The following is a 72089-nucleotide window of genomic DNA, read 5'->3' on the forward strand; positions in this document are numbered from 1 at the left end:
GTACTTTTCTTGTACTTTATTACTCGCTCACTGTTTATATTTTCAGCAAAAATGGACTTTTCGATTTATGGGTGCCTTGTGATGGATTGTGAAGAAAAAATGAACAAACTGAATCAAGATATTTATTAGTAGTTCCAGTATACAGCGAAATGCAAATCTTGAGGCCTTTACTCAGGAACCATGAGACAGAACTCGTCCAAAGAGGGAGATGTCATGAGGGGAAAAAAAAAAGTGCAAAATAGCGTATTTGATTCGATTATGACTTACATATTGTGCATACATTAATTATGCAAACTATAAAGCCAATATATTTTTTTTAGTTTTAGTTTTTTTTGTTTAGAACAGCTAAAATGGACAAATCTGAGTAGTATTACATGGATACTGGACTCTCAGTCAGTTGTTTAAAATTATCATCATTAAACAGTTGTTAAATTTTTAGCTACTTCGTCATCCTCACACTTTTTCACTGTTAAAAACTGAAACGCCACATTGGAATTCATGTTTCAGCTTCTGTGAACCAGTAATGTCTGTCTTCTTTGATTTAAATGGCCATCGCAATCATTTTGTCTTACAATACTGTTAGATTGGGGGGGGGGTTTGGCCATATTGAGGGGGATAACTATTGGTACTCTATGTTAGTTAAAATGATATCTCTCTGTAGGAGAGTTTATCAATGTTTCTTCACCCTCAGGTTTTTATGTAATTTCCAAATGTATTATCCATTTTTCCTTTCCTTGATGTGCAGTGATCATGGGAAGCTGTTAATGTTGCTAAAGCAGGGTTTGAAACCAATGAGACACGAACAGCATTGCTGTCCACATTTAACACTGAGCAATTGGGCCGACTCTGTCCCTGCAGGTTTTTTTCATGATGGTAAGGGGTTGTCGTGTGCCAAACATGTTGAGGGTGTTAACAGAGCTACATTCTGTGCAGACGCAGACAAAGCACTTGGAGCCAGTTGTTCCACTGCTTGTGCTCCCTTTTTCCACTGGGTTTATATCCAATGACAAGTCCTTCCTGAAAAACTCTGTCTACCTGTGTTTTCCACAGAGGAATCCCTGTCTTGTCCAAAAGAGCTGGGTTTTTTTTTTTCTCTTTACACAATACAGCACAGGACACTTCTATCCAGCTTACCAAATCCACAGAGACCTTGCCTGTCTAAAGGTTAGATTGATTCTTAAGAACAAAGGGCAGTCAAGAGTCAATAAGCTGAATGCCCATCAAAATGAGTTTCAGTAAAAAAAAAAAAAGCAGAAAGCAAGAAAGACATGCCAATGACCACCTTCCAGCTTGATTTTGAAATCAAAGGCAGTCTGGGAGAGGAAGAGGGGAAAATAGACAGGGTAAACACAGTGTGTCAGTTCTTCCCATTTCACGGAAGAACGGGTTAGCATCATTGCAGCATATCCTAGTAATAAAGAGATTGTGGAATGCATCATAATCAACTCACTGCAGCCGTGCTGCTTAGACTCAAACCCAATATAACGGGTTCTGCAGGTGGTCCATCTCCGGCCCATACATGTCCTCTTTCCTCAAACCTAATCAATATGAATTCAGAGGAGGACACTTGTGCATTGATTAGCACATGTACAGTACAGCAGCCGGCTATACATACACACCTACTGCATGAATGCAAACATGCTAGCAGGAAACCCCTGACACATGTGCGCACTCGGGACTCGCCTAGCAAGCCATTAGATTTTTTTTTGCGAATGGTTTCTGGCCATAAGCATGACTGATGCTGTGGATGTTATGTCGAAGCCAGGCCGGGATTTGCATAGGAGAGGTGATTAGTCCATCAAGTGGACACATTTAAATATGATCCATAAGAAATGAAGAGGACAGAGAGAAAAAAAAGAACAATTTTACAGCAATAAACATAACATCCAGCTATACTGTGGTGCTAAAAGAGGTGATAGAGGACAGATAATAAAGGAAAGACAAATGATGATGGAGACATTGTAGTTGGCCATCCAGAACAGAGGATCCAAAGTCTCTGTCACGCTTGTTTTTGAATCTCAGTCTCTCCAGAGTGAAAGGCTAAGTGACATCTCGCCTCATGTCTCCCATGTGGGCTCTGTGATTCACACAATGGTGTTATGTAGTAAAGATGCCTGCAAGATAGTCCACAGTTTCAATGAGTAATCCCACACTTAAGAACTGAAGAATGCAAGAGCAATCCTTAATTAGAAAAATATGTGACTGTAAAGCCCCGGGGTTACTGCATGTTTTTCCCAGATACACAAGAATGCTCAGATGCAGGATGTTGGACAGTGTTCATGGTTCACATACTTCCTAAACGCTAAAGCTTTTGACTGGATTTGATTTGTGATGATGATGATCTGGGATGATGAAGATCTGAGTCATGTTGAGGTGTGGTTTTCTGAGGCACAACATTTTCAGGGAGAGTTGGATAATGGAGGTTTTGTCACTGGTGTATAGCTTGTTTTTTTCTTCATGTGCCAGTTGATTTTGTAATGCTTTATGCAAATATCTAGTTGTATTTCTTTCACACAATAGGTCATCATATCACAAATTTATCATATCACTTTATGTAATAGTTGCTTTGTTTAGAAATTTATTCTGCTTGTGTTTTATGAACAATGCCCAATGACCTCGTTTATTCTGCTCTAGTGTAATTTCATGCAGGGAAGACTGGGGCAGGTTCATCATAGGGAAGTTTTTCAACAAAGGCTTTATCTCAGACTTTAAATTTTGCTTATTAATTATAGACAAATATATAGATGAATATAGACAACTCTATAGTTCTTCGCAGTTTTAATGGCAGGTTCCATTATGACAATATTACCCCATATGGTGTGAAAATGCCAGTGCCTCACTAATTGGTCACAAAATGTTCTAAAGGGTGCTAAATTACAACATTTATCCTGGGCAACGATAAAGGAGTAAAGTGTGTTCAACAATTTTTCTGTAGCTTGGACTTTGAGATTTTGTGTATATAGAAGTTTGATTCCATGGTGTAAAAAGTAACACTAGCTTCCTCTAAATGAACCACCATAGTATCCACACACTAACAGTTAACATGTGCAAAGAAAGTTAGTTGTTAGTACCGACATGGCTGCCCATTCTAAATGAAATAGAAAAACAAAAAAAAAAAAAAAGTGATTGGTCCTGTATTACCTATGAAATGATCCAGACCCACACCTGCTTGGTCAGCAGCTACAAGCAGTCAGGACCCAGTCTGCATGTTAATGGCAGTTTATATCTGAGGATTTTGCCAGGGAAATGGCAGATTTTCCCCCGGATCTTTCCCTCTCCTTTTCTTTCGGTAAGCCTTAGTGTGGGAAGATGTCTAGCCGAACATGTCTGTGTGGCTCCGGGGACAAAACTGGGGCCCTATAAAATTAGTCAAGGACAGCAAACACAGAAAGACAGGTTGTCAGTTACCAGACTTTTTTTCCTCTTTCATTTCTTCGGAGACAGCAAAAGAAGAAAGGACAAGGGGACTGTGTGCCGGGCTTTTCCATGTTGTGCATGTTGTTCCTCGCGCCGGTCAGTAGCGGTGGAGTAAGGTTTAGCATAACTGTCTGACGAGTACAGACCGTTCTGAAGAATGTTCGAACTTTGGAGGAAGAGCCTTTCATATTAAATTATCCACTCAGCTGCAAAGAACACAGCCCCACCGCTTTTGACAAGTAGGGACATGCTGCTTCTGTTTGCCCTGCCAGAGTGTTTTGATTCTTTTCCCTCTCCAGCACTTTAGTATGTCGTGATCATAGCTTTTAGCGGCTCCCACCCAGAGTCTTTTCCCAGCACAATCTCTCCGCTCCTGAGACCAGCCCCACGTGAAGTAAATAACAGACAGTAAGGGGTAATCGGTCGGAAAGGATCTGTAGGGTTATGATACCGAGATTGGATTCTTAGAAAAGCGCAACTGATAGAACTGAACACAACTGAGCTTCAGTTTGTCGAAATGCAATTTGCAATTCATTCAGAAATATTTTTCATACAGTTTACATTCTCCTTGAATTCAGTTCTGGGTTGTGTTTTAGGCTAGCCAAACTGAGAGGAATTGGAACCAGGCCACGCCTACAACATACAAGTTCATAGTCATGGCAATCATGTGTGGAGAGCAGCAACATGTAGCCCTCCTGACTAAATACAACAGGGCAGGAATCTGATCAGATGGAAGCACCAATCCCAACTACTGTGTGATCAGTAGACCCACTAAAAGGAGCTTCCTTCAGTTAGGTTGGTCTGGAGATTGTGTGAAGGCACAAGCATGTCCTATCCCAGCCATATTACAGTAGCAACTACAAGGTTGATCAAAACCAAAGTTGCAGGATGAAAACAATGGCTCGGTCTCAGGCAGTTCCAGAAACCGAGTCAAGTGGCTCAAGATGGCATGGCCCCCTCTCTCCCTTTCCTCTCCTTGCCGTGTTTGGGATAAAGCCAGGGCTGGGATGGACCCTTGCTGAGTCTGCAAGTCAGCATGACTCATTTAGTCGAGACCTGCATCAGTCGATCTGTGTGATGTGTAATCCAAAGTGGGTGGAACTTGGCACGGATCAGTCTGGCTTCCTCCGTAGATGGGGTCTCGCTTCTGCGTATAGCCACGGTGCCAACATTTAGGTTTGTTTTTGCTGAAAGCTTTCTGTCCTTTCTCTCTCTCAGTCTTACTCAAAGCAGTGTCTCAGATGTTAGTATAACATGAAGCGTGAAATGCATTTTCACCTCTACCCATCTCCCTGGCAGTGAGATATAGATATTACACTGTCCATGTATGCATGTCACCTCTATCCAAAATAATGCATTGTTCAATCTGGTTGCATTGAAATGGCAAGTCTCTTGAATACATGTGCATGATGAATGCAAACTATAATAGATCACCTGTATTTGAAACACCTGTGGTAGACATTGATTCGACTGTGGTGGTTTAATAGTTATCTGGCACTTAAGAGGGACTCAACAAATCTACATCTACACATCATCGTGTTACCAGTCAAAACATTCAACACTATTTAAAGTGGCAACATCATATTTGTCACATCCCAAGATGTTAGTTTCGACACGTTTATGCTAACCTTGCACAGAATGTGGGCAATTACACACTAATTGGCTTTCCAAACACACAACAGATGTTGAACACGTCAGGTGTTCAGTCAACAAATCAATTAAAAATTCAGAGGCAGGTTCAACATGAAGTTTAAAGCAGGTGCTCCTCTCCAGCTCTTCATCCTGAGTACAAAACAGGAACATGAGATATGTTTTAATCAGTGTGAGTTGATGTGCGTCATCTATCTGCCCGGTGTAGTTTATGCCACTTGGCCAGGCTTGGGTGTAGTTCTGCATGGTTGAGAAGAAGAGTTATCACTCGTCTGACCCTCATCCAAGGTAAGGACTGGGGCTGAGTAAAAGACATCTAGAGTAAGTGGCTAACATCTTGGAGAATTTCCCCAGATTTTTTGATGAGATCATTGCTAAAGTCAGTAAAATTTGTCACTGTCAGGTGTTTTTTTTACCTAACCTATAAGAAATCTGATTGTTATTCAGGTTTACGTAATGATTTCCAGAGCTGCAAACATTCCAACCCAAAATGTGGATTGAATATGGAAAAAGCAAGATGAGGTCCAAAGTTAAGTGCTTAAAAGAAAAACACCAGACTTCCTCATGTGTAGCAGCATGACCTGTGTTTCCTGTTCGGCATTGTCAAATAAGGAGATCTGCTCTTTCTTATGCTCACGTCTTCTTCTAGATGATGTATTAGGGTTGTATAACTTGCTTGTTTGAATTACCATTCCTTCCTCCAATCACTTACAAGTACACAGGGACTGATGCTCAGTTTTTGGGCATTATTCTTCTGCCTTAATCTTTGTTTAGCTCTTTGATCCACACATTTTAGTGGATATTTGTCATTGCATTGCTTGCTGGTGTGTTATTTGTTACTGGAACCTAGGGTGGTGCTTTATGTGGAAATACAACAGTGTGAAGGATGTATTGGCCACAAGGCCATGCTGTCTCTGTCGCTCTCTTTAGATCTCTGTGTACAATACATGCTGCAGCTTGGTTCTCATTCTTCTCACATCTCTGCTAGGACCAGCAATTAACACCACAACTCAGGGCCACCAAGAAATAAATGGCCGTGCCTTGTTTTCGTACCTTAAGTTTTTCCTTTTTAACGTGTTTACTAGTGTTGTCACAAAGAGAAAGAGAGCAAGTGGAAGACTTGCTTAGTTCGATCTTCTGTTCTTATTCTCCTGAAGGCTAAATGTCAGATACTGAACATGTATAGTATGTAAGCAATATACTGTAAGATCCAGTACTCCACTGTAGGCTGGTTTCATGAGAACTGTCGAACCAACTAGCATAGTAAGCATACCAACCAATTCCAATGCATTTGCTTTGTTTCAATATCTTTTTCAACACGTTTTCCCTTATTCAAAGATGTAGAAAGCAATCCTTAAACTCAATGTTCAAATCATTACCTTTTTAAATGCAGGTGAGGTGACTGTTCTGTTCCGTGAATTACAAGCAGCCTCCTTGTGCAATGTTGTCCTTCATTATACAACTGAAAGGCAGAAAGAAGTCATTGAAGATGATGAGAATACACATGGCGAGCCAACTGCTGGCAATCCATTTTCTCTTCACTATAACAACAATCTATTAACATGCTGCTGCCATTTCTGCTCCGCTATTAACTGTTTTTGTTTCACTCAATTTCATTTACAAATATTTCGCTTGTTTAAGCAAACCATTCTAGTATTTGTGTATTAAAGGGGTGCTATTATGCCTTTTCACTTTTTCAGATTTAGTTAGTCTGTAATGTTGCTGTTTGAGCATAAAAAAGTAGATCGACAAAAGGGACGAGACTTGTTTGAGCTGCACTAAAGAAGACAACGAGTGTTATCACTATGTCGGAGACACGCTAGTGTTCCCAAAACAGGCGAGCTTAGAGTGGTTACAATTATCTGGGTTTAAGCTCAAATTGATTTGATTTTGACACAATATTTAAACTGAAGCTGGCAGCAGGCAGCTATGGTAAGAGGCAGGACATTTCCTGACCTGGCACCAAGTGCTGTCAATCACAACACATTGGCCCAGCTAACCAATCACAGCACACGCTGGCCCAGCTAACCAATCACAGCACAACTCGTATTTCAGAAGGCGGGCCTTCATTTGATACAGGAACTATTCCAGCCGTTCATGCCAGACTGGGGGAGATAGGTGTTCCTATGAAAAATTAATGTGTTTTTCGAACAACCTAGTATGAGCAATACAATCAATCGAATCTGGAAAAGGGAGCACTTGTGTTCTAGTACACCCCCAAAAAAAACGTCTTCAAGACTTGTTTGTAAAAGAGCATAATAGGGACGTTTTAAACTAAACAAGTGCTGCCTTTAATACACAATGCAAACCACTATGAGTTTATCTTGGGAGCATTTCAAAAAAGATGTGGGGGGGATGTCACTGTTTTATCTTGAGTGCTTGTCAGTGTTTAATACTTCTCCCTTTCTATAACCTTTCAAACAGAATGAATGTGTCATTTTTCAATCACAGATTAGAGCTGCTGTAACAAATGTAACAAACTGACTACCGCCCACTGTCCACGTTAAAAGTGCTGCAGGCCAGGCCAGCGCAGGCCGCCATGTCAAGGTCGCTTGCTGAAACTGTCGACGCACATCCAAAAGAATTCTCAGCTTTAGTGTGCCAGCCATCCACGTCATGACAGGTGACAACCTAAAAGTGCTGCAGGCCAGGCAGACTTTTTTCTGTAAGTTGAGTAAACAAGTAGATGTTTAAGCTGTGCTCCAGTTCATCACCCCAAGGTGCACCCCCAGTCCACACGCACCAAAGACAGTTCCCTCAAGGGACTGCTCACCATGGGGACCCGCGTTTTGCTCATGGCCATCATCTTTCTAAGGTAATTAAGAGCAGGGAGATGAGGAGGTTCATCTTGAGATAAACTACTAATTGAAACATTCCTATCAGGAAGAGGTCAAATTGTCCCTCTTTTCTTTACTTTCACAATCTACGAGGCTTTTGAGTGGCCCTTGCTGTTAAAGCCGAGTGGTCTGAAGAGGTCAGTGGATGGTTTGTTTAGTTGGAAGTGGTGCGCATACACTCATTTGTGCCATTTGGTGGTTAACCTTGATTTGTGACCTCTCCTGATTTCATCTTTAGCTGTTTTAACTCCATTTCTTCAACTAAGAGAAGCTTGATTAGATGCTTTTTCTATTATCTTTATATAGCGCATACACTGTCTTCCTCAGAGTGGCTCTTAGCACTGTAGTTAAGGCCAATTACACTAACAGCACTATTGCGCTCAATTTTTTTATCCTCCTTTGATATGTGGAGTTATTAGATCTAGTGATTCACAGTATTGCTTCAGCACAGTTTTGTGTACTTTCCCCATCTTACATAGCGGACTGATGGAAAGCCAGCAATAAAGTGTTTGGGTTATTGAGGCTAGCCTAACTACATCCAATGGCAGTGATATTTCCGAAGATACATCACATTATACACAGATAATTAGTTTAATGAGTTTAAATGCCTGTGTCTTTCTATTTTAGGCCATTCAGCTTTAAGTTCTCAATTAAAAATCTAGCTTTTGTTGGAATTAATTAGATAGTAATGACTAAGCTAATAGAGGAAAATGCCTCACTTTATTGTTAGCCCCCTTTTTTTTTACACCTGTTCTAGATGACATTGCCTGAGGGATAATCGGGATGTTTACTAATTGGGTGTTCCATATAAACAGTTCCCTTGTAGAGAAATTAGTCAGAGGAAACAGAAAACTAAGCATGTTTTCCTAAGCCTGTTAGCCACTACAGCACCTCTGATAAGTACAACTAATTCCGTTAGTATCGTGATGATTTTTTTTTTTCCCGCCGTTAAATGAAAAGCATATATGGTGGGGCTGATAGCACCTGCTGTAGGGGTGGGCCCGGATTGTCAGGCTTGCTGGGCTAATGGAGTCTCGGGCTTCTGTGCAGCAGATGCCCTTTATTTGTCCTTCAGACAGGAGGAAAGGAGAAAATGGATCGATGGGGCTTTATTGTTGCTTGGAATCCACACATACCATGAGTAGAAAGGAAGTGCTCTGTAGAACTGCTAGACATATTGGATATAGGGAGGGGGTCAGGAAGTCTCAGGTATCTGGACGAGATCAATAGAGGAGAAAAACAGAGGAGAGAGAAACAGAAGGAACCTGAGGTCTGACCTAAAGCATTCCCTGTTTCATTGGAGTTTAATGTATTAAAATATTTAATGCACATGCAATATTAATACAGTTTAATACTGTAACAATGCTGTACAATTCAAGTCACTTTAGAGGGCTTCCCCATTCCACCATGCATGGGAAAGACTTGTTTAGGTTTGTACCTAAAATGATATTTCCTTATTTCACCAAATCTAAACTCTAATATGCTAAAGTAAATCCTACGATGATGATGGTTGGTACCATAATAGGATAATAATAACACTAATAAAACAAATTGCCACTTTTTATTTACAGTACAAATCTTACTAAATGGAAACACTGAATATTGAAGGTTATCAAATATTGAAGTTGATGGGATCCAAAAACTTACAGTAACCTAAAGATGTGAAATTTAAAATTACAGTAAGTCAGCCATTTCACTTTTTTACATTAAAGGTGCATCAATTCGTTCCCTAGCTAGCTTTAGCTTCTCTGTGTCACTTTAAATATTAGTACCAATGCACTATTAAACACTCCACCTAAAAGACCAATGTAGTAAATGACTTTTTAATTGCATTCTTACCTCATCTCTCCACTGTTTTGACAGGCTGCAGTGTAACAGATTTTACAATAGAAACTACACAAAGGAAAGAAACAAAGGCATAGTTTGTTCTGTGTCAAGCTTAATCATGCAGTACATGGGCAGGAATCAGAAGTGAGTCGGATGCCCCATAGCAAACTTTCTTGCCTGGGGTGGAATTGCTCACCCGGGGCTCTTCTGCTTGAAAGTTCAGGAAAGAAATCGCTAAACTTCCTCGCAGTGATGTTACAGTCTACACTGTGATTCTCTTTTAACCTTTTTTTTTTTTTGTTTTTGAAATAACATGGTAAATTATTATTATTATTATTGTATATAATGTATTGTTCATATTTAACGTATTCATATTGCAATAAAATCTGCTTTATTGTAGATATCAATTAACAGTCAATATTATTCACTTGATCTTGTACCCTCCATTTATTTTGATGCCATATATTTTAAAAATCTCTTATGATTCATGTGTTTGGGTTTAATTTTTTGATCCTTAACTTTTTTTTTTTTAAGTGATTGTAATTAGATTATATTTCATTTTAAAATGATCATAGTCAGAATACAATGACTTTTTCTATGGATTGCAGGAATACAAATTATTCACACAATGGCAGTAAATTATTTGTCGGAATACAAATTATTCACACAATGGCAGTATATTAATCTATATAATTTACACAATTTTTTCACACAATGGCAGTAAATTATTTGTCATAATTATACATATATATATATATATATAAGATGCTAAACACTGCTGATAAATAACTGACAGAAATATTTGTCCATGTCCTTGCTGTTTTAATGTTTATTATTATGTGACGCAAGGATACCCAAACTTTTTTTTGTCAGTCAAACTGCTTTGACCTAAGCTAAAGTTAATATTTCAATTATTTAAAAACACATTTGGAATGTTCACAGTTCTCTGATGTCAGCTAATGGTCACACTGACATGCAGGTGAAATAAATTGTAAAAATGTAATTATTATTATTTTTTATTTTTTTTTAATAATTATTATTAGCTTTTCATCAGCTCATAAACCATCAGCAGTTCTTTTATTTACTACAAATTTGAGAAGCCCTGGAATAACGTAATATTCAATGTATTTCATGATATTGACAACAAAGAATTAATTCTATATCAATAACCCCCTTCAGATCTATAAAGGTCATAAGTAGTGTAGACGTAATCCAAAAGTAGTCAGAATACATTACCTAAAATGAGTATCTAAATTACAATACTGAGTACAATTTTCACTGTGTACCACTGCAAATATTTCATATTTGTGAATTACACACAGAAGACCTCCTGAGATGGTAGGCTAGTGTTGTTACATTTTTACTATTTTAGTATTGATTGGTACTTTTGACATCATTATGAAAAGCACTCATGCTGTGGTCTGTCCTGAAGTCGATATAGCTGGGCACCAAGCGACCAAGTTCTGAAACCACAGATGCTGAATAGCAAACACTATTTACAGTGGCTGTGCTTTCTAGAAAGACACAGACTGGGGGAGTGGTGTTGTCTAGTAGCCTAAAGCGTTTTCACACAGCGGGAATTCATAACACATACACTGATGTGAGATCTGGTTATTTCTGTGGTTAAATCAGTGTGAAATCACTCGTTCATACAGACTCTGTGCTTGAAGTCATTCTTTACATTACATCTGCCAGATCTGCAACAGTCAGGTGAATAAATTTAGTTCTGTTCTTCAAAGTGTTATTTTTGGACTGTGCACATCACACAGGCAGGAGCTTTGCAAAGGCCAGGCTGTTTAATATGAGCCGTGCTAATGCACACTAATAACATTCATTTTGCCCTGTCAGCAGTCTCATTTATGCTCCTGTAAGCATTACACGCATCACCATCCCAGGCTTATAATAACTATAAACATTTCCATTTTTAGAAAATATGACTTTTTTTTTTATTCAATTTACCAGTGTAGCAGGATGTTGACTTATTCATCAGTTTTTAGGGACAGTAAAGTGCTGCCAAGGAAAAAGATAACACAAAGAGAAGTAATAATAATAATAATAATAATAATAATAACTGAACTGGACACAGTTATGTATAATTGACAGTGTGACACCCACAATGCATTGGTGGCATGCCTTGTGGACTATTAAGCAATTGTACTTCCCCATTAACAAGTCAAAGCCATTCCAAGTCGTTGCCATGTTCCACATTCAGCAAATCCCAATTAATGTAGGCCCGGCCTCGTGGGTAACACACACAGATCATCCTGAGCTGAAGGGCTCTTTCTTAAAGCTTCTTTGTCCTGCCAGTATCAAAGAGCTTCAAGGACTTGTGTCTATAAGCATAACAAAGAGGAGTTAAAACATAAGAAGGCTATAAAAAGAAACCCACCATTTTGTGTGTTCATTGCATTGTTTCAGACTTTAATACAAGATGCCTTGCTCTCTTTCTCTCTTACCACTTGGTTTTTCCTTCTTTCTGTGAGTCTTTAGAGAGGGCTGAGTCATAGCACTGGGAGATCTCCCTCCACACAAAGAGTCTCTGCCTGCGCACACCTGTTCCTCAAAAACTGAGTGTACAGTGAGAATAGATCTTCTGTCTCTGTAGTGCATGATTGCTGATTCTTCAAGATGATCTCTATTTTTTCATAATAGTTTTTTTTTTTTAACATCTGACTGCAAAGAAAACAGATTTTGTCTATAAAGTATACAACTTTTATCATTTTAAATATTTTAGCCCGGTCAATAAAATGTTACAAATGTGACGCCCTCAATATTAGCATATCAAACATGACACAATGTGTATATAAATATTCTAAGCATTTTAATTAATAATAATGGCATTATTGAATTTGGATTTATATTAAATTACATATATGCAAATATATGATGTAATTGGGGTATTTACATCTGCAAATGTGTGTGTGTGTAGAATCGATTAGATGGATGGAAATGGATCGCTAGATAGATAGATATTCGTAGATAGATATCATGGATGGATAGATGATTAATGCACTTAATATATTATAATAGAATACATATTTTGGTCCCAGCTATGGACGTCTGTGAAACGTGGTTACACATAAAGTTTTACTAATGAACAATCATCGTTGGAAATCGCGAACCTTACAAATTACACCCACACGAAATAATTTTTCATAACATTTTTTCGACTTAAAGTTAGGAAGGTAGAAACTTTTAATAAATGTAATTAATGAAATGTCTGTTTATCTATGGTGCTCCCACAAGAGATTTTCACCATTAATCAATCCCAAAAAACAACGATGAAGCTTACTTAAACTGTAACTAGACTGAATGGAATGAATGCATGAATTGGGGGCGGAAAAATGGATGGCTGGATTGATTATTATCTATTTAAAATGCCGTATTTTAATTTAAAATAATTTGCACTTAGGGGAATAAATGGTCTTATATTGATGTATTTATGTGATACTGATGGTGGCAATAATTTAATGTGTAAAGAGAAGAAACCAAATAATCTAAATACTGTATCTATATTTCTATATAGTAATTTTAAAACATAGCCTTAAATAATGGGTGGGTGCATATATTGTAAATATTTACAAAAATATATAGGGTGTTTGATATACAATGTAGGACAAAAAAAATAATCAACCATAAGAATAAAAAAAAGGTTTATAGTTGTTTTCTCCTTTGATTTCATTATGTAGCCCCACATGTTCCATTACCTCCTAATGAATCCTAATAATCATAATTTATTCTCTTATATTAAAACTACTCTTATAATTTACAATGATACATTTTTGTACCGTACATAGTAATATAATCCCCACACGGCTACTAAACACAACAAAACACCGCTGCCTGCTATCAAAGTGTCATACTGGCGTTATCCGTTGATGCGTAAAGTCTTACATTCTCCATGCAATTCTTCACCCCAAGGGCAGGCAATAAAGTTTTCATCTCACTTTATGCAGAATGGTCAGCTCGGATAGCGCTCGATGAAGCCTTATTTATAGCATTTCAGACAACAGTAACGCAAAAAGGGGCCAAACTCCCTGCTCATCCTGAGAGATGATCCTCAATCTCACCAGTAAAAATGCCCTGAGGAAAGACCAAAAACTGAGGACAGACAGGGGGCGAAATTAGAGAGAGATACTAGCGAGATCTTCGGGAGAAAAAAAACCCCCCCGCGAAAGGGAAAAAGCTGTGCCAAGAATCCAGAAAGCGGGGAAGTCATTAGGGGCAAGGGCTAATTAGAGACAAGGGGGCCAGCCTGGGGACCACGTTTAATGGGTGAGGTAATGAGCTGAGAAAGAAGTGTTAGAGAGCAGCTAATGAGAAACCTAATCCCTCTCAAAGATGATTGAGAGTAGTGTGAGAAACATGGGGAAAGATGCACAGATAACGCGGGCTGAGAGAGGTGGAGCTAGTGAATTGAAAGGGAGCCGGTGATTGGTGAGTTGGATTGGTTGGAGGAACAGACGGTGTTTTATCTGCCCTCGGCCAGTGGATAACCGCTGATTTGCCCTCTGATCCTCCTCAGCCCCGGCGAGAAGGGCTAGACGGATAGCGGGACGGACGAGTGAGAGGAGGAGAGAGGGACGAATGAAAGGATAACGGGAGTTACTATGTAGGTCATCCTGCCATCTCAGAGGAGCAGCACTTGGACATCATTGGATCAAGCTCACACCGTGAGGTTTGTGTCAACATTGAATTGTCCATCGCTAAGACCTCCAGTCCTCCTCCTCCCACAGATAACCTGGTCCACCACGAGCGGCTCAGAAGAAAATGTTCAGTGAAAGCGGTTTTACTGTTCTAGAACGTTCGTTATTAGTGTACAGAAGATTTAGAAGTTTATAACATTTAAAGCCATACCGGGACTCTGTGTTTTTTTAATTTAATTTTTTTGTTGTTAAAAACATTTTATTTCTCCTGTATTTACTCACTTAATTGCTGTTATTTATGTATTTATGCTTGCTCCTGATCTCTTATTTATGCATGTATGTGTCCTCAAGGTCCAGACAGTGACAAAAAAGTTTAATAGAGTTTAATAAAGATCCCACACAGCAATACACCGAAGGTTCAAGAACTAAAGCTGTATTCTTCTGACTCGAGACCAGACGGCAAACACAGGAAAGGGTTGAACTTAAGTATACTTATAAACAAGGTTAATTAGTACACAGCTTGAATAATAACTAATCAGAACCATGACAACCAAAAAAAGGAGCGGGGAAAAGGACAAAGGAATTCATGAAACAAAAACACAAAATGAAAGTACACGACGGAAAAGCTGAAACTAATTGAACATATCGTGTCAGATGTGATTTATTTATTTTTGTTCCTACTACTATATTTTTTTCTTCTTTCTTTCTTTCTTTCTTTTTCTTTCTGTTTTTTCTTTCTTTCTTTCTCTTCTTTTTGCTATTATTCTTATCTATTTATTTATTTTGCTTTCCTTGCTTCCCTTGCTTTCCTCTACTGTATATTTGTATTTATTTACTTATTGCGTGTGCTTTCTTGTTGGGTTCTTTGCATTTGCCTCCTTCATTCATTCATAATCATTCATTCACGCGTCATTCATTATTACGCTCACAAAACTTGTACAACATCTGTTTGTCATGTTAGGATTTCTGATTATCAGATATCTCTTCAGTAAAAACTATCTCCATCTTCATCTTGTGTTGATTCAGTCTTATGTTTTCCACCATCATGTTTTTCTACACCAAAATGACTCTCTTTCTCTTCGCTGTGGTCGTTCTCTCACATCTTGTTCACTGTCAGGCTCATTGTATTCCTTCTCATTTGCACTTTTTTTCATTCTTGCTCATCAGACGCTTGATTTTCTCTGTCAGTTGTGTGAAATGAACTATAATAGGTGCTTCTCTTCAATACTCACACCTTTGATTCGAGGTCATTGAATATGATAAGGACAGCCATTATGCAGAAAGTATAATCATGGTGCAATTAGAGTACCGTCCCAAGATAATCCCACGCTCCCCTCAATGAGTCATTCCTCAATGATGTGCTTAAGACATGCAGGCGTCCTGGCCGAGGTTTTCTCTCTCTAATAAAGGGAAATGCCCCCCGAGAGAATAAAGCTGTCATGGCAACTGAGTGACAGAGAGCCTGTGCTGCTTTTAAAGAAGATGAGGTACAGGGTGAGAGCGATCACATGCACAAGTGTAAAACTCCCGTTAAAAGTAAAATAATAATAATAATAATAATAACATCTGTTTTAACTTAAATACTCACATTCCGTTGTCTGTCTTTAAATCTAGGTATAATCAACTTGGCTTAAAGTAATACCTAACAATCATAAAATTGCCATGGAATACCGGCTTCTTTTTGCAATCAATTGAATTTTAATTTCCAATTGTGAATTGATTTAAAAAAATATCTTCTAAATCAAAATGACATGCAGAACAAATACTCCTACATACGCCAGTTACTGTGTATACAGTATATAAACAGTCGATCCTGTTTAATAATATTTAATTTAACATTCATTAAACCATTAATGCAGGTTCCTTATTATAAAGCAATTAAAAAAAAAATAAATAAATAAATTAAAAAAAACTTTAAAGCATTAAAGCATCGATTAATTCATTTATTTGTTTGTTTGTTTTGCTTACCAAAACATACTGATTATGTAGGCAACATCTTATTCATATTGGGTAATCTATTTAGCAAAACTTGTCAGCATTTATATTTTATTTAATCTATCCTTTTTTATATTATTATCTATTTTTATAATATTATATTTATGGTGAATTTTTTATTATCTATTATCTATTTTTATCTATTATATTTTATGTTATCTATTATAGAACGCTTTCTAATGTTACAAACTTTTTATATTTTTTTTTTATATTTTTTCTTTATTTTTTTTTTTGAATTTATTTTAATTTTATTGTGTTTATGTGAAGCTTATCTTTATCTTAATCTTAATCTTAAATATAAATACAAGTACAAAAAACTTGATTTTCATGATTTTTTATATCTTGTTTTACTCTTCCTTTCTCTCTTTCTTGGTGCTTCTAAAACCGGGCACCTTAATCTCAAGACTCCATGGTGATAGATGTACTACGATTTTGGGTTTGCTTGGTTAAGAAGCACAGGTGGATTTGGTGTCGTGTGGATATTATAAAGGCAGATTTGGGTCAAGAGGTGTTATTTTAAAGTGTTCGCCCTTTAGCCACTGTCTGCTGGCCAGGCATGCGGATAACTGACCATGTTGTTTTAAGTACGGAAGGAAAAAAAAGCATCTGACCTTTGCTGTGGTTGTATTTAGTTTTCATTAGTGTGTGTCCACAAGTCAATGGCCCCTGCATTCATTTCTGCCTATTACTCACTTTTGAAGAAACGTTGGATTATTTTAATGTATAAGACACAACCTTCCCTTTATATCCTTAAGTGATCTCTCACTTCCTTCTTATGGCACAAATAGTGACATTCTCACCAAATCAGTCGAACCTATTTTCAGAAAAAAAGAAATCCAATTAATGAATCTATAGGATTATGGGACAGCCTGTGAATTTTAAGAATGAATCTGTCCACATGGTATAAAACGAGGCCGAGGCAAACTGGGGTATTTCAGGGGGACACAAAATGCAAGTGCTAAAGGCTGATTGGACTTGGATGTTGGAAAATTAGAGGAAAAAAGAAGTTTTTAAAAAATCCTCACATCCTGAACCCGAACGAGAATGATTTAATACTTTTAGTGCTTCAGTTTAAGTCATTAATTTTAGTTGATTTTAGAGTACCATTGGTTTAACTATTTAGAAATGGCATCAAAGTGCCACCATCCTTCTGAAGTCTAAATCAAACATAAGGTAATAATATTTATGTTCATATTTTAAAAATATTATGATTGTAATACTTAAACAAAATCACCATATATGATGGGATCATAGGGGAACAAACAAACCTCCCCCCGCCCCCCCCCCCCCCCCCCCCCCCCCCCCCCCCCCCCCACCCCCCCGGTTTTGTAAATGTGGTGTGTCACATAATTTGATTTTCCATAAATATGGTCTACAATTAGTAGGTACTACTCAAATCTCTGTGTGAAAACAAATACTAATAATAATTGAAACAATATAATTATATTATATTGATAATATATTAAACAATATTATATTTTCATTTAAAATGTAACAAATATATGGGATTTTAGAACATAACACTTCCGTCCCCTGTAGATATAATTTTGAAAACTTTTATAATTATAATATTATAATTTATTTTTTCAAAAATACGATAGTAATTTATTTTTAAATTATATAGACTATATATATATATATATCACTATATATATAGTATATATATATCTATCTATATATTCTATATATATAGGACGTTCACACGGCAAAACAAGTTCTATAAATGGTTTATTTTATTTATTTATTTTATTTGTGATCGCATCACATCAAATAACAACACAATTATAAATACATATTTTAATCTAAATATACAATAATTATGATTTTCTAGGAACACAATGGTTTGTAATTTAGTTAGTTTAATACGGTGATTTATTATATTACTTCAACGTTTCTGTGTGAAAAAAAACCAATAGATAAATAATAAAATTTAAAAGTTTGTTTGTAAGACTCTCCTTAAAATAACATTGTTCCTCATCCTTTGTCTCCATTCCCCTTCTATACGCAGTCTATTTATGGATATGACTTTGCAAGATGCTCTTCATACCGTTTCCTCTTGTCTTGTAGTTTTAAATTGAAATATTGTCTCACTTTGACAATTCAATTTGAGAGAGGTCGTTATCTGCTGCAGACGCAATCCGGCCCCGTGCGTGTGTTCTGGAGGTCTTTATTAACCTTCTGCTGCAGAAAAAAAAGAAGGTTGAGAACGACCAGGGCAGTTATTTCTTTTTTTACCATCATATACAACTATAAATCCCGCAGGCCCACCACTGGATAACACCAAATGCTCGCTGACAGGTTAGCGGTTTACCATTTGATATCGATGACGACTGGCCTTTCTAAGGAAAACACAAGCACCATTTTCAGCTTTGATTCGGCCTTCACATAAGAGCCTCTCAAGAAAACAGCTCTCCATCTTATATAGACAGCTATTCGGTGGAAATTGGGAATAAAATATATCATGAAAATGGCTGGGTGATAAAACAACAAAATGTGGATCAGGCCAACATTACCCCGCTTCATGTTGCATTCTTCACAGTCGTTTACAAAAATGTTCCTATATGGAAATGATAGGATTTTGTTCTATTGAACTTCACATAGACTTTTTTTTTTTAGTGCACTGTTGCGTTATTTAAAATCCAGAGTGAAGGAAGCCTGCTTGTTTCTTCAATGATCTAATATTTTAAACATCAGAAATATCTGAGCTCAGAAGCCAAAAATGGGATCAATTCTGGGAATATTGTAGCCATTTCTCTGGGTGCTGTATCATCTGTATGTTTTGTAAGTATGGTGGACTAATTTGTTAACTTTATTATTCATATAAACTTTAGTAAATGAGTTGCCTTAAAATATAATATATCCATTATATATATTATATATATAATATATAATCTATACTATCATATATATATATTAAATAGATGCACAACCCTGACATTTAAGTCTCTGCTGCTGAAACTTTAAATGGATAGGCTTCTGCTCTACCCTTATGGCTGTGACCACAAAAATGTTCCTATATGAAAGATCAGAATTTGTTCTATTATTTCCATAGATTTTTTATTATGGCTGTTGTATTATTGACTCCAGAGTGACGGAAGCCATTATCATTATTTTACAGATGATCTAATCTTTTAAAAACTTCAGAAAATCAGAAGCCAAAAAGGGATCAATTCTGGGATTATTATAGCCAATTATCTGGGTGCTTATTAAGGCTGGCCGTTGTCATCATTATTATTATGGGTTGCCTTAAATAGTTAATTTATATTATTATATATATATATTATTATATATTATGTAAGTATTATCGCAAGATGACAAACAGAACTTTAATTTCTGAGAGCTGTAACCTTTTTTATTTTATGTATATGGCTGTGCAAAATTATTTCATGCATTATTATGTTAATTTTATTATACCTATGTATTATTATATCCATTATTATATTGATTCTAATATGCTTATTAATACGTTATTGTTGTTGTTTTTATTATTAAAGTTGAAATTATGCATTATTATTAATGTTTGATTATCCAGATTATCCAAGTAAATGATTTAAGTTATTTCTTATTTAGCTATGTGCATTTCGTTTAGAAGAAATGGGAATGTACGCAGTTGAAAAAGAATTTGGCAGTTCCTTTGTAGGTATAAGAAAGAAAAAGACAAGACAACAAACAGAAAGGAAAGAAAGGAAATAAGAAAGAAAGAAAGAAAGAAAGAAAGAAAGAAAGAAAGAATGCAATCATGTACGGTTTCTTTAAACATAAGTAATAGATAATAAAGTGTAGTCTTATTATGAACAAGAAAAAGCAACATAAATGTTGACATCATGAAGCTTATTCTTAAAATTATGTTTGAATAAATATGACCTCCGAAGCCATGGAAAATGAAAATTCATTTATATGAACTATTTATATGATACATTTGTTACTTTTGGCGTTCTGGGAGCTTAACAGCTCCTGGTCCCCATTCACTTTCATTGTGTGGAGCTGCTTTAACATTTTGCTAAATGTGTTTGTGTTCCACAGAATTAAAAAAGTCACACAGCTTTGGTTAAATAAATGATGATTTGCATTCCCAGGTGAACTGTTCTATAATAGCACCACAAGCTTGAGGGTTGTTGTTTCGGAACAACACGTCTGCTGACAAGGTGAATCAGCCCACCGACACATTCACGGTGCTGTATGCAAACCTTCACAACTCACAGACATAAATCAAAGAGCTCTTTCTGTCCGGATGTACTGTTAAACCTCTCTTCCAGTCCTTCTTCTTTGCTCATCACGGCCAGTGAGGAGATTCAGCAGAGGCCTTGTTAAAGCAGGAGATGCCGGCTGTGTGTGAGCCGAGCCCCAGGCGTGAGTTAGTGTGTGCAGTGTGTTTGCTCTGGCCGTGAGCTCGGTGTATTTACTAATATTAGTGGAAGTGGCTGGAGGCAGAAGAGAGGCCAGGTTGAGGGCAGCTATTTTTACTAGTCGCTCTGTGCCTTGTTCCTGGCCATGTGTGTGCTCACCTATTGCTGCCAAACTCTCTTTTTCTGTCTCTGTTGCTCTGTGTCTGTCCAGTGTCTATATCAGACCCTCCCACACCTACAGTACCACTCCTGCAGGTACCTTTACTAACTGAACAACATATAAAAAAAAATGTTTTTTTTTCATGTTCTGAAAGAAAAGGGAGAAGTGTGTCCTGTGCACAAAACTCATTACCAAGGTATAGTGGGTTATTGCCAGCAGGGTTTTTTCAGGTTTCAGAATTGAATAAATAAATGAATAATGCATTTTTCAATTCTGTAAATTTGTCCAATTCAATTATTGTTAATAATATAATAATAATAATAATACATTACTGTATAATAGGCTATTTTTTTATCATAATTCAATATATTTAGCCACCCCCACCCCCCCCATAAAAACAAGTTAATCATACACATCATACAGGGCTATATATATATAATATATATATATATATATATTATATTATATATATATATATATATATATATATATATATATATATATATTATAATCATCCATTGAACACTGGATATTTCTCTAATTTGTTTAAAAAATGAATACTACTTGTTTCAAAACATCAGAGAATGTGAGTTTCACTAATGTTTACAAATTGAGAAAATGGTGCATTCCCCTTCTCTTCAAGCTTTTACTTTTTTTTTTTAAACATTTTAAAAAATTATTTACATTTTCGAGTGTTGGCAAACTGTGAACGGTGTCTTGCAGAGGTACTTCGTTCTTTGGAGGTTAGTAGGTGATTGCTAGATGGTGACTACAGTGGTGCACTGGTGTGTGTGATTGACAAAATGTTGCTAGGTCATTGCTTTATGGTTTCTAGGATATTCTAACTGGTTGTGCTTGTATTCATTTTCAACTACCCTGCTAAAAACTAGCACACTTAGAACAGTAATAGCTCACCATTTGCTCAATTTTAGATTGTCATTCATGCCACCCCTGTAACCCAAACAGTGCAGAGTCATGAGGTTTAAATATGAACAATAGCGCTGCTTTCTAAAAATATGTACACTGAAGAAAGAAAGAACGAAAGAAAGAAAAACTGATGTAGCTGCCTTGTGTCTGGAGCTATTTTAAGACTTTTGCTTTATGTGCTTGAGCTGGGCTGAGGTTTAATGCCACTGCTCTGCTGCTTGAAAGACCCAAGCAAAAAAATCCATTCATCCAGTCGATGATATTTAGTTGTCGTTGACGTTGCAGTGGTATTGAAATGGTGTGATGTTTCTTCTCTGGGCTGGAGGAGATGAGTATGAGAATGAGCGTGAGTGTGTATCAGTTCTTCTAAAAGAGGGGAAATATCCTCTCTTCTCGTTTTAATCTCTATTCGTCCCTCTCATTTCTCTCTAGAACTGTTATCCAGCAGCTAACATCTAACACTTCATCGCCACTCTCAGTCATTTCTTTTTTCTTTCCTTATTTACTTTTGTTCCTTGCTATTCCTTCCTTCACTTCTTCTTTGCCTTTTTTCCATTCCATCTTTGTTTTATTTTTTTTTTCATTTTTTTTTTTCCATTTTTATTTCCCTGTCTTTTCCTTTACACTTCCTTCCTTTCTCGAGTTTAATTTTTCCTTTTGTTTACTTTTCCTTCTATTTCCTTTCTCTCTTACTGTTTGTTTATTACTAATACAGCCTCATTTATTGAAATATCCAATATCTGCTTCTGGACTTCAGTGCAACAGCAGCAATTAAAGCACCAGCTAAACTTTGAGCTCTGGTATAATTTTTCTTCACTAAGTCAGTTATTTTTAGTTGTCTGGTGTGCACACATATACTTCCCATATGCCATTTTCATCGTGTTGTTTTGATGAAGGGCTGGAGGTCACCCAGCAAACCATGAGCATCTATGAAGTCAGCTGTGTTGTCAAGGCTACAGCATGTGGCGTGTCAGCCTGTTGCGTGAAAATCCTGTTCTCTTTTTCTTAATTCGAAGCTAGCTCTGCTTGGGATCAATCAGGTGGGTTCACAAAACCTTCAAATTTAAGAGAAATATGAAGTAAATACAAAATATTTAGCAATTTGTAACTGCAGTTTTGGCAGACGTCATAACCTTGGCTTGCAACTGCTGGCATTTTTCACCTCTCATTTACCTCACAACTTCTTGATGCTCTCACAGTTTGTTCCACTCCACTGTCAATCCCACAATCTCTCTATAAGCCTCGAGCTCAGCTCCCACAGAGAATGAATTGGAAACAGTCGCTTATGCTGCCCTTACTCTGCACCAGGTGACACAAACAGTAACAAACCTTTTCCTTTATGAAACGTGGAGCCTGTATTGTTTGAACACAATCTGAAACAGAGACCGCTGACGTCTCATTGCTACAGTGGAGGGTACGGCAGTCTTGGACCCTGCCTGTTCTCCTGTAGAGAGCGCCTGCAGCCGGCGATCACTCACTCTGTAGCAAAGGAAGTCTTCAGCCAGGCTGGAGGGAGATTGCATTGCTGGCACAGGGCCAGGACTCACCTAGCAGGCTCACAAATCAGCGTTTGTGTGTGTGTGTGTGTGTGTGTGCGTGTGTGTGTGTGTGTGTGTGTGTGTGTGTGTGTGTGTGTGTGTGTGTGTGTGTGTGTGTGTGTGTGTGTGCCAGGTGAACAGGAGGCTGCATTGATATAGAAAATCTGCAACGAGTGACGGCTGTGTATGAAAATGATCTTTGCTTGTAAGCAGATCACTTTAGGATTTTTGTATAACTTCAATAATACACTGTTGATGTCTGAGCTAAGTGCTCTCAGTTTTGGGGCTGGTCAGAACTTTAGAATCATTGTGATTTTCAAACATTACTGAAAGAAGACTTTTATGCTTACCAAGGAGTTATGTGTTTGATCAAAAACAGAGATATTGTGAAATATTATTACAATCAAAAGTAAATGGTTTCCAAGTGAATGTTTTTTTTTTTTTTTAAATGTGATGTTCTGTGATGGCAAAGCTGTATTTTCAGCATCATTACTCCAGTTTTCAGTGTCACATGATCCCTCAGAAATCAATTCTAATATGCTGATTTGCTGCAAATAAATAAACAAACTTATTATCATTGAAAACATACTGTGCTGCCTCATTTTTTTGCGGAAACTGTCATACTTTTTTCAGGATTCTTTGATAAATAGAAAGTTCATAAGAATTTCATTTTTTTTTTTTTCTTGTGCTTGATGTATTCTTTTTAGAATGATTTCTGAAAGATCATGTGACACTGAAGACTGGAGCAATTGTGCAGAAAATTCTTCTTTGATCACAGGAATAAATTACATTATAAAATATATTCAAAGAGTAAATTTCTTTCAAATTGTAATAATATTTCATAAAATTACTATTTTTATTAGTATTATTTTTTTTTTACCTTATTTTATTATTATTATTTTTTTTTTAAATGCAGCCTTGGTAAGGTCAAGAGACTACTTTGGAAAACATTTTTTAAACAATCTTTATGATTTCAGACTTTTGACTGGTAGTGCTGTATGTATTCAGCAAAAACAAATATTTCATTTATAATGTAATAACTCATTCACAGTTCATTGAGCCTGTTATTAAAATGAAATCTCCAAAGTAGCAATTTCTCACTTGTAAGAAGTAGTTTCTCCAAGCTTATCCCAATATATAAAGTTTTAGAGTATACATGACTAAACACACCATGCAGAGTGTCTGAGTACAGCTTTCCCCTGATGTGAATAATGAGCAAAGAGACGGCGAGCGTTTAATGAGAGTGGTCTGCTCTCGTAACACTGTGTCTGCTGGCATGTGGAGATGTCATTTGTATTTTATGAAACCCAAGCGTGAGTGTCTGAGAGTGGCTGATGGAGCTTTTGGCTCAGCGGGATCAACTGAGGCATCGTACTGAGTGGCTTTACTAGGATGCCATCCTGGGGTGAGCATCTAAATTCAATATCAGAAGAAGTTTGGACAGGAAAAAAACAGTTTTGATGTGTACAATACATATATGTACAAAATAAAGTAATATTTTTGAGCTATAAATGGCATATTAGTACTCTTCACAACAACAGGGAGAATACAGTATGTTGTTGAGAGCCCAAAAACTGGTGAAGTACAAATGAGATAAAGTATATTTTATTTGTTAAGTATATAATTCACTGGATTATCCAGAACGCACACACACGCACACGCACACACACACACACACACACACACACACACACACACACACACACACTGATGTAGAAACAATTGTTGCTAGTAAATTTCACAGAACAAGTGAAACATTAAATTTAACATGAAAATGTAAAGTATAAGTAGTGAAATAGTACTAATTGAATAAAAGTCCTCCAAATATGTATTTTTTTTAATAACATTGTTTACACTTTTTTACACTTTTTTTGCTAATTTTTTGTTTAACTGTGTGGTTTTTAATATGTGTTTATTTTTTTTTATTATTTTTAAAAAATAGTTAGAATAATTAGATACAATAATTAACTCATGATATATGTTACCATGGTGACCACTGTAATTAATTATTTTTATTTATTTATTTATTTATGTATTTATTTTTTTATTTTTTGAAGTTGGAGTATATGAGAGGAAATAGTTGCAGCATTTCTGTTTCAAAATGTCAAGTTTAATTCAATGTGTTACTTGTAATTTTTGTAATTATCTCTGAAACATCCTTCTGCTCTTGGTGATGCAGTAAAGAATTAGACCTACAAAAACAACTCTGCAATTCAGATTTAAGGGCTGGTTTCTAACAGGCTGTTATTTTAATTTTCTTTGGAAAATCATGAGAAGCATTAAAGTAGAACAAGACTTAGCTCTTACAACAGTTTCTCAAAGAGCGCTTTCAGATCCCAGCAGGAGAGCTCCACTTAAATGAGTGCTGGATTTCAGCCTGCAAGCTCTTCTTTCTCCATCGCATGTCTTTAAAGGCTCTTGCCTTAATTTATGCAGCCTGAAGCGCTATCCTCCACAGTCCCCTCTCCTACTTAGGGGCCAAGCTGCTATTGCCATATCCCTTATGTGTTTGATTGGAAAACATGCATGCAAAGTTGACATGTTCAACTCATGCACTTAAAAAATAAAATAAAAATAAAAAATAATTATGTGTTGGCATTGGTGGTTCAGAAAGAACCTTTAGCATCCATAGAATCTTTCCATTACACAAAAGTGGGGAAATTTAATTATTAAAATATTATTTACACTAAGAAAAAATGGTTCTTTTAAGAACTGTTCACTGAAAGGTTCTTTGGGGAACCAAAAATGATTCTTCTATGACATTGCTGCAAAAAAAAAAAAAAAAAAAAAAAAAAAAAAAAAACCTTTTTGGAATAATTATTTTTAAGAGTTTAGAGGCAAAGTGCCACAACTGTCAGACTTCAGTTTTATAAAAAGGAGTGGTGAAATGCATTAAGATCTATCTAGACAGGAAAAAAATACATTCAATCAAGAAAGTTCAGAGGCGTTCCGGGTGAAATGCAGGAGAGAAAACGAGCAAAAAATACTGCAGCATTAAGAGAAATGAAAGGTAAAAGATGGAGGAATAAGAATGGCATGTGAGTGAGGCCTTGGACCGGAGGGATTTGATTTACCTCTCCATTCTGCCAAACACCAAGACTACTGCTGTTAAACCTCCTAAATTCCTTGCTGTGGAAGAAAATCTATAGAGGTTTCTATATTTACTTTGATAATAAATGAAACTGGTTCCAGAATCCAAAGGTTAGCCCGAAATAAGAGGCAGATTTGTGTCCGAGTCTTGAGATTGTGAATCAAAATGGTTATAATCCAAAATAGGATTAACAATATTGTCCCATCTGACATCCGTCACACGTTCTGTAGTTACAGAGTGCCGTCGAATATATATATCACAGAAATATGACACATTTAGGATGGCACTAATGTGGTGATTATCATTCAACCGACATCAAATAATTCTGCCAATGCTGTTTTCCAGCACAGAGCCTTTGAAACATCCAATTACATGCACATTACCTGTCAGCTGAATCTCATTCAAGTGTCACAAATCGTTTATATGTAGCCTTATCTGTGGATATAATCTGTATGCAGTCTCCAGGAGAGTCTGTGAGGGAGGGTGGATTTATTGATTTTTGTATTTTTTTTTAATGTGTGAGTGCTGGAAGCCTGTGGGGAGATGGTGGACTCCCAGCATAATCTACGCACAGCTGCTGAGAATGTTAAATAGCGAACCTAGAGAATCGTCTATGCCTGGAAAGACCCAGCAACCTTTGGTATTTCCACCAAAATCTTTCCTTTTTAATTGTCTGTTGACTGCGTTTTCAGAGAGGAATTCATGGCTCCTTGAACCCCAGACTAGAGGAAACCTATTTTTAGCTCACTATTCACAGGAATAAGCTGAGCATACAGAGGGATTGTGAAACAGCAGCTCTGCTGTACGTTCATTAGGAGCGAATGTAAAATCGTATAATCGTATGCTGCAGGCCCGTCTAATGAGTCTCTGCAGTTGTGTGAGTGTTTTGAGATAAAGTATCTTTTAATCCTGTTGAGGTTTTGATGTGCTGTCGCTCATCTCTTGTCAAAGGAATGCCTTTGCTTGGCTTAACTCTTTCCATTTTTCACTGTAAAAAAAATTAATTAATTAATTAAAAAAGTAAAATAATACGAATTTTAGAAAAATGGATAGTGTCTTGGCAGAAAATATGTTTATGGAAATAATACGTTTATGGAAATTTCCTTCATCTATAAAACACAATGCAATGCATCATTCGAAATACAAAAAAAGAACTGTGAAAAATCAACATGTAATGCTCTCCTCATATTAGCACAGTAAACTTGAAAAAAATATTTATTTATTTATTTATTTTTTACAGTATATCTATTTATCCAGTTGGACATTTAGTATGTGTATATATATATATATATAACCTCACAGTTATCTTAAAATCCTCAGTGACCATGACCCTTTACACACGGAGATATGAGTCTTCTCATCTTTCTTCACTTCCATAAATTGAAAGCTGGTCCTTTCTGCCAAACTCATCACACTGCCGTTGTGCACAGGGTCAAAACTCTAGAAATGCAATCTCACCTTTAACCTCGCTCATGCTGATGGTTAAGGCACGCCGGTAAAGAAAAGTGCTGCCTGTGCTAGTTTAAGTGAGAAAGAGACGACATGGACAGGTGATTCCCAATGACCCCAGAGAAAAGCTTCAGGGCAGAGGCAGCTGCAGTCTGCACTGTCTCCTTCAGCTAAATTGGCCTCGTGGCCAGTTTTCTTCAGTTTCAGTCAAAGGCTTTGCCAAGTTTGATTTTCTTATTCAAAGCAACACAGTCTCACTCCCTACTCGTCAAATGTCTGACGCATGGTCAAGGGACCCTGGCGTCACTTTTTTGACGCACTGGGTATACCTTTGGCGTTATTTTTCAACGTGCAGGTTAGTCCAATAGACTTCTATAGAACTCAGCAGCGTTTATATTTGACGTCTTGGTTCAGCACACACCGCAACCCGTTGTCTGCCTTGTATGGGTGGAGACTACAATAAATAAAAATAAAAAGGAATAGGAATAGGCTACAAAAAAGGATCTATGCCAGGGCGAGCAAATGGCGTCCCCCAGATCATTTTTATCTGGCCCTCCAACTGGTTTTTGATGTTTAAAAACCCTCTCAATCTGATATCAAAGTGCCCTCTGCGCAAAGGGTTTAGCGCGTTCATCAGCGGTGAGTTTTAACAACACTCAACTGCAGTGTAAAACGGCATTCAGAGGTGAGTTTGACCAAAGCAAAGCTCAACTGCAGGTAAAAGCATTAAAATGTGAGTTTAACAACGCTCCAAGGCGCGTGCAAAGTAAGCAGTTTAAGCGTTTTATTACAACCCATTCTCACTCCTAAAGCGCCAAAAACTGACGCCTCTAGCGTCACTATGAAGACGCCAAAGGCGCCCCTCGGCGTCGCTATATCGACGCACTAGGACCTACATTGCTTTAAGTGGGAAACTTTTGTCGTCAGTACTCAGACGCGAAGGGCATGAGATGTTTATCGCTATGAAATCACGTTCAAGAAGTCTCATTCAGTGCACATCGCGATATTTGCCATCAGTTTACATGTGCCACAGGTTGGGTGAGTAGTCGTAAATACGCTGATTTTAATGCCTGTTATAAAATGTATTCCGTCATCTTTATTAATCAGATTAGCGTTGTATGTTTAATCGCTGTATTATATCGGTCATCCGCGGCTGTCTTTGAGTTTCATTGCGTTTAAATAAATGAACACAGCTGCTAACTGAGGTGATTAACCTCTATCTGTCACGTGACGTGCCATAGACTTTTGATCCGTTTTATATTCATTTCAGGTTCAAAGATGTAAGTTGTATTTGTAGTAAAATCATGGTAACTACAACACTTACAATAGTAGCAAATGAATTTGAAGTTAAAACCCAGGAACGGGACATTTACCATGTTTTTACCACAGTAACTGTAGTTTTTACTATGGTATAGTAATAGCACAATAATCACCAAACTAACTATGGTTGTACAACTGTAATGGTAGTGTTTTTGATGTGCTTTTATATGACAGATATCACAGTAATCACATTTACTGCACCATGTTTTAATACCTTTTTATGTAAATACAAAAAAAGTAAATAAATAAAGGACACATATTTTTTTTCCCATCTTGCAGTTCATTCATATCAGTTTATATCTTAAATATTTATATTTAAAATTCTGTCCCCCCCCCCCCCTTTTTATTCTTTTTATTTATTTATTTTTAGCTGAAAAAGACATGAAGGAAGCAGTCAGCCCAGTCGTGTTTGTGGATAGGTATTCCTTCAGAAATGGGAGAGGACAGAAAGCTGCGGAGGCACACATTTGCAGCAGTAAGTCTGTGTTAGGTTTTACCTTTTTTATCAACTGCTGTTATAAATTTGCACAGCATTTGTTGTTTCCTTAAACTTTTGCACTGTCCAAATACCCACACTTGCCGTCTTTTGCACTTGACCACTTGATTACTTATCTGACATATTTCCTGTATTTGGCCCAAGTGTTCGAGTGCGCATGAAGACCACAAGTGTGTGTCGAACTTTTCATGACCTGATGGCAGTGTTTTCCCAATCCTGGTCCTGGAGAACCCCAACACTGCATGGTTTTGGTGTCTCTCTTGTCTGACACACACTTTTGAAGTCTTGGAGTCTTCACTGATGAGCTGATGAGTTGAATCAGGGTGTGGGTTGAAGAGGGAGACATCTCAAATGTGCAGTGTTGGGGTTCTCCAGCACCAGGATTGGGAACCACTGCCTTATGGGACACATTTAAGTGTTTACAGAGATTTTTTTTTTTTTTTTTTAGTTTCAACTTTGCATTTTAAAATAAACTTCTAAATGTCTTTTCAATAGTTCCTATTAAAGATGACAATTTAATTTGTGGTGCTTCTAATTAAGTGATAAAAAAGCAATTGCAAATGATGTACAAAATAAATATACTTTTCTGTGCACCAAGAAACCGTGCAACACTTTGTTTTACTACCAAATTATTTTCAATATCTAATTATTATTATTATTAATATTTCACATACATTGGAAAGGTTTCCGTGACCCCTCGTGAGATCTCTGCAAAAAGTCTGACAATTTATTCCAAAGCATGATGGGATACACTAAGCCTGGTATAGCGTTTCGGAGCAGTATTGGAGATAGTGTGCGTTAAGGGCACTGCGCTTTGGCATTATTAAGACTTGTGCACACACTGTCACGTACACACGCTCTCAAGTGGCCAAGACCGCAAGTGTGGGTATTTGGACAGGGTAAAATTATTAAAAATGCCCCATTAGTAAGAACTCTAAACATAGTCACACATCAAAGTCTTAATAATTCAGTAATTCAGTTTAACACTTGTATGATATTGTACAAGCCCCAGGACAATCTCATCTGACACTATCACAATATTGCTAAATCAGTTGCGCTCTTCTTGGAAAGCAGTCAAATGCCCCAAACAGTCAGAAAGTTTTATTGTCCATTGGCTTCTTAATAAATTACCGGTACTTCAAATAAGCCCCATCAGTTTATGTTCCAACTATACATGATATCTCTCTGCACCTCGTCATTTATGTTTCCACAAGTGGAAATGCTAGTTTGATGTGTCACGTGATATATCAAATCTTTGATTAATTTGTCAGAACCAGATCAATTACACTACTGATAACAGTCCTGGGAAAGCATGTAATCATTTTAAAAGAATTCATATGAACTTGCTTTTAATAATGGATGCATTTAACATTTAATTATACAGCATCTTTGCAGAGGCTGCTGTCATGGTCTAAAACCCCCCCCACTGTAATGTATATAATTGCATGTAATGTAATAATATTTCCTTCCTTTCTGTCTTACAGGATTGCTTGCAGATAATGCTGTTCTTCTTTTTCAGGTCTACAACATCGAGCTCAACAGATCTTTTAAGAGCCAACCCTCACAAACCTTGCTCTCAGCGAATCTTGCCATGATCAGCCCTTTCCAGGTACATTTGTTTCGAATATTTTTGAATCAACATTTACTCATCAAATGCTCTAGTCTGAATCTTATTTTAAATGAATTTAATGATATGTTTTAATGAGCAATATTAATTGCACACAGAGTAAGTAGAGATTATCTTGTTTTACAGAAGAGAAGATCAAGGAAATTATTTGTTCAGGATGAGGAATGAAGACGGCCATCTTGTGCCCAAACGAAGACAGAAAGCTGTCCACTGGTATGTGTGTATTGAAGCAATGCTGTGTTATGTGTTACAGCACTTTATGATGATCTCTCACAGGACTGTTCATGTCAGCCTTGATTATTCTTTCTAATAGGTTTTTTTTTTTTTTTTTTTTTTTTGATACAACTATTACAATTATAGCATGTTAGCAAAGTGTGACTGGAACATTTTTAATCTTAAGTTTTTAAAAAACACCACCTGTTTTTCTTAAATAAAAGCATACAATGTTTATAAAAGTGGTTTACATTATTTCATTGTTTTGTAAATGTTGTGTTATAAATTGTGGATTGATAGTTGATTGGTTTGAAGCAAGGCCTTACACTGCACAGACTAAAACACATTTGTGAGAAGTCATGAACTTCGGAGAAAGATTCTAGAGGAGATTCTAGAGATTTACTGCAACAATAGATGAATTCTAGAGGCAAAAACTTCAGTCACATGCTAAGGGGTGTCTCAAGAGCAAGTCCTTTGCCTCTGTAACGTTTTCTTAATTCTTGCATAATGAAATTGTTTATTGCAGTATTTTAACAATTTTACTTTGTACAGATGATCTCATCAGCCAAATGAGGGGTTTTGACCAAGTGATGGTCTTGAAAGGAATGAAAGAAGAGGATGTGGTAAATTGTCTTCAAAGAAAAAGCTTCTCAAAAGGTCTTAAAACAGCTTGAAGAATGGTATGTGTCCAGTACTTCAAGGGTCATAGTTGCTCACACTGCTAAAATCACACAGAACATTAAACTGTCTGACTGTCCATTAAACAACTTCATCTGGATTGTTTGTGTTTTTTGTTTTACTTTGACCAGGTCTGGGAACTGTCTGAAAATGGGATGTTAGGACTGAGAGATCCTCTGGCTGAGAAAAAGCTACACCAGATCAGTGCTGGATATCAACCACACACTGTTTACAGACACGAGAAGATCACGATGGGGAAATGAAACCAGTTTAGATGTGATGATAAGGAATCATTATTTTCTGAAACAGTATCACATGTCTTATATGTATCACATGATCTGTATCACAGTTGCCTGGATGGGATTGTGTGACTTTTAAGGACATTTCATTACTCATCTGTGTGAACTGATTAATTTATGATTTTAATGAATTTTTGATGATCCATTATTATTTTCCTTGAATCTTATTTGTCTTGATGCTACTTTATCAACTTTATAGTCTATGCTTCAATAAAATTAATATGATGAATATTGTGTATTGAAAATTTTTGGTAAATACATAATTTTACTAGGTAGGCTCATATGTGTTTATTTTATACTTGGAAAAACTACGTTATTAATTACCGGAATTATTTTTACTTAAGACATAAACATTTTTGATCAGATTAATGACATCTGGAACAACAATACACCAGAAAGTTATTATTGTATATATTTAGTAACAAATATGCCATTTTTTGGTGAAATAAAGGGAGTTACAAGATGAATTATTTTGCATTAAAAGATGGTGCCATTTGCTTTATTGTTACAAACACTTGAGGGATAACTGAGAATGTAGCAGGAATAATCAACGTGGACCTTGTACTGCATTAAAACCAAGAGCATTCACATTACTGATGTCCAGCACATGAGGAGCAAGATAAGGGGGTGAGGACGACATTTTTTACACTGATTTTTGCTAATTAGTTTATATATATATATATATATATATATATATATATATATATATATAGTATTCTTAGTACTGCATGAATTTGTCCTTGTGTAATAGTGAAGTATCACAATATGTATAAATTGTCCTTGATTACTGCTTAACAGCGGGGAATAGATAACGGCAAGTTGTTGCAGGTTCATCCATTATATTTATTGCCGTTTACTTCAAAAATAAAAGAAATAATCTATTATTTTTATTATTAAATAATTTCTTTCTAATTTTTCCATGTTTCATCAGATGGCCTCACAATGTCCTGTCAAAAGCTACACTAGCCATGATGTAAGAATAGAAAAGGGTGGACTATGAAAACTGTCAGATATAAATGTGACTCAGCTCAGTTTGTTGTCCATTATGAAGAGAATACATATATGTAGGTTTTACTGTCCTTCTACCCCCAGGGGCCCAGTAGCACCCCCCGGAAGAGCCCAAAAACTGTACATTTCAAATGGCTGTAAATCAGAGTCCAATTAACGAATCAAAGAGAAAATAGGCAGGATTACTATTTATGCTATGCTGATAAAATAATGTTGGGCACAGTTTTTCAGAAATAAATGGAAAGGTGTCATAAAGGGCGTTTTAAATATTGCTCACTGTAAAATACCAAATTTCACTCTGTCTTTCAATTATATCATAGAGGTTTACACAATGAAAATATTTAGATATCCAGTTTTCCATGAAATGTATTATTTATTTCATTTCGTTAATAATAAGTTTTAAACTACATTACCCACAAGCCTCTGTCGTTCTATCTATGGAAAGGGAAAACTTGGCGCTTTTCTTTGTAGTTCATTGAAGTTATGCTTAGGGTTAGGGTTAGGATCTCGCTAAAGAGGTAATTTTTCTCAACATAGCAAACCCTTAATTGTTGACTTGATCTATTACTAATGTGATAATAGCAGCAAAATATACTTTTTTAACATGATGCGCTGTTTAATATGGGTTTAAAAGATAGTCCAACCACAGACAGTCGTGCGGTGACAAGAGAAATTCACAGCCAATGATATCAAAGCTGAACAGCGGCGTCACACTTCCTTAACCATTTATGGTCATTTATAACAAATGTCTTCCCGTTTTTCGGCTGAAGGGATAGATTGGTTAACAATCAATCAAATTTGCTACCTATTAGATTGTGTTTTATTAACGTCTACACCTTCCTCCAACAATAATGCAAATGCTCTAATTATTGTTGTTCAGCTTGACAAAAATTGGCCAATATTGATGTGCACATGCCCAGCAGTCGCAGTTGGATCCCATCTAACCGATTCCTCTCGTTAAATATCTTTTTTTTTTTTTTTGTCCAAAGACAAGTGCATTTACTAATCAAATGATGAGCTTCTAACATTTACATAGTATGTTACGTTGTGTTTTAAAGTTATAAAATTATTCACTTTTGTGTTTCTGTGATTTGCCATGCTCTAACATTTGAACTCTAGCAATAAAAAACAGAAAGAAAAAACCTAATTCAAAGACAAAATGCCCAAATTACTGCACTGCATCCTCTGTCACCAAGCTCGTTTTTGCCACTATGAAGAATAAAAAGGCAGTTATGTTGTAAACGTTAACTATTTTCATTATGCAAATACTTTATTAAAAAACAAAACAGTAAATACAGTATATACAGATACAGTCTTTCAGAGAACACTGGAAAAATCAATTTTCTTAAAAGTTAAATTGACCAAAAAGTGATTCAACACACTGTTTCAAACTCAGAAAATAACACCATGAAGACATGCATGTCAAGTGTGCAATATTATCTATAAGAACTCTATCAGCACAGCATCAAATAAAACATTGATTGTCCGAACAATGGAAGAAAAATAAAGTGTTCAGGAAAACAAACACCTGCTACATAAAAATGCAGAAATATAACTTTGAAAATAACATCATTCACTTCATGACTGGAACTAGGGGATGGCTGTGCATGAATATGTCTTTTACTAAAACTCCTGATGAGAACTGATGCTTTTTTATTATAAAAGCACCATAAGTAAAGTTTACTGTATGAAGCTTGAAAAAGAGAACACAATGCTTTATCAATACGAAAATACTATTTTCAACTATTGTTTTCATCACTGGTTCTGTATACAGTATATGGGCTGCTGGAAGGTCAAAATGTATTCATTATAAGCTTATAACTAAAACAAAGTTGCATTTTCTGCAAAAATCAAACCACTGCAAAGTCTAAACACTGATCCAGGGACCATTTCTGTGTGTGTGGGGGATAAAGAGTTAAAGAGGTGAGTCCTTGTGCATGATGGAGAAGTACAGCGTTATCTGCAAACAATCCTGTAAGACAGAAAGGAAGGAAATATTATTACATTACATGCAACTTTTTCTTTTAGACCATAAAAGCAGCCTCTGTAAAGATGCTGTATAATTAAATGTTAAATGCATCTATTATTAAAAGCAAGTCAGTAATAGCAAGCTATATTCATACGAATTATTTTAAAAATGATTACATGCTTAAAGGACTGTTATCAGTAGTGTAATTGATCTGGTCACGGAAACCTTTCCAATGTATGTGAAATATTAATAATAATAATAATTAGATATTGAAAATAATTTGGTAGTAAAACAAAGTGTTGCACGGTTTCTTGGTGCACAGAAAAGTATATTTATTTTGTACATCATTTGCAATTGCTTTTTTATCACTTAATTAGAAGCACCACAAATTAAATTGTCATCTTTAATAGGAACTATTGAAAAGACATTTAGAAGTTTATTTTAAAATGCAAAGTTGAAACTAAAAAAATAATTTAAAAAAATCTCTGTAAACACTTAAATGTGTCCCATAAGGCAGTGGTTCCCAATCCTGGTGCTGGAGAACCCCAACACTGCACATTTGAGATGTCTCCCTCTTCAAACACACCTGATTCAACTCATCAGCTCATCAGTGAAGACTCCAAGACTTCAGAAGTGTGTGTCAGACAAGAGAGACACCAAAACCATGCAGTGTTGGGGTTCTCCAGGACCAGGATTGGGAAACACTGCCATCAGGTCATGAAAAGTTCGACACACACTTGTGGTCTTCATGCTCACTCGAACACTTGGGCCAAATACAGGACATATGTCAGATAAGTAATCAAGTGGTCAAGTGCAAAGATGGCAAGTGTGGGTATTTGGACAGTGCAAAAGTTTAAGAAACAACCAAATGCTGTGCAAATTATAACAGCAGTTTGATAAAAAGGTAAAACTAACACAGACTTACTGCTGCAAATGTGTGCCTCCGCAGCTTTCTGTCTTCTCCATTTCTGAAGGAATACCTCTCCACAAACACGACTGGGCTGACTGCTTCCTTCATGTCTTTTCAGCTAAAAATAAATAAATAAAAAGAATAAAAAAAGGGGGGGGGGGGACAGAATTTTAAATATAAATATTTAAGATATAAACTGATATGATTGAACTGCAAGATGGGAAAAAATATGTGTCCTTTATTTATTTACTTTTTTTGTATTTACATAAAAAAAGGTATTAAAACATGGTGCAGTAAATGTGATTACTGTGATATCTGTCATATAAAAGCACATCAAAACACTACCATTACAGTTGTACAACCATAGTTAGTTTGGTGATTATTGTGCTATTACTATACCATAGTAAAACTACAGTTACTGTGGGTAAAAACATGGTAAATGTCCCGTTCCTGGGTTTTTAACTTCAAATTTCATTTGTTACTATTGTACGTGTCGTGGTTACCATGATTTTACTACAAATACAACTTACATCTTTGAACCTGATATGAATATAAAACGGATCGAAGGTCTATGGCACGTCACGTGACAGATAGAGTTTAATCACTCTAGTTAGCAGCTGTGTTCATTTAGTTAAACGCAATGAAACTCAAAGACAGCCTCGGATGACCGATATAATACAGCGAGTAAACATACAGCGCTATTCTGATTAATAAAGAAGACGGAATACATTTTATAACAGGCATTAAATCAGCGTATTTACGACTACTCACCCAACCTGTGGCACATGTAAACTGATGGCAAATATCGCGATGTGCGCTGAATGAGACTTCTTGAACGTGATTTCATAGCGATAAACATCTCATGCCCTTCGCGTCTGAGTACTGACGCCAAAAGTTTCCCACTTAAAGCAATGTAGGTCCTAGTCGAGCGGCAACCTCGCGCTCTCTCTCGTGAAGCCAATAAGGAAGTGACTAAAACTGTAATTCGTCAACTGGCCGCTTGAGGCTGGCTGCAAAAGGGAGTCAGTCCCATAGACTCCCCATGTTAAAATGCCCAACTTTACAGCAGAAAAAAACACGTTTACAGCCTGGTTAAAAAAATGATTTTTGGTCTATATAGCTTATTTTGCCCTTCATGACAACTGTGATGGGAATGAATTTTTTTTATAACTTATCCATTTAAATTATATTAAGCCTTAAAGTTCTGCATAATTAAGGGCGTGGTCACTTGAGTGACAGGTGGATTGCCGCTGCTGACAATGCCGTCGCGCTAGGTGGGCGTGGCTTCAGCAACCAGCTCCTGCCTTTTTGCCCATTTTCGATTATCCGGGAGAGTCGCACGGTGACGCGCTGCCAAGATGGTGACAGCCCGCTCTGCACACTTTGAGCTTCAAAACCGCTATTGAGAAGTCTATGGGTGACGTCACGGATACTACGTCCATATTTTTTTACAGTCTATGGTCCTAGTGCGTCGATATAGCGACGCCGAGGGGCGCCTTTGGCGTCTTCATAGTGACGCTAGAGGCGTCAGTTTTTGGCGCTTTAGGAGTGAGAATGGGGTTGTAATAAAAACGCTTAAACTGCTTACTTGCACGCGCCTTGGAGCGTTGTTAAACTCACATTTTAATGCTTTTACCTGCAGTTGAGCGTTGCTTTGGTCAAACTCACCTCTGAATGCCGTTTTACCTGCAGTTGAGTGTTGTTAAACTCACCGCTGATGAACGCGCTAAACCTTTGCGCAGAGGGCACTTTGATATCAGATTGAGAGGGTTTTTAAACATCAAAAACCAGTTGGAGGGCCAGATAAAAATGATCTGGGGGACGCCATTTGCTCGCCCTGGCATAGATCCTTTTTTTGTAGCCTATTCCTTTTTATTTTTATTTATTGTAGTCTCCACCCATACAAGGCAGACAACGGGTTGCGGGTGTGCTGACCCAAGACGTCAAATTTCAACACTGTTGAGTTCTATAGAAGTCTATCGGACTACCCTGCACGTTGAAAAAATGACGCCAAAGGTATACCCAGTGCGTTAAAAAGTGACGCCAGGGTCCCTTGACCATGCGTCAGACATTTGACGAGTAGGGAGTGAGACTGTGTTGTTCGGAATGTTTTCTTCAGTTTCAGTCAAATGATTTGACTGGTTTTATTTTTTAGTGTGTAAATCACAGACACCTTACTCTCTGGTCAAGGCTGGATGGTTCATTTAGCCATTTGATTCATGACATGACTGCGATTGGTTGTGCTCAAGCTTGCCCTCCAGTGCAGACTTGTTGATTTAGAGGTTTTTCCATCCTTCTGCAATCCCACATAGTTCACTCTTAAAAATAAAGGTTCTTTATTGGCATCTATGGTTCCATGAACAACCTTTAACATCCATGGAACCTTTCCATTACACAAAAGGTTCTTCATACAGTCTTAAAAACAAAGGTTCCCATGTCTTGGTTTCCCAAAGAACATTTCAGTCATCGGATCTTAAAAGAATCATTTTTTTTTTCTCAGTGTGAAGAACTTTTTAATAATCTAAATAATATTTTTTCCACTAAAAATGATATGGATTTACTTAACTTTTTATATAAACAGGTTCCAACTGGGTTATGTTGCATTTAATTAACATCATTTATTTCAGTATAAAGCTAAGTTTATTACACAAGGATAAAAATATGCCATTTAGTTGAATCAGGTTAGCATTCTTAATTTTGTCCTAAATTAAGTTCAATTATCCTAAAATTAGTATCAAACAAAAATTAAAAAAAGCAGTCCAGATTAATTGATTAGTTCATTTAATGAATGCATTCAAGACCATTTTTACAGATGTCATCTATCTATCTATCTATCTATCTATCTATCTATCTATCTATCTATCTATCTATCTATCTATCTATCTATCTATCTATCTATCAAAACAACTTTAATTCTTTAGCAGGTCCTCAACCCACGCACTTTCTCTACACCACAGTGGTAACCCCTAAAACACATACCAGAAACTCTTTTAAATACAAACATAAAAAGCATTAACAAATCCCATTTTTATCACTTTGATTAAAAAAATAATAATAATAATAAAATAAATAAATAAATAAATAACATTTTATTTCAACATTTACCTTCCCTATCCAGCCCTGTGCAAAGCATGATGGGAAGGGGAAGTCATGTTCCTAGTTACACAACTAAAATCATTTTTGTACTCTTAACTCACATGAATTAAATACAGTTGTTTTTGTCAATTGTGTTAACTTAATTTACTTAAGTAACTCGAACAAGAATCAAATGTTATTTTTGGCCTACTTAATTGAAACATGTTCTTTCAAGATGAAAATATTGAGTTGAATTAAAACGCAACTGTTTCAAGCCAGTTTAACACAATGCAATTGTTTGAATGACAAAACATGATACAATGGTGTTAAATGAAAATGATTATATATATATATTAATAACTGAACAGTATCGTTTTTCTTTCTTTTTTTTCTTTTTTCTTTTTTTCTTTTTTTTTTTTTTTTGAGTGATAAAGAACCTTTTGTGCAATGGAAAGGTTTCATGGATGTTAAAGGTTCCATCAATGCCAACCTTTAGTGGAGAAAGGTTCTTCAGATTCTTAAAATGTTCCTCACACTATAAGAAAAACAGTTATTTTAAAGAAATAAAAGTTTCTCTTCTGCAAAAGCCACTTGATGGAACTTTCTTTTTTAAGAGTTGGTCAAAACCGTAAATTCTCTACGTCAACAGCCATCTGTGATTCAGAGATTAACACATTTTAATTAACATAAGCAGGGTCGCTCCCATCAGGAAACGTATTCATAAAAGTCAGCTTTATAACTGAAAGAGGATTTGGCAGAATTCTCTTCAACTCTTTACCTTATCAACACACCAGCTAAGGAATCAATGTGTTCAATTTGCATCTAAATCCGAGGCTAATGAGCTAATTAATTTAGTCACTCATTTGGTTCAATAAAGTAGCTGTGCAGCCTACCGCCGCTGCTGCTCTAAAGTCCTCATATAGGAATAAAAGCTTCCATTTTCCCAATTACCCCCATTCGCTGGGTTTATTTGAGCAGGGTTGGGGTGTTAGGGTTGGAATCCTGAATGTTATTGGCTGTGATTAATCTACTCGTGGATGAACTCCTACAGGACATCTACAGAGGACGGGAAGAGCATTGGTTTGCATCTGGTCAGGGCTGGTGGAGGGTCTTCAACTAACTCAATTTGGCCACAGTCTCAGTTGATCTCATCTTATTAGTGTCTCTGTTGTCTCAGCGTGCCGAAGCAGGCTGTTCACCATCAGAATGTAAAGAGAGTGCAAACAAGAAGCTGGAGGAGAAGATGCTCATGAACTACATGAATATTCACCTAATTCTGTTTCAAATAGGATGTGGATAACACTTTATGAATAATACAGAGGCATAGTGAGTACACTGAATATGATATAGTGGTTTGATATACATGAATATTATTAAGTTCTTTAAAATAAGTATAATATGCTTCTTTTCTTCTGCTTCTTATTCACGATATCTTTATTTGCTGTACATCAGAAATAAAAACAAAGTCTGGCAGTGTGTCTAAACCTTCTAACATTTTATTTGACATGTCTTTTCTGTTTGATAGCTGTGGTCTATTTCTCATGCTTCATGTGCTGGGACATCTTTCCTTCCTTTCTCCTTATCATCATGAGTTTCAGCCTCCCGGACTCTTTCTCTCTCTTCGTGTAGTAATGGGAATCAGCCCTGAATAAAAGGAAATGAAAGCACAAGGTGGATCTTTGATGTCTGTGTGTCTGTAATAGAATAGATCTGACGTTTCTACTCATCTTTTTTGCATCAAAGTCAGATTTAAAGTTGATGATCCCCCATAAAAATAAAACATTTGTTTTCTCTTGTGCTCATCACTACTTCAAGATCTAAAATTCTTATTTTTGTAAATTGAGATTTATCAACTATATATACTAATATTAAATTATATTTTTTGCATTTATAAACAAAGGTGTGTGTGAGTGCGTGCGTGTGTGTGTGTGTGTGTGTGTGTGGTTTGTGTATTAAATCAAGTTTCATAAAACAAAAATGGATTTTATATTATTAAAACTATATACAGTTATATATACTATATACAGTTATATATAAAATATAATAAAAATGTTATTATGTATAATGTTATTTTTATAAAATAAAAAATCAAATAATTAAACAAAAAAGAAATATACAGCAATAATACTATTTCATTCTAAAATAATAAGATCATTTAAGTATAAATGTAATAATAAAGTAACAACAAAACAAAATAACAATATAAAAGGTCTCTGAAAAAAATTAATTATTATTATTGTTTATTTATTTATTTTATTTTATTATTTATTTATTTATTTTTGACTTGTTGACGTGGTGGGGCCTATAACTATAAATCATTAGAAAAGGTCTAAGGTTTTATTATACAGCATTATATTGTTATGATATAAATCTGTGACCGTGTATTTATTTTAAAATATTTAAACCATGTGTTATGATGCATATTATTCTCACGGCAAAGTCTAATTGTGCAACATGCACATTTACCGCTTTTTGTGTTGTTTTTAATAAAATAACTTTTGGGTTGCATTTAAAATGTCCTCTCCCCTAAATGAAGTATACTGATACATAAAATTATTTGAAATGTAGTTAATTTTAAATTAGATTAAAAGGTGCTGGAATGCAAATGCGCGGTGACCCAGACCCTGCTCTATTAAAATGAACGGGAATGCGCTTTGCTGATCCATAAACAAACAAAATGATGCGGATCAATAAGCCATGTGGCCACTGAGGCCTTGAGCCTCTGTCCATAAATCTCAGAAGGCCACCTGTTCATTTAATTATAAAAGATCTATGAGCCGTGAATTTCTGAAGCTGAAAGATCCCAGTAGTGCCTAAAAATAGACTTCTGCAGGCTTTTGAGTCTGTATTGTTTCTTCAGAAGCCTTTTAACTTTGTCTCCATCCCAGAGGTCACCAAAGACATGCGTTCTCCTTCCCTCAGTGCAAATGTGTCTCTTTTCGGTTTTCTTGTCAGAATAATGCTCACACTTCTCTGAAAGATGTCACGGAGAGAGGTGTGTGTGTGCTGGAGGAGACAGGAGGTCTTGGCAGCGGCACGACTGGATGCTGACAGTACGCACACAACTCGCAATTAGCATTGTGAAGCCGCTCGTTGCATGTAAGGAAAAGGCATCTAAACTAAAACAGATGCCTGGGACTTTTTAAAAAATCATTCCCGTTGCACTTAGGACAGATTATATTTTCATGCATGGAAAGAGTCTTCTCCTCAGCCTCAACACACAGAAATGTACACTCACAAGTCATCTTGCATGTTTTTTTTAGATAGACAGAAGGCCGGAGTCAATGTTCACTGTGGCACATTGTATTCCAAACCAATCGGTTTTTAAAAAAGCTCTTTCCACCCGGATGGGTTTTTGGGACCTGCGATATAAATATCAACCATCTGTGAGACCATCTGCATTCAGATGCTGCATCAAGTGCAAAGGCCAAACCACCCAACAGCCTCATAGAGCTCCTCCATTTTAAGTCTTGCAACATTTTCATTTTCTGTGTCGCTGCTTTTCCTTGAGGCAGGATAACCCAAGATGTGTTGGTTTGTGTTAGCCCTTGAGTTGTTCATATGTGTTTTAGAGTAGTTTTTTGAATGCAGCTGGACATTAGGTCTTCATTAGTGATGCTGTGCTCCATCTTATGCGTCTAGTAATAATGCAGTTCATTTGCAATCACTTTGCTCTGGGAAAAAAAAAAAAATAATAATAATAATAAATAAATACATATTTGACAGTCACAGATTCAAGTCAGTAGCTAATTACACGTTAAAAATGGCAAGTATTCCAAATTAAAGGTACTCATTTTAGTAGTGTTTATCTGGCACAGAAACACTGAGATTCTCAATTAGGACAGAATAGGACTGAAGTAGAAAAAATACAAAAGAATCCAGTTTCTAAATCTGAAAGCTGAAAACATGGTAATCAGAAGGATTTAACTAGAAGTTCATTGTATATATAGATATATATATTATATATATATATATATATATATATATATTTATATATTTATGTGTGTGTGGGTATGTGTGTGTGTGTGTGTATGTATGTGTATATATATATATATATATATATATATATATATATACACAATTGAACTCCTAGTTAAATGCTTCTGTTTACCATGTTTTCAGCTTTGAAATACATTGAACTACACTGAACTTCCTAATGATAAACATAAGAGTGGAGAGCAGCAACCAACAAAGAAAACAACCATGTGTGTACTCATATGTTTATGTGGGTGTATATATGTGTAGTTCAGATGAGGAAGTTCAGGCCTCTTGCAGTGCTGGTTAGTTGCTTTCTTTGGCCAGTGTTTCTCTGTGACTTGAGTCATGCACACCACTGCCTACTCCTCTCATTCGGCCCTTTCTCAGCCTGTTCTTCCTCAAGCCCTCCATCTCAATCCTCATAGAAACAGAATAAATAAATCACCAGTCCAAACTGCCTTAAAGGGAACGTGGTAGTGTGGGAAGCTAGCTGAATACATCTGATCAAAGCTGGATTCTATTAAAAGTCAGTTTTCTAATTATGTGCTTCATGAACTGTAACTGATTATTACAAAATAATATGAAATTAATATTATTACAAAAATACATCTGTGGAGAGATTTGCATCACACTTCTATGAATGCTTGTAATAAATGCTTTTGCTATAATAGGTGTCACACTAAAGTGTTGTTAAAATACTTTCTATTGTAGCTTAAAATGCACAGATGAAAAGTAAGCCATGAAAAGCGTTTGGTAGATCCCAGTCATTAGTGGGAAAAAGTGAACTATAAGTTGCTTTGCATAAATTCCTGTGCTAAATGAGTACTTGATTACTTAATGACTTATTGAATTGCTTTTCTATTTTCAGCCTCCTCCTGATTGTGAAATGTGGGTGCTAACTGTGTTGATCATGGAGATTTTCCATATGATGATGTTACATATTTTAATGAGGACCATATAATCCACTGCAATCATTCTGTGTTTCAAATAATCATTAATAATTTGGTCATACTTAACAACATTTGACCTTTTTTATAGTAGTAGAAACAATATCATTTCAACAATAATTTTTGACCTGGAACCTAAAAACATGACAATGCAATATTTTGCCAAATTAATACTGTCTGTGTGTGTGTGTGTGTGTGTGTGTGTGTTATACAATACATTAAAATTTTATATAATACGTTCTGCATAACCTGTAAAAATATTACTTTACTCTTGTTTGTTTTGTAGACTTTCAGAACATATTATTTACTTATTGTATTTAATGTTTTGATATAATATCTGATATAATTTGTAAAAACAAAAAAAAAACTGTACAATACTGTACAAGAATGTTAATAGCGATACAGTGAACAGTGATTTTCCTCATCATCATTATAATAAAGAGTTGTTATTTATTTATTTATCATCATCATTGTTATTAAGCACATTTGGATATTTTATGCTAAAATAAAGTATCTCCATGCATTTTGCAAGATCCATTTGCACATAACTGTATGATAAATAAATGTGATGGGAAATATAAGCTTTATTCTAATTGTATTAAATATGCACAGCCTTTTAACAGGAACTGTCCTGAGTCGTCGTCTTCTCATTATTATTATTAGACGCTTTATGACAGGATCTTTTCAAAATGAAACATTTCTCAAGATCCATTTAGCGTTGGTATACGATGTGGCATAAAACGGCATAATTACTCAAACGTGACATATCGCAAAATAATAGACGTGACTTGAATGCAGTAACGCTAGATGAGATGCTGCTCATACACTATGGCTTTTTGCATCCGCTTCAGAGCACATGTGCTGTGCTCCTCTCCATCCAGAGAGTGCGAGCGCTTCAGACTCTAGAGGTCTCCATCCTTCAGCATCCACACACGCGCTGTGCATTCTTCTGCATCGGCTACAGACTCAGAGAGAGAGAGAGAGAGAGAGAGAGAGAGAGAGAGAGAGAGGACACCGCGCAACGGCAACCTGAGACGCGCGTCCTCCGTCAGAGCGAACGGGAACTTTGATGATTTGACGGTGAAACCGATGGAAACATGGAGATGATGTTCCGTTCCTTGATGATGGATTCGTCTTTCAGCATGTCCAGATATGCTGTCCTTGTGCTCGTCTCCTAATAGACTGCTGATCCATTTTTCTTCTCAAATAGTCTACTTGTGCTCTACTACAGCTTTTGTGATTGAACACTTGAGTCCGCGTGAAGAACAGTGAAGGAAACGGGGCGCATTGTTTGAATTTTCATTATTGTAAAGGACTTCCAGTTCATACAGGATTCGTGATGTCTGCAGCATACCGCTCCTTATCCCTTTGTAAGTAAACAGAGTTATTTATTCTTTTACAGTGTGGCGTGATGTTTCATTTTTGGATGTCTTAGTTGCTCGTCTCTCTCTAGCATATTGTTCACCTTCAACCATGTCAAATAAGTTTTGGCTTATTATATCAGTGGATAAAGTCTTCAATACGAAGACATGAATTTAACAAATGTAACCTAAGCTTGGTAAGAAGTACAGTTCATAAGACCCCCACCCAGTTGAGTAAATCAAATCCAGATGGTATTGGTTTTCTGGTTTTGTATTGGGCTCACATGAGTTACACCCTTCAGACAGACAACTCTTGAAAATAAAGGTTCCAGTTAGAACAAAAAGGGTTTTACAGTCTAATGCCACCTTTTTAAGTTCAACTGAGAACTTTGTAGTCACTAGTCTTTTGAAAACCACCCTGTTCTGGTGCTCTAATAAACCCAGAAGAACCCATTCATGAAATTCCAATGTCTTTTTAATGTTTTAATCTCTAAAGAACCAGTTCGCTCAACTCAAAAACCCTGTGCAACCAAAGTGGATCTTCAAAAAGAGATTTTATGAGGAACCTTTATTTTAAGAGTGTTCCATTGCGTTTGTGTCTGAGATCCCAATAACATAAGAATACAGGGATAGATAGTACAATGTCATTTTTTTTGCATATATTAAACCATATATCACAAGTTTGATGATGATTATGCATCATCCAAATACTATTGGGATAACAAAAGGTTGCATTTGCCGATTGCTTTTGTGCAACGGCAGAAAATTGAACGTTCTTTGCAGAACGGAACAAAGACAGGGCACCTCGCCCAATCCATATCTCTTAATTTGTTGTGACATCGGATGGCAAAAATAGATCCTCATGTTAAACATCCGGAGATGAGCCGGTGGCGCGAGCCTCTGGCGTCCGGTGGGCACGCGGGTCTCGCGTGTCTGCGTGTGCTGGGGTCAGACCCCGGGAGGATGTGTGAGAGCATGCATGCGTCCATGGGTCACATTCCGAGTCCTCCACCGTCTCGCTCGCGGTTCATTGTCCGATTCTAGGGCTGCACGCGCGTTTGTAACGGGAGTTTAGTGCGAATTTTTGTGACCCGTCTTTTATTATAATCACTGCGCCAAACTTTATCCCAGCTTTCGTGTCGTCTTCGCGTATGTATGATGCAAGATGAAAGCGGTGTGTATTGTGTCTAGAACCTGCCTATTGTGCTCGCTAAATGTGTATTAAAATTCCTCGCGCATCCTACGTGGCGTATTGAGAAGGTCAACGCTGCTGTAAGAGCCCTGACAGAAGCACCAGCTTGTCGACAACATTTCCACACACTGTTATTTTATAGCAGTAGAATTCCTGCGTTGAGGAATTCAGCAAAGTGTCATATGACTCCTGCGAATATTGGAACTGGTTTGGTTTTGTCACAAACCTTAAAGTCTTGACTACGAAAAGCTGTAGAACATATCAACTAAAAAATAATATAGTTGATTTAAAACACTCCAGCAGGACATGTTGTCACGCTCTCTGGGGGTAAGGTGTCACACTAGAAACCTTAGTGAAAGCTATTTCGAGAGTTTTCAGCTATGTTTAGTACAGTAGAACAATTATGAAACACAAAGTGAAATGAAATGCCCCAAAATGCACAAGATAGAATAACATACAAAAATATCAAACCATTATTTTGCATATATAATCTCATTTTAATTAATAAAGAAAATTACAAAATTTAGAACCATGTGACAGCCTTCGCTGTTAAAATGTGAGATTTTGATGACACAAATTTAATACAATTTCTTACAGTTCTCCCATGCATCAAAATCAATAAACAAATCAATTCAATAGTTCAACTTTTGGGTTAAATTTTTTTTTTTTTTTTTTTATACTTGAACCCTTGTTCCAATGCTGTATTTTACAGTAAAATAAAGTGTTACTGTTATTTTAATTTGGAGCATAAAATCTTTTAAAGTGTTAAATAGTTAAAGAGACGTGAAAACTAGCCTGTGTCTGTCTAATGGGAATATTTACTTTACATTCATGTACATGATTTAATTTGCAATTAATTGCATGCTTAATATGACATTATTGCAATATTAACTAATAAGCCTTTGTTTACATATGACATGTTTAATACCTGCACTGCATGGAAAGTGTTTCCAATGCTTTGCTAATAGTACTGAAACTGTAACCCACACACATATGGGATGCTGCTAGTTGGCGTAATCCCATTAGGATGATGGCAAGATGGTAAGAAAAGACAGAGAGTGTGTTACATGCACCCCGACATATGCATCTAATTCATGGAAAATATTTCACAATATAAAGAATAAACAACAAAAAACATACATTTGCATTTGCCTGAAGATAGCCGAAATGTCAAGTTTAAAATTCACAGTAATCAAGTGATTAGATTGCATTTGGGGATATTATCACATTTCACTTTGAGAACTTTTGTGATATTGATTTATCAATCAGGTTACTGCATTTTAAAAGTCATGCTTATTTGCTATTTTATTTTTTATATTTTTTTTTTCAGACAGAATATTATCATTTCAATGTGTTCTTTGGTTAACGATTATCTTCATCTGTGTTCGTGAGAGAGGAATGGATTGAGAACTGGCGCTGTGCTTGTAGTAGGTCCCATTGGCTTGTGCATTAAATTAGTTAAATGAAATAGCCTTGTAGTGTCATAAGTAAATTCCTTCAAGAATGTATAATTCCATTAATGGAAAAAAGCTTTTAAACTGTTAGGATTGACATGTAGAGTTTATCTCATTGCTGAGAATCTTCAATGATAGACTGAATCAATAGTGCGTAATGGGGTAATTTCCATTTCATTTCATTTGATGCTTTTGAAGATTTTACATTATTTAAGTCTAGCACCCTGGAGGAAAGTAATATTTATTTAAAAGTCTTATAGCAAAAATGAGCTGCTGTGCACTGCTGCTATCAGGAAATGAGCTATAAAAAAACGACAAACCAACCAAACTGTACAGAAACTATCTGGATGATTAATCACTAGTCTATCCCCTCGACTGACTTGAATGGAAGACGTTAAATGGGAACTCTGGGCAGTAATAACAGATTGTAATTCACTTGTCAGAAATGTAATGGAACCATAATAAAGAACTTTCTCCATGTCACATGACCACTTAGTGCTCATCCAACACAGCTGAGACTCTACAAAGTCATTATGACCACTAAATATTTGGATTTCCATCATGCAGTAACTGAATGCATTCATCTACATACTGTTCTGAATATCCATTGCAGGCTGCCAATAGTTACGCTAACATGGCCAGTCACTCATTTTCTCGTCCTGTACTATATTTGGCTGATAACCACAGGCAGAAAGAAGATCTCTAGTATATGAAAATGGCAGGACGCTGCAGACCCAGAGGTTATAAAATGACATCTCAATGTGCATGTCCATAAATCACAGGAAATGTGCTCAGAATGAATAAACACACCAAACGCAAAAAAAAAAAAAAGTGACATCTCACCTCCTCACGTGTCCTCACATACACGATTCGCATACACGATAAAATGCTGTGTAATGATGGAAACTTGGGCATTTTAACAGATTTTCTTAAACTAAACATTGGCGCATATTACATTTTGATTTTATTTTTATTTTTTAGTTTTTTTCAATAGATATTTATGAGAAAACGTTTGCTGACTTTAAATGAGTATGTGCAAAGTGGGTGAAATTTTCATCTGGAGATTTGGATTTTTGTTTACTGAAGCTCAGATGTTTGGTCAGTCAACGTAAATAGCATTGCAGTTTTCCAAGAAGTGGTTTGTGCGTCTGGCTCTGTAGTGACATCAACATTCCTGAGGTTTTCCATCAGGATATCTTCCAATTCAAGCCTATATCTACATTTAGGGACACAGTAATCCAGGTCTAACAATTATTTATTTATTTTTTCTTCCCTTGGATATACTCTTTGCCTTGGAATTATATGACATGCCTCTACATCATGGACTCTGAGTTAGATGGTGCAGTGCTGTTATAACAAGCTTCTCCTGAAAGACAGTGTGCTTGTCTCCTGCTGCACCACATCTGAGGTGACATTGTCTCAACTCTGTACTGAAATTCAATATTCTCCCTGTGCTGTAACGCCGCTGCTCCTCACAGTGCAGATAAACAGCTTGATGAGTTCTCCAGATGTGTTATTCTACTCGTTTGGCCTTGAGGAACATGTGGTGCCGTTTCTTTTTGTAAATCGGCTGTGACTCAGTCAGTGGGAGGTGCTTTGACTATGTAATAGAAGTCTTTTAAGTGGTTGTTTCATTTAAGTGGTTGCATCATTTAAATTGCAATATGTTAAAATTTTGCATATAATATATATATATATATAATATTATGGGTATATATTAATATATATATATATATATATATATTGGTACAACCAATGGCACAAGTTTAGGGCGGGGCTATCTGCTTGTCTGACCAATGGCACATCAGGAGAGTAATATGGAAAATAGTTTCAAAATGTTTAATTTTAGCCAATTAAGAAGCCATTGTAAATAGTAAATATAGTGAAAAGTTGGTTTAGTAATGTATAATATGTAATGAATAATTTTTACTCTTTTTTTTATTTTTATGAAAATGAAATTTTTCTTTCATCATTCCTGACATTTCAAACCACCCTTCCCTCAGCTGCGGTCTCATATTTATAGTCTAAAAGTAAATGTTAGCTTTATTTGTCTTAAATACAGTGCCGATCCTAGACTTCTGTGGCCCTACGCAAAACTGTGTTGTGGGGGCTGGCGAGTTATGAATGAGTGAAACACCTTTGTCTGTGTTCACTCCATCTCGAATCGTGCTCACAGAAAGCTCTTGATTTTTATGTGGAAAGGGTGTCAGTGCACCACATTAAAAGAAATGACATAAGCAGTTTTTATAACCACGGGCCAAATTCAAAAACGAAACTAAAATTAAATAATCTTTGAGAGCAAGGGGGCACCCTGGTGTTTCGGGGGCCCTATGCAGCTTGCGTACTTTGCATATAGGGAGGATCGGCTCTGCTTAAATATGAAAATAAAATCCTTTACTTTAACTCTTTCCCCACCACTGACGAGTTATCTCGTCTTTTAGAAGACAAGGCTTCCCTGCCAAAGACGAGTTTTTACAGCTTTTCGCATTTTCACTGTTATGCACTCGGGGGCGCTATTAAATATCTTCTGAATGAGTACAAAACCTCCCGAACAAAAACACGAACAGGATGGGGAAACTAGCGATCTTTTATGCAAACAGATGCATATTAAAAATAATGCGATCATCAGCAATAGACATATAAATGAAAACTGCATAATGTTATGGAGTAAAATGTTGATCCAGGAAGTGGTATGTGGAGAAAGAGTTAAGGTTTGCAACAATGAACAACTATAACACACTCCTTGACCGAGAAAAAAAAAAAAAATCAAAGGAAGCCACAGTAAACACCAGTCCATGTTTGAGTCGTTCTGTAGCCTATAAATCTCCGACTCTTTTTGACTCCCTGGCTAAATTACTCCCAGATGACTTTGGAGCTGCTCAACAGGAACTGCCTATTTTCCTTTATGGCTAACCTTTGACAGATGTTCATGATTGGTCTGGTTTGACAATAATTCAATCCAGCTGCACCTTGGCGTAGCAAAGCCCGGCTTGCTTTCATAAGTCATTGGTCATGAGCGGCCTCTGCCCCTTACTCAGCCCTGATATGCAGGTTTTGGCTTCCAGAATTGCATGGCCCAACAGGATTTTGCTAATCGCCACTTCTATGGTTATTTGCAAGTGAAAGAATTGAGGATTGTGTGCATTATTTGATGCAGTAAATAACTATGAAAGTCAATGATGCAAGGGCAATTACTTTTTGCGGGATTCCTGGAAGTACGTTGTTTGTAGTGAGTGTAAACAGTTTGATGAGGGTTCTCAGTGAGAGAGCTGAGATTAGTACAGTGATAAACAATATAGCCAGAAGAATTACCAATGAACCAAACGATGAATACTGCAAAAGAGAATTTTATAAACAGTCAGTCACTTTTTATGTGATATTTCGGATTTTGGGCAGTGTAATAGAGTGGTTACCAACGTGCAATACACACCTACGTGTATTTATATAAATATATATGTATTATTAATTTATTAATATAAACTGGCATATTAAAAAAAAAAACAAATAAAAAAAAATAAGTTACTCAATATTAAATTCTTGTTTATTGAACGCTTGAATAAAAGCAGTGTCACACATGCAATTGTGCTGTCAGCAGATTCAGTTTACTCCTTTTGTGTTTAAGGCGTGAATCTTTTCATCATCACCCGTGCATTGATGTACAACACAGATCGCACACATTTGCTTTCTTAAAACATCCAGAAAGACCAAATGAGAACAGTGTCTCGGCTTTTGCATCATGTTGTTAGGAGTGATTTTGTCATGGATGTATACTGACTGAACACTCTCCGCCTGAGCCCGAGGCTTTGCTTACTTCCTCTCAAGAAGGGAAGCAGTACCTCAATGAAATCATGCAGGCTTGGCTGAGGCTGGCGTTCTGTCTATTCTGAGCTCAAGCTGCATTTGATCTCAGGGTTTTTTTTTCAGGTAGGGAAGCAGGTAAATATTTCTGTTTTCAGTGAGGTGTATTCAGAGAGACAATAAATAAATAAATATATCGATTGGCAAAAAGATAACAAACTGCTCTAGGAGAAAAAAGCCTGTCTTATCAAATTTTGAAGAGCGTACATGAGGATCATGGATATAAAAGTAAGTGTTTGCTCAGGAAAGAATACCCAGGAGATAGCCTGCTCTATTCTGAGAGATCCACCAAGGCTGTTTAGCTGGAGCTAGAGAATTGGGTTTGTCTGTTAAGTGAAGCTAGAGGCGGCTGTAATAGCAGGTGTTTCTCAGTTTGTCACCTGATTACTTACTGTATGCTAATTCATGAATAAAATCAAGGAACTGATAGTTTTACCACAAAGTGATAGTTTTTCAGCCTTTAAAGGAATAGTTCACCCAAAAATGAACCTTCTGTCATCTTTTCCTCACACTTGTGTTTATGTCTACAGCACACACAAAAAAAAGCTTTAATGAAACTGAATGTCAATGTCATGCAAAGATACAAATATTTCCTTTTACAGTATATGAATGATCAATTTATTAAATGATTTAACAGTATATACATAAATATTCAGAATAATATGTTAATGTGTTAATATATTACAATATATTGAATAATACATAAGGAATTGCTACTTTCATACTGTATATTGAAAAATATGTGACAATATATTTAATTTATTTAATAAAGGATAAAACTATGCTATGCTAAAATAGTGCTATTTTTGTCTTCATTTCTAAATATGTATTTTTTATATGTATCAGTATATAGCCATACATTGTCAATGCATATATTGAACTATAATGGAAAATATAAGCTCTAGTTTCCCCTATATGGAAATGTATTATGTAATATATCACATTATATTTTGCAGCATATTCCCATATATATTTTTGTTCTGTAAAGGAAAGCTCCAAATATCACATAGTACCTCAAAGTTATCTTAGAAATGATTCTTAATGCATTGCATCGACTTTATAAGTTTTTTCATGACTAATTGACCTAATTTAATGCCAGAATGAACTTTCTATCATGGGTGAACTGTTCCTTTAAAATAGGGATGGTGGAATTTAAGGCATGTGTTTAGGTTTTAGAATTGTGTTTTTATTTTCTACTCTGATCTGATTTTCATGCAGCAGTTGTTTTGCATTTTACAGGCATAATGTGTTTTTGTGCTGATGTTCTGTACTAATTTGCTTGCCCAGTTTGGAATTTCTCTTCTTTCTTTCTTTTTTTTTTCCATCTCTGCTGCTTTCCGCTGTGCTTTTGCATTTACTTTCTGATAAGATTGCATGCACCTGCAGTGGTGTCTGTTGCAATGATGCAATGTCTTCTAAATTAGTTTTTCTCTCTCTTTTTGTAGCATTGCCACAAGTTTTTTGCATATCCTTCCAAATCCACTGATAATTGCTATCTGAGAGCTGTTGCTTATGGGGAAATCAGAATAAGAAATCTGAAGAGGCTGCTTATGTTTTGATTGTTTAATGTTTTCATTGTCAATGCACAGAATGCCTGAAAGCAAGATATTCTATTACAGCAGGAAGGGATATTACATCCTTAGGCAGGAAAGCATCTTCTGTCTCCCACCAGGAATTCATTTGCATGAGACTCCAGCATTGTTTCCATCGGTTTGACAGGCAGCTGTAATTGAATTGAATTGATTATAGATAGATACATATCTTCTCCACTGCAGACGCATGTTTCCCCGTGTGGAGAGTGGCCTTTAGACTCTTTTCTCTCTCCTTTTTTTTTTTTTTTTTTTTTTTTTTTTTTGCTTATGTTTTTTCTCTTTGTTCTGGGAAGGGCTGGAGATAGAATGTGAGGGGAAATGTTCCACGTCGCTCTATTTAGACACCCGCTGTTCCTTTCAATTTGAAACAGTCTATTAGCTCTGCTAGCAGGCCAATCCATTTGCTGGTTTGAACTGACATGCTCCAATGTCTCACTTTGTTTCCATCTTTCAAGCCAACATCTTCCCCACCTTACTTTTACTCACTCTGGACCAGCTTGTTTCTATCTACTAGTCCAAAGTTTTCCTCTGATGGACACTAGATTCAGCCATAAACTGCAGAAAGGAAGCATTTGAATCATTCCTGTTAAAAAAAAAAAAAAAAAAAAATAAAATAAATAAATCTACATTTATTCTGCTATTATCTGATGTGATGAATGTGTATTTTTATTTATATATGCAGTTTTATGTATTTACATTAATACAAATTATGTACCTTAATTTTCCTTAATACCACTTATTTACCTTAAAATAATAGAGAACTGTCATTTTATATGACATAAATGATGTCATAGAGCCAAGTTCCAGAAAAGGAAAAGGCATCCATTCCATAGCATGACACATTTGTTGTTGGCGAAAGCATTGTTTTACCTCTGAAAGGTCATTCATTAGTGGGAGAAATCTGCACAAAGGGAATATGATTGCATTGATCGCTTATTGAACTGATGGATGAGATGCAGGCCAGGGCTGAGGATTTTATGATACTGTAATAAATCGAGTTGATGTTTGTACTTCCAAGACAATGTGCACCTAATGACTGTTATATATTCACTGTTCCCTTAATGGACCTCCTATGAGTTAAAATTAAGGAGTAAATAAATAAGTGAAACAGACATTAATGTTACATCATAACATCGCCAGTTTGTTTCACTTGTATCGCCAGTGTGTCACTTGAGCTTTGATGATAATTAAATTCATGCAAAGAGTACAAATAACTGGATTTTGTTCATGTCAGTAAAGTTTGTGTGTTTTAATAGTGGTTCTTCATCTATTAATGATAATTGAGTTGCACTATAAGACTGCATTTGCACGTTGATCTCAGTGCATGCTGATATTTTATATTGTTAGCTGTACTGTTTTGAATTATATATATATATATATTGCATTCATCAAGTTCCAAACAGCAAACAATGAAATTATTATTATCATTAATAGACCATTTTAATTCAATTCCTGTTCAGTTTATCCTTAGCATTACCACATGGTTAATCATCTGTAAACCCTTTTTAACAAAACTAATGTAGGCCAATACATAAAGTATATTAAAGTATCTAATTTTGCCCATGAAGCATATTTCAGTGCCTAAAGTATAACAATGTGCAAGGCAAAATGCTAAAAAGGCTTTAAAAAAGGGATGGTTTTGGATAGTCACCAAGTGAAATGGATTTTATTTCTGGATTTTATAATCTGCATAAGCATTGGTACTTGTACAAGGAAGTAATATGCTTAGGTGATGAATGGCTTAATTATCAGGCCTCAGTGTCAGACATTTCGTTCTTCATACTAGAGCAAAAACATTACATAAAGAAGTATCGGTGATCAGTCACAAGGCTGTCTGCAATTAACTCCCTAATGCGCCTGATTACACCAACTCCAGCGTGCCCGTTTAACTAAGTGCTTCGACCTTTTAAACTGCTAGTGGCTGCACACACTCAGTGTTTGCACTCAAGATTAAGCCCTTGTCCAGGTGCTTTCACCCTTGAGAAAATGGTATTGTGCACTACACTTCTCTGCTGTAAAATGCACCCACCTTTCTTCTCTATTCTTCGGAAGCGGTTTCCGAACAGATGGCGCACCCACCCTTATTTTTTTACGAGTCGTTAGACTTGACTTGTTGATGAAATGGAGACATTCCGCTACCCTGCTCATGCAGATGTGTATCTTTACAGTTTAATATATCTTCAGTGTCGCTGTATACCAGGTGCAGGAAGCGCTGTATAGCCGGCGGCATCTCCATACATTACACAGCATCTGACAGAGGCAATATCATATACCTTCGCTGTTAGCATCTAAAACACAACAGATTTATTCAGAGACACAGCCAAAGCATTTGGTTGCTTTCTCTGTTTGGTTGAAACATGCACACTCCCACATTGAGACCTTGAGACTGGGTCTGCGTATGGCATAACAAGCTTACCGCACCTCAGGGAGCAAACATTAAAGCCGTTCTCTTCCTGAGTCCCAGCCTGCAACCATATTCCTCTGTACATGCTTAATTGTTTAGTCATTTTTGGCTTCCCTTGCGTCTCTTTCCAGCTGATTATTTATGATTTTCATGTCTCCATGTTTCATCAAACTAGAAAACAGTAATATTTCAAAGAGAGGTACGCTTGAAATAGATGGAAAGGAAGTGGTGGTGTTTGGCAAGTCGGAAATACTAAACATGCATGAATGTATTTGCACACAATGCTTCATTCACTATTAACTGGTCACAAGAGTTCCTATGTGAGCAGAAAGTGTTCTCCCGGAGCCAACCTGTCCTCCAACTAATACGCTCGTATAGGTCGTTTGTCCAAATCCCTGAAATACGACCCATCAGAGCGTATACTACAATTGCGCCCCTATCGGCAAAAGGTCGTTTTTCATATTAATGTTTTGTACTCTTTTATTTGCACTGTGATTTGCGTTTCGTGTAGATCAGTTGGTAGATTATTGCGTTATACCTTGATATGCAATCATGCTATCGTGGGTTTGATCCCAGAGAACGGATGTGCACGTAAAATGTATATGCTCAATAAATCATAATTTAGCATGATTTCTGTGAGGGTTAGGTTTAGGGGGTGGGGTTAGGTGTGGTCATTCGAACGAATAAGCCACCTAGTAAAATATGTACGAATTACTGTGAGATCGGTGTAAAAAGACCACACATTGCATTTAAATAAACGTGCGTTTTGATTGGTAATGACGTTATATACGTCATTTCATGACGACAGACGCAACACGATACTGTCATTATTTTTACGCCCGCTAGAGGCCGCTTAACTTTAAAACGTAAATATAGGTCGTAATAAGGTGCTTGCACAAACGACCTATATGGTCGTTTTTTGTTGGAGGACAGGCTCCCCGGAGCAGGTGCATACACACATGAATTTCTTTTATTGCCTACTTTTTTAGTGTTAATGAATCTGGATTATCCCAAATAAGGGTGCATGTGATCATCTCCATATGAGGGCTTTCCTACGAAAAAAAAAAAGTACTAATTGTCAGGACTTATGTTTTTACGACACACACACACACACACACCACACACACACACACACACACACACACACACAAACATTAATGAAGCATTCTGCTATGATTCTCTAAGGCCACTGGGAATGTGAAATGCTGTATGTTTGATTACAGTTGGTTCCAAATTTGATTTTAAATAAAAGAAAACACTTCTCAATGAATCCGGATTCTGCTTGAAAACCGGTTTTACGCAGTGCATTCACTTTGTGCATTACCTTTATTAACTGACACCCTAAAATATACATTCACTGTGCGGTCCTTTCAGTTGCATTTCTTTATATTTGCACTTAATTCCATCTGAGACAGTTAGTAATACAGTTCTCAGGTTTTATTGTATATTTGCATACTGAATGCGGATGGTGTTTTTTCTTGCATTTATTTGCATACCGATTTGCACTATTTATTGTATAACTGCATTTAAACTGCAAAGATGGCATTCCTTTGAGATGATACTTGTGACAGAAAATCAAGAACCGTTCGAGTTTCTTCATGATCACAGCAAAGTGGATCTGATGTGACATTTCATTTACACAACGAACCAAAGCTTCAACCCTTAAAATGTTTGACTGTTCTTGGTTTTGCTGCCTTGTAAGCAGCTGTATTTTTGGACATGCACATCAAATATTTTTCAGTGCTGTTATTGAGTTGCACTTTGTTCTTGTCACTACTGACTTGAAATTACATTTCAAAACTAGTTGCAGGTACAATACATTTAAAATCCCATTTAATCTTATCATTTTGTTTCCTGTGTATTTTTATACAGTCAAAGGATGTTGGAGTACTCAAATTTGGCATGATTTGTTACCCTTGGTCCAGAGAGGCTTGGAGGGAGAATATAGCTACGTTTGCAATATGAGGCTTTCAGAATAATTAAAATCTAAGCGAGGATTGCAGCAAACCTTAAACAATGTCTTATTGACTCTGACTTTTGATATATTGCAACATATGGAGCACCAGTGCCAATTTTATTATTTTCATCTCCTCCGGGGAGTTGTTACATATTTTAACTCATTGCTCTTGTCTTTGTTTGCTCTTTGATTCTTCCTTGATTATGCAAAACCAACACAGTGTGATGTGAAAGGGCATGTGATCTCTTAGTTGGTTAACCTTTCCTCTTGGATGCTCTTTTGACATTGAGCAATGTGGTGGATTCAGCTCCTCACCAGCCTCTGTGCTAATGAGGCAATTAAATCCCTGGGTGTCGTGGTACAGAGGGCTGGGAGAGAGGGAAGAAAGGGAGTATGCTGTCTCAGCAAAAGTGGCCCAGAGCGCCCATTAAATTCCATCTGAATGCAGATATGGAGCTCTGCTGGGTGCCACACAGTCTTGTCACATGTCGCATGAAGTACTCTTGCTAGAGATTCCAATCCATCCAGTGGATTGCGGTTTCCTTTTTTATTTTTTTATTATTATTATTATCTTTTTTTTTTTTTTTTGTATTTTGTATGCATTGAGATTCGGATGTTAGTGTAAGAACAGGCCCTGATCAGCATGCATCACTACTATGATGATAGCTTATACCAGGTGTGTCCAATCTTGGTGCTGCAAAAGATTCTAGTAATCGTGAACACCTTAGTTCGAGGTTTGAACCTCAACTCTGCAGGAGAGTGGCCCTCCAGGAGCAGGATTGGACACTTCTCACTTGTATGTAAGTTTACAAATTTGCACAGCTTCCCCAGCTTTAAACCTCAGACATGCTAGAAGACACAACAGGCGGGAGAACATAGGAAGAGGCATCTCGAGGTGCCCTCGTTTGACTTTTTTCCATCCAAAAACACCCTAGCAACCACATAGCAGTTCACTTACAACCAGAGGGCCCTTAAAACTACCAAAACTCTGTCACATGCCCTTATCATGTCCAAGCTCCACTTGCACCCTTCATATTTAGAAAATGTGGTTTACAGCTCATGCAAGGTAAATAAAGATTTTCAACAGCAAGATTGGTGCAAGAATTTCCATCTTTTTAAATTGTGGTTAGTGCTGCTTTGCAATTTGTGCCATCCCTCTGTCTGTGGGCAGGAATACAAAATTTGTAGTTTTAACAAAAGCCTCAAAGCTGTCCAAAGTCCACCACAAAACGTCATTTTGACAGACGTAATCTGACAAATAAATTAATCTGGGTCCATAGTACACTGTTTATTTACATATACTACAGACATTGTACCAACACAAAGTTGTCTGTGGGGCAGTAGTGGCCTAATGGTTAGTGAGTCGGACTTGTAACCCAAAGGTGACGGGATCAAGTCTCAGTACTGGCAGGAATTGTAGGTGAATGAACAGCCCTCTCTTCCACCTTCAGTAACCCTTGAGCAAGGTACTGAACCCCCAGTAGCTCCCTGGGCACCATAGCAAAATGGCTGGCCAATTCTCCAGGTGTGTGTTCAGTGCTTAGATGGGTTAAATGCAAAGCACAAATTCCAAGAATGGGGCACACATGTCACTTTCACTTTACTGTTTGAAAATAGCCTTATCCTTTAAGCTAGGTAAGGAACTTTGTGGGGACAGTAGCATTTAAATCACAGATGGTGACCAGCAGTGTCTTTTCAGCAAGGTAACTACTGGTGACAACCTTGCTTGATCACTTATGTAGTCTCTGATGTACTGCAGAGTTTGGGTCCCACAAGCAAAACAGTAGGCAATCAAAAAAACATTGTGCAAAAGAGCAGTGCTGGTACCTTTTTTTCTTTTCCTGCTGAGGTTATTTGTTATAAGCAGGTCCTGAACCAGGTTCTTGTAGTTGTCACAGCAAGTGCTGCTTTTCTTGGGTGTAGAGTAGTCACTAGTAAGTGGGTGACATTTCCCAGGTGCTGAGCGTCACAGTCTGTGTTTATCTGCCTCAGACAGTTTAGCACAGCATCTCCTCATGGTTTCTGTCTTTGGGTCTGTGTGTACTTGGCTATTTAGGAGCGTTTGACCTAGGAAAACACAGCAGAAGCGTCTCGGAAGTGGCCACTGAGCCCTCTGCTCCTCGAGGAGAGTGTTTACCTTCCCTCGCGCTACCTCCATGACTTATTCATAGCACAGAGAGAGCCGCCACACTTCAGAGAAAAACGCAGACCCATGTAAACAGCAGCGTCTGCACCTCAGTGGGCAGGAGAGGACTTTTGTTACTCACCTCGTTTTGACCTCTACAGCACTTTAGTGACAAACACACTCCAGGACAGTATTGCAGATAGGTTTCTGTCCCCTCTGGGCTGATATTATTCAGAGTTAGATACTGACTGTTTACACCACACTGCAAGTGGAGAATTGTGGAAATAAAGTGCCCCCTTTTGTGCAATTTAATTACAGTGACATCAATTAGCTGCTAGCAGTGTGGTTCACTGTAATGTTTTGCCATGACGTTCACATTAGGGCGCCAGGCTAATGTGTTTAAACCAGACACAATTAAAACGAGTGCGCTGCCTGATAACGACAGGCTTACAGCTACTCTGAAGGAATTACGGAGTATAGCTGTCTGTCTTATAATGTGCAGCTTATCCGACAGATTCCCTCTCTTTTGCGGCCGGTAATGAATGGCTGGTGTGGCATACTGTATCTTTAGGCACAGTGTATGAAAGGCAGTGTCTTGTGCTTAACGATGCAGAGCAGGGCTCATTATCTCCACACAGGTGGGGCCTGGACAGGACACGACAGGAGAAACTGTCAAGAACAGACAGAATTGTCTGTCTTGCATGACGCAAGATTGTAACTACACTGTGTTGTTATGTCATCTTCTGCAGTCAATCTGTTCAAGTGGGTAAATTATTTGATGCCCATTTTAAATTTTTTTTTTTTTTTCAGAAAACCCTGTAGGGTTATGTATACCCCCTATTGATCTCTGGATCACATGATCTGGATCAATACCCAGAAATCACTGCCCTGTATTCAGTGCCAGAGAGGGGGACGGAAAGGCAGTCTGGCTTGTAAATGTTGACTGTATGGCGCAAGGATCGGTCCTTGAAAGTTCTCTGGTTTGCAACAGCTGAGCACATCAATGCTATCATGGTAAGAAGAAGGTCATCTGTCCACCACAGATGTATTTATGGCCCTGGAGGACATTCGGGGAAGTTGCTCCCTCCAGAGTTTCACAGAAACATGCGACTCCATTCCAAGGTTCTGCTCTGTATCACAGTGTTTGGCTGTTTCATTAGAAAAGACTTGAATTGAAGTTGAAGCACCTTGGAGAGTTAGATGTATGTCTGGCTTTAACAATGTAAGACATTACATGCTCTTTGGGCATTTCCAGACCTGACTTTGGAGTCCTGGTTGTAATGAGCGATCGACGTGCTGGTTAGCAAAATCTAACAATCGACTTGAAGATGGATTGACAGCATGGTACCTTTTTTTGCTGCAGCATCCGTAACAGACACATTGAGGCATGAAAGGGACGGGAATATTGACCAGCTAGTAACTGTTCTAGACTTCTGCCTGCACTCTGAGGCAACAACAGCATCCTCATTGTTGTGGAGAACTAACATGGTTAATCTGCCCTTTTAAAGTCAAAATTAACTGCATTTAATGTAATCTTATTGCATTTTCCTTTGTGCCCAACTTTTCCATCAACATGTGATAACTTGCTCCACCTCTAAAGTGACTGTCTTTCGCGAGTAATTAATATTAACCATTAGTCAAAAAAATATTTTACCAATGTTTAAGGTCTCATTCTGCGATACATTAATTCATGATGGATAAAATCTAGACCCTACATCTTTTTAGTATTGTGTTTTATTATGAAGCATGTCAAATTTCCAACATAAAATGGATTATGAATGCAATTTATGTTGACTTGAAATGGTGCAATGTATGTTTTTGGCCAAGCCATTCATGGGTCTGCTAACAAAACATTGCTCTATTTCCACATTCTTCCACATCTTCACCTTTCATCTGATTGATAGTTCATACATTTTTAGGAATGAAAAGGTTAGTAAATATGTTACTATATATCAAATATGATCCATCAATCTTTAGAGGAATGTTTCTCTCAATCATCATTGTATTGCTTTGCATTATATGTTTTGCCTCCATAATAAAAACATAAAAATGTTGATTTATGTTGATAAATCTATCAACATAATGATCAAGCTATAAGAATTTAATCTTTTTGGACACATGAATATCAGCATCTGCACCAAACTGCTTATTTTTGTTCAGTTTGTGACTTTACATAAAGTTGCTCCATATTTTAAGTTGCTCTATATCATACTTTAGAGCCATAAAAGCCTGATGTAACCGAATATGATACAAAACACTATATTTTCCCAACCCTCCCTTCAGTGCCATTGCCACTCACCTTCTCTGATTCTCTAGCATTTTATTCTATATTTAGTAACTTCTCACAATTGATTCAGAAGGATATTCCTGCGGCACAGATAACAGCATTTAACCCCTCATGTCAAGCAGGCAGACATTTGGATTTATCAATCGACATTATAATATGAAGGCATTAGTGTCGAGATGCATGGGGTGTCACGACACGCACACAAACAGGTAGATCCAATTGCAGTATGTTTTATTAGGATAATCCAAATCTCATGGTCAGCCAGGGCAAAGGTCACAATCCAGGTAAGCAGTCCAGAAACAAGAAACATACACAACATCCGAGAACCCCACGACAAACCAGGGTGACATTCAACAAGGACTCCGTGACAATGACAGAACAACCGGGTATTTTATACCAAGGAAATGACAATGCTAACGGGGAATTGGCTGAGTGCAATGATTGATAACCACGGACAGCTGAGTGCAATGAGCAGTGGTGAAACAGACAAGACTATGGGAAATGCAGTTCTAAAGTGGAGTGACGATAAGGGGAAGTGAGACCTCTAGTGGCCACCCAGGGAGACACAGAACAGACACCGTGACCACTACCCCCCCTCTAAGGAGCAGCTTCCAGATGCTCCTCAGAACAAAATAACCAAAAAACAAAGAGACCAGGAGGGGGTGGACTGGTGGCAGGCAGAACAGGGGGAGGGATGGCGGGCCAGGCCCGTGTAGGGGAACTGGGACCCCGGCAGTGATGGCTCCCCTGGTAGCCCAGTGGCTCGGTCAGATCAGGGGCCATGGTGGACCCGAAAGTTCAGGGGACCACGAGGGACCAGGCAGTTCAGGTGGCCACGGTGGACCCGAAAGTTCAGGGGACCACGAGGGCCCAGGCAGTTCAGGTGGCCACGGACCCGAAAGTTCAGGGGACCACGAGGGCCCAGGCAGTTCAGGTGGCCACGGTGGACCCGAAAGTTCAGGGGACCACGAGGGCCCAGGCAGTTCAGGTGGCCACGGTGGATCAGTCCAATCTCGTTGTGCAGACGGCCAGGGAGGAATTCGCCATTTGAGTGGCCCGAACGGAACCTGCCAATCGGGAGCCAGTAAGGAGCAGGCTGTGGCGATGGCCAGGTCACGGCATTGGGAACGGCATCGGGAACGGCCTCAGACAAGGGCACCGCCTCGGGAACGGCCTTGGACACGGGTATCGCCTCCGGAACCATCTCGGGCCCCGCATCGGCCTCCGGAACAGCATCGGGCACCGCTTCGGCATCGGGCACAGCCGCGGGCAGCCACCGCCTCGACCTGCGGAACAGCATCGGTCACCGCCTCGGCATCGGGCACAAGCCTCGGCATCGGACACAGCCTCGGTAATCGGAAAAACAACATCGGGCACCGCCTCGGCATCGGGAACAACATCGGGCACCGCCTCGACCTCCGTGAACAGCCTCGTCTCGGGCATTACAATCGGGAACCGTCTCTGGCACCGTCTCTGTGGCACCGCATCGTGCACCGCCTCGGCATCGGCACCGCCTCGGCATCGGGTACCGCCTCGGGTACCGCCTCGGGTACCGCCTCGGCATCGGGCACCGCCTCGGGCACCGCCTCGGCAACGGGCACCGCCTCGGCATCGGGCAACCGCCTCGGCAACGGGCACCGCCTCGGCACCCCGCCTCGGCATCGGTGGGACATCGCAATCGGGGACCGCCTCGGGCACCGCCTCGGCATCGGGCACCGCCTCGGCCACCGCATCGGGCACCGCCTCGCATCGGGCACCGCCCGCAGCGGGCATCGGGCACCGCATCGGGCACCGCCTCTGCATCGGCACCGCCTCGGTTAATGGTCTCGTTCCTCGGGCACCGCCCTCGGCATCGGGCACCGCCTCGTGCCCCGCCTCGGCATCGGGGGCACCGCCTCGGGGAATTGTCTCGGCCTCGGGCACCGCCTCGGCATCGGGCACCGCCTCGGGCAACCGCCTCGGCATCGGGCACCGCCTCTGCACCCACCGCCTCGGCATCGGGCACCCGCTCGGCATCGGACATAGCATCGGGGGACCGCCTCGGCATCGGGCACCGCCTCGGCCACCGCATCGGCATCGGGCACCGCATCGGGAACCGCCTCGGCATCGGCCACCGCATCGGGCACCACCGCCTCGGCATCGGGCACCGCCTCGGCCACCGCCCGGCATCGGGCACCGCCTCGGCATCGGGCCCGCATCTAGGGGAACCGCCCTCGGGCATCGGGCACCGCATCGGCATCGGACATTGCATCGGGGACCGCCTCGGGCACCGCCTCGGCATCGGGGACCGCCTCGGGCACCGCCTCGGCATTCAGCGGGACCGCCTCGCATCAGACGGGCAGTCACGCATGCCTCGGTATCACGGAAACATCGGGCACCGCCTCGGCATCGGTGGGCGAAAAACAACATCGGGCACCGCCTCGGCATCGGAACAACATCGGGGCATCCGCCTCGACCTCCGGACAACAGGCCTCGGGTCCCGGGCCGGGGGGGGCATTACATCGGGCATGGCCGCCTCGGCATCGGGCACCGCCTCGGCACCGCCTCGGCCTCGTGCATAAGCATCGGGAACCGCTTCTGTCTCGGCCACCTTCTCGTCCTTCGGCATTGCATCGGAACCGCCCTCGGGCTCGGCATCGGTCACCGCCTCGGGAACGGCCTCGGCATCGGGCACCGGCCTCGGGAACCTTGGACACCTCCACCTGGACGACCGCGGCCTGCTCGGGAACGTCCTCCCTGGACGGCAGCGGCCTGCTCGGGAACGTCCTCCTGACAGGCAGCGGCCTGCTCGGGAACGTCCTCCTGGACGCAGCTGGCCTGCTCGGGGGAAACGTCCTCCGGGCTTTGAGGAACGGCTTGACGCCTGCTCCTCCTCCTGCGGCCTCTATGATGACGTGCCGGTGGCTCCTTGACGGAAAGACTCAGGCGTTTGCGGTCAACCATCTTGTCTCCAACACAGGTGTAGATTCGACCCTCCTGTGCAGTGGTGCTGGGCTGGTGGTCATCTCGTGCTGTGGTGCTGGGCTGGCGGCCATCTTGTGCTGTGGCGCTGGGCTGGCGGCCATCTTGTGCTGTTGGTGCTGAACTGGCGGCCATCTTGTGCGGTGGCGTACCGGGCTGGCGGCCATCTTGTGCTGTGGCGCTGGGCTGGCGGCCCTGCTTCTCTGGAGACACAGGTGTTGTCGAAGTATCCCATTGAGCACGATGGCACAGGTAATGGGTTATAACCCCCCAAAAGTCTAGGATCTCCAGCCCCTTCATGTCCCATTGAGGTAAAGGGTCATCCAGACAGTTTGTTAAAAAAGTCCTTCAGTGCTGCATAGTTATAACCCATCCCGACCGCCATGGTCCAAAACAATTGCGCCAGGCCACCCACCTCACTCCCCTTTGACGAAGGGTGGTTAAGTTCCGGAATCTCCCCCTCCGTTCCTCCATGGTGGCTGGGGAAACCGATTCGAAAATCCCACACCGCTTGGCTCTAGGCATGACGGAAGTCCTTCTGTCACGACACGCACACAAACAGGTAGATCCAATTGCAGTATGTTTTATTAGGATAATCCAAATCTCATGGTCAGCCAGGGCAAAGGTCACAATCCAGGTAAGCAGTCCAGACAAACAGAAACATACACAACATCCGAGAACCACGACAAACCAGGGGTGACATTCACAGGACTCCGTGACAATGACAGAACAACCGGGGTATTTATACACACGGAAAGGACAATGCTAACGGGGAATTGGCTGAGTGCAATGATTGATAACCACGGACAGCTGAGCGAAGTGCAATGACAGTGGTGAAACAGACAAGACTATGGGAAATGCAGTTCTAAAGTGGAGTGACGATAAGGGGAAGTGAGACCTCTAGTGGCCACCCAGGGAGACACAGAACAGACACCGTGACATGGGGTTTTCAAAGCCCCTATTATTATTATTTTTTTCGTTTTCCATTTTAAACTAGTTTCTGCTTATCACAGGTGCTCTAGGAGGCCGTTCATGGATTGATCTGAAAATAATTACGTGAATTAATTATTAGAAAGACCTCATCATGAGGAGTCCCATGTGTACATATGTGTTGTAGAAGGAAGAACAGAGTTCAATGAGAAGCGCAGTAGTTTGCCCTTTACCCGCTCCTGTCCTCAGTGACTGCAGGCTTTCAGGTCTGACCTGATCCCCCTGTGTACTTAAAACATCAGCCCACAGAAAATATCTGTCATTTCAAGGGTGCCACACTTCAAAATGTCCACATTAACAATCATGTGACCCTCACACACACACACACACTATTCTATCACTCCTTCAATCTAAAGGGTCAGCCCCAGATTCACTCTCTGAATTGGTATTGTTCCCTTTGACACAATCTTGTATGAGGAAACATTTTCATTGTCTCATTTTTCTGATCTCAAACATGTGGCTGCCACTCTCTCGGCCTCCCGCTGTGTGTGATACGTGCTGCTGCAGGAGGCAGAGCAATGAAAATGATGATGATGGATCCTCATAATCGAGTCCTGCGTACCAGAGCAGCTCACGTGTCGATCTGATGGAGACCAAAACAGGTACCACTGAGTCAAGGCTGTGTGCAGTTATACGTGGAGGTGATCTAGAGAGAGAGAAAATCATGTAACCTCATCCATCATCTGGTATCTTGGCCCTGAGACTGCTCTCAGAAACTGTACACACACACACACACACATACTGTTGTTCTGATAATGTGATCTAAAAATTGAGTCAGTGTACAAAGAAAATGACAAAGTTGTCTGCTTATGTCTGCGTTTGTGCATGAAAAGATCTTCTGTATAAAACTCTGTATTGTTTCTGTTAGGAATGGGCAATATAACAAAAAAAAAAAAAAAAAAAAAAAAAAAAAATTTGCATTTGAATTTTGTGATGTGATGTGATGCACTGTAAAAAAAAGTAAAAAAAAAAAATTAAATTTTCATTCAGAAACTGCTAGTAAATTTCACAAGTAATTACTGTAATGAAGTCGTAACACATTGATTTAAATATGAAAGAAATTGCTGAAGTAAAATGAATGACTGAAATAGTATTTTCCTGTAAAACATACTCCAATAATCTTTATTTACAACTTCCAGAAATATTTTTACTGTACATAAAATTAGTGTTTTGTTTTGTTTTGAGTTTTGTTTCAATCACAGGAACCATTATTTCAACCAAAAATCTACTGTAGCTTGTTAATTAAAATTCACCGAACAAAGCCACTTTTTCCACATTATTCAATGAATTAAGACAAAATATTTGCAACAAAAATACAAATATATGGATAGTAATACATGGCAATACTCTTCCTGTTAGTTTATTTAAAGATATATCACTTTGTGTAAGACATTAATATAACATTTTAATATATAAAAAGTAACTTATTTGTAACAAATATTGTCAGATTGTGACGTTACAAACAAATCACTGAATCAGAATTTTGAGTTAAATAATTTAACCAAAAATAAATAAATAAATAAATAAATAAATACTCATACTCTAATTTAAAAAATAAATACTCATACTCTAATTTAAAATTAGTCTAATAAGAGACTAAGGTTATCATCATAATTCTAATGTCACCAAAATTATTGTGAATGTACCATAAGTATATCATATATCGCCCAGCTTTAGTTTTTTTCCTTGTGTGGTTTTATAATAAAATATGTAGATAAAGCAGTGTGGTAACCTTGGGAGGTACTTTCCCTCCCCACTCCAAAAAAAGTGTGATGCAGCAAGACCCGTCACTGGAGAAGAGCGTGTTGTGTGTGTGTGTGTGTGTGTGTGTGTGTGTGTGTGCAAGTACAGGTGCCTGATATGAAATTCACCTCCTCCTGTCTCAGATGGGATGTGTGTGTGCCCAGTCAGTGCGAGTTTCTGAATGCTCAGTGCCCCTTCCTCTTCACAACCGTCCAGAGGAGAAAACACTAGGGAGAATGGAGACTGAGCAGTGAGGCACACTAAGAAAAGATATAACATAATCATTTACAATGTATCGTTCCTCTCTCCCCATCTCCTTTATATGAAGTCCTTCATAACACCCTTTCCTTCTCATTTCACTCTCTGCCTCACTAAACCGGATCATTGTTCCATGTAAGTGGTACAAGATCTTGCATGAGCCTGACTGGCTGGAGACAGTCCGGTAAAAGTGCCATCTATCTGGCCTTCTTCACCGTTTCAATCATCTGCTCAAGAATACAACCTCAAGTCAAATATAGGCTTCCTGGTTTTACCACACACACACACACACACATTTATTCGTTTTCTCTCGCCCACCGTCTTACTACACAAAATTCATAGGTTGTCTGAATTGATCTGGATTCAATGCAGTTGATTATATGATTGTGTTATTTAATCAGCGGCCTTCACCCTGAGTGTTTGTGGGAGACGGGTGACAGCACATAAGAGCTTATAAACTACACAGAGAAAATTACCAGATCCATTTTATACAAACCATAGACAGACTATCTTTTTGTGGCTTAAACTCATTGAAAAATCAACTAATGTAAACATGCCCATCTGCTTTAATTGTGTAGAAATGTGCATTCAAAGCCTAATTTCTGTCTCCACCCTTTTTTTTTTTTTTTTTTTTTTTTTTTTTTTTTTTTTAGTAATACTCAAAAATAGTACACATATATAATACAACCATCAGCATAAAAGGGTAAGACAATAATAACAAAAATAAAGTAGAAACAACAACAACAAAGAACATAAAAATACATTACAACCTAAAAGAATAAAATTGAGACTTATATGTCATTAAAGATTAGAAAAGAGTTACACACAGATACAGTTTTTAAAGCTTGTTTGTTTTAGAAACTTGATTAATGAACAGTATTGCTTAAAATCTTTTATACAAACAAAGAAAAGAGGTCTAGAGTTTCAATATTTGCATCTGTGGAGGTGAAATTTTTAGCAAGAAGCAAAATCAGATTCACTACATAAAATAGTTTATTTTTAGATGGTTCATACTCAGTAAAACCAATACGTCCTTCCGTCAAAACAGAATAATTCATTGTAAATGTTACTATTATGAAGCTTTAAACATCTGGCCAGCTTTGTTTGTAAGTGGACCAGAAGAGAAGAAGCACAGTTTCAACAGAGTCATCACAGAAAGAGCTACTGGAGGACATATCACCTTTCAATCTTTTCATGTAATGCTTTGAGGACAGAACTTATGAGTTTTGTAGGAAATCTCCTTTACTTTGTTAGTTAGTAAATAAGTATGAGGAAGCATCCACACTTGTTTTTCCAGCAGATGTTACCCACTGCATTATTCCAATAGTCACAGCTAGCAGAGTAATAAAATTCTGCTGAAATAATGACCGAAATATTCCTATTATTATTACTGCATGGAGATGCAAAACATAATCTACCAACCAAAAGTATCAGCCAGATTAGGAGAAACCGGTGACAAAGCATGAGTATCTCTCAGTAAAGCAGCTACATCTGATGGGATAGAACCCCATAACTATGGACAATTATTTTGGAGAGACAGGAAATTGAAAGTAATCTAAAAATTCTTCATATGAAAATAACAACCCTTGACGTCATGAACTGACTGATCAATAGTATGTTTTTATCAAACCAACTCTGAAAAAATATGGATTTACTCTTGTATAAAACACTACAGTTATTCCAAATAAAAGATCTGTGGGGTGAAAAGTGCTTGAATATTAACGACGAGCCCAGAGAACCTGTCTATGGAGAGCAGATCATATCTGGTGCTTTATCAATCTTACAGTTACACATGAGAAGAAAATCAAAACATGATTGGGAATAAAGTTCCACAGAGACACTGGGTTCTTTCTAAACTGTTTAAGCCAATTGATCATGAAAGTGTAACTTAAAAGTCGTAGTACTGTACTCCAAAAGATGAATAGCCCCCCTTTATCATGCGTTCATTAAACAGATGTTCAATATAATGTGGATCAGACTGAGAGACATAAATAATCTTCGAAAGGCCTTCTGCTTTTGTGACCTCTCACAGATAGATCTGTGTAGCCACTGGATAAATCTTTTTTCTGTTTTATCAATAAGGCATTGGTAATTAAGATTACATCTTTCTTTCTGATCCTTAGTTATTAGCACACCTAGATAATTTTTTTTCTTTCACTGGGATATTTATGGACAAAGGATTCATTACAGTCTTTAATGGCAAAAAGTTCACACTTTTGAACCCGTCTCCCCGCATCAAACTGCTCATTAGTAATCGTCTGTATTCGTCTTCATGCAGACTGATTGGTTTAGGACTGTATAATATCGCGCGGACAGAGCGCTTAATTGTATGGGTTCAATCCGCTCTCGCGCTCCGCTGCTTCATAACTGCATCCGGGCTCTTCGCGTGAGATGAGGCGGGGGAGGGGCTGCACGCGCTGCCGTTACACAGAGACTGACGCGCGAGCAAAACTGCGAGTTTACGATTCAAAGTCGTCACGAGAGCACCTGCTACTCAATGTAGGTTAGGCAGTCTTTATTTAAAAACGAAATACTGTAAACTTGTTTTAAACAACTGTATTATCTGTTTATTCGTTCATGTACAACTTCCGCAGTCTAATAATGATGACGTAATGGACTTCGTGATTGGTCAAATTTATAAACGATTCAAAAGGTGCAATTCCTACAATGGCCCATAGGAGCGCCATAGAGCCCTGATTCTCCCTGGCCTCTGATTGGTCAGAATCCCCAAAGTGTGTATCTTTCCGGAAGTGCAGTTCCTCCTAGAGGGCGCTGCATTATACACAAATCAGTGGGGGGGCATACACACTATACACACTTAATCACTTAAAAGTGCATTTTTGGGACAAATGAGATTTTAAGGCAAGACACCATTTTAGTGCATGCTAAATGCTATTATATAGTCAAACAAATGAGGACATAAAAAAAGTCCTAAATTGTCAAGGTGGTCCTCAGTTTACTGGTGTGTATCCTGGTGAATGTCCCCAAAAGTGACATAAGTAGGTACACACACACACACACAAAGACAAACACAGACACAAGTTTGTCCTCAGTCACACTGTTTTAATCATTGTTATTTTACTAGGGTCAGCCCCAGATTCACTCTCTGAATTGGTATTGTTCCCTTTGACACAATCTTGTATGAGGAAACATTTTCATTGTCTCATTTTTCTGATCTCAAACATGTGGCTGCCTCCTCTCGGCCTCCCGCTGTGTGTGATACGTGCTGCTGCAGGAGGCACAGCAATGAAAATGATGATGATGGATCCTCATAATCGCTCTGAGTCCTGCGTAGCAGAGCAGCTCACGTGTCGATCTGAGGAGACCAACACAGGTACCACTGAGTCAAGGCTGTGTGCAGTTATACGTGGAGGTGATCTAGAGAGAGAGAGAATCATGTAACCTCATCCATCATCTGGTATCTTGGCCCTGAGACTGCTCTGAGAAACTGTACAACACACACACACACACACACACACACACTCACACACACACACACACACA

At 38.1% G+C, this 72089-nt stretch overlaps 1 protein-coding gene and 2 long non-coding RNA genes across 4 annotated transcripts in view; 2 read left to right on the forward strand and 1 right to left on the reverse strand.

Moving 5' to 3' along the window:
- Window positions 1–29665: 29665 nt before the first annotated feature.
- Window positions 29666–32629, forward strand: LOC122148658. 2 transcript variants are annotated; one of them, XR_006162533.1, is made up of 5 exons: window positions 29666–29678; window positions 31219–31308; window positions 31453–31539; window positions 32092–32219; window positions 32349–32629. It is a non-coding gene; the product is annotated as an uncharacterized LOC122148658 (long non-coding RNA). The 2 variants fall into 2 exon arrangements; XR_006162532.1 differs by lacking the exon at window positions 29666–29678 and having other exon boundaries at window positions 31152–31308.
- Window positions 32630–35201: 2572 nt separating this feature from the next.
- LOC109048113 lies at window positions 35202–37322 on the reverse strand. The gene is made up of 3 exons (XR_002010898.2): window positions 37175–37322; window positions 36419–36521; window positions 35202–35496 (listed from the first exon to the last, which is right to left on the reverse strand). It is a non-coding gene; the product is annotated as an uncharacterized LOC109048113 (long non-coding RNA).
- An 8067-nt stretch (window positions 37323–45389) lies between these two features.
- LOC109054785 (CXADR-like membrane protein) overlaps window positions 45390–72089 on the forward strand; it is an 83390-nt gene continuing 56690 nt past the window's right edge. The window contains exon 1 of the mRNA XM_042774817.1: window positions 45390–45773. Within this exon, the coding sequence (XP_042630751.1) occupies window positions 45743–45773 (31 nt within the window). The 5' untranslated portion in view covers window positions 45390–45742. The remainder of the gene's footprint in view (window positions 45774–72089) is intronic.

Source organism: Cyprinus carpio, chromosome A18 (assembly GCF_018340385.1).
Source record: "Cyprinus carpio isolate SPL01 chromosome A18, ASM1834038v1, whole genome shotgun sequence".
Classification (NCBI taxonomy): domain Eukaryota; kingdom Metazoa; phylum Chordata; class Actinopteri; order Cypriniformes; family Cyprinidae; genus Cyprinus; species Cyprinus carpio.